At 49.2% G+C, this 69,174-nt stretch overlaps 4 protein-coding genes across 16 annotated transcripts; 1 reads left to right on the top strand and 3 right to left on the bottom strand.

Annotated features, from left to right (window-relative positions):
- Window positions 1–1,256: 1,256 nt before the first annotated feature.
- Zg16b (zymogen granule protein 16B) lies at window positions 1,257–5,675 on the bottom strand. 2 transcript variants are annotated; one of them, NM_001108823.2, is made up of 4 exons: window positions 4,736–5,675; window positions 4,283–4,388; window positions 4,068–4,173; window positions 1,257–1,970 (listed from the first exon to the last, which is right to left on the bottom strand). In NM_001108823.2, the coding sequence occupies exons 2-4, from the start codon at window positions 4,335–4,337 to the stop codon at window positions 1,418–1,420; spliced, it is 714 nt and encodes a 237-aa protein (NP_001102293.2). In that variant the 5' UTR covers window positions 4,338–4,388; window positions 4,736–5,675; the 3' UTR covers window positions 1,257–1,417. The 2 variants fall into 2 exon arrangements, with proteins under 2 accessions (NP_001102293.2, XP_063125562.1); XM_063269492.1 differs by lacking the exon at window positions 4,736–5,675 and having other exon boundaries at window positions 1,262–1,970; window positions 4,283–4,389.
- LOC120095045 (uncharacterized) lies at window positions 3,402–30,516 on the top strand. 7 transcript variants are annotated; one of them, XR_010055535.1, is made up of 5 exons: window positions 3,402–4,026; window positions 12,916–13,068; window positions 19,542–19,600; window positions 20,187–23,511; window positions 30,016–30,516. XR_010055535.1 is itself a non-coding variant. In XM_063270084.1 (4 exons), exon 2 carries the CDS (start codon window positions 16,762–16,764, stop codon window positions 18,085–18,087), a length of 1,326 nt encoding a protein of 441 aa, XP_063126154.1. In that variant the 5' UTR covers window positions 3,417–4,026; window positions 12,916–16,761; the 3' UTR covers window positions 18,088–20,851; window positions 23,369–23,511; window positions 30,016–30,516. The 7 variants fall into 7 exon arrangements, 5 of the variants coding, with proteins under 5 accessions (XP_063126154.1, XP_063126155.1, XP_063126156.1 ...); XR_010055536.1 differs by having other exon boundaries at window positions 3,403–4,026; window positions 19,542–23,511; XM_063270084.1 differs by having other exon boundaries at window positions 3,417–4,026; window positions 12,916–20,851; window positions 23,369–23,511.
- Prss30 (protease, serine, 30) lies at window positions 28,846–36,898 on the bottom strand. Of its 6 annotated transcripts, none has more exons than XM_006245923.5 (7): window positions 36,208–36,898; window positions 32,448–32,547; window positions 31,474–31,500; window positions 31,195–31,342; window positions 30,833–31,104; window positions 29,941–30,101; window positions 28,847–29,770 (listed from the first exon to the last, which is right to left on the bottom strand). In XM_006245923.5, exons 2-7 carry the CDS (start codon window positions 32,497–32,499, stop codon window positions 29,516–29,518), a joined length of 915 nt encoding a protein of 304 aa, XP_006245985.1. In that variant the 5' UTR covers window positions 32,500–32,547; window positions 36,208–36,898; the 3' UTR covers window positions 28,847–29,515. The 6 variants fall into 6 exon arrangements, with proteins under 6 accessions (NP_955403.2, XP_006245985.1, XP_063124623.1 ...); XM_063268553.1 differs by lacking the exon at window positions 36,208–36,898 and adding an exon at window positions 32,768–33,194; XM_063268551.1 differs by lacking the exon at window positions 36,208–36,898 and adding an exon at window positions 32,732–33,194.
- Window positions 36,899–50,654: 13,756 nt separating this feature from the next.
- Window positions 50,655–55,365, bottom strand: Prss22 (serine protease 22). Its single transcript, NM_001106984.1, has 6 exons — window positions 55,205–55,365; window positions 54,555–54,581; window positions 53,903–54,074; window positions 53,479–53,756; window positions 51,658–51,815; window positions 50,655–51,129 (listed from the first exon to the last, which is right to left on the bottom strand). The coding sequence occupies exons 1-6, from the start codon at window positions 55,284–55,286 to the stop codon at window positions 50,923–50,925; spliced, it is 924 nt and encodes a 307-aa protein (NP_001100454.1). The 5' UTR covers window positions 55,287–55,365; the 3' UTR covers window positions 50,655–50,922.
- Window positions 55,366–69,174: the final 13,809 nt, after the last annotated feature.

A 69,174-nucleotide genomic window follows, 5' to 3' on the forward strand; every position in this document is an offset into this window, starting at 1 on the left:
TGCCTCAGTCTCTCAAATAGCTTGGATTATAGGGCCGGGCTGCCCTGCCCAGTTTGTTTGTTTGTTTATATTTATTTCACCTTCACTGCCTCAGACACACAAGAAGAGGGCATCAGATCCCATTACGGATGGTTGTGAGCCACCATGTAGTGGCTGGGATTTGAACTCAGGATGTCTGGAAGAGCAGTCGGTGCTCTCAACCACTGAGCCATCTCTCCAGTCCCAGTTTATTTAGTTATAAGTGCTGATTGAAGGTTGCAGTGGCCTGGAGTCCATGGACCACAGTCAGGGAATACACTTAACTGAGATGGAGGAGAAAGTTCTTCTCATTTGTGTCACCCTCTTCTGCAAACTTCCCTTGGCATGAGCATCACCTTACACCTCTCACAAAGGTGCCACATCTGTCACAGCTGCATTCATTGAAATTTACACTCATTGGCTTGAAATATATGGCCCTATCCCCTTGCTGCCAGAGATATTATAATCAAAATTGGAGTATCTGTGAGACTCATTTCTAAAACTCTTCAGAGTGTGGCCCTGCCACTGTGAGGGGAGGAAGGAAGCCAAGGTGATTGGCTGGAGACCTCTCCTGACCAGGGCAGGCCTCCGAGCTGCTGACTAGCACGGTTGTTGAAGATGGCCTGAGCCTGGCTTGATGAAACTTGTTTTCTACGCTAAGTAGGCTGGTCATTCTTGGTTGTAGACCAGCTAGGGCTATGTGAAGGCCTGTCTCATAGATAGATGGATAGATAGATAGATAGATAGATAGATAGATAGATAGATAGACAGACAGACAGATAGGTGTAAGCTAAGAATGTGGCTCAGTTTAAGAACACTTTTCTGTCATGAGGAGGCCCTAGGTTTAATACCTAGTCAGGTGGGAACACCTTTCAGGCAGCCTTGGTTTCTAAGGAGGGTCACTGATCAGGACAGAAGGGAGAGGAGGCAGTGGCGGGAGAACGGATGGCTCTGAAGAGGCGCAGGAGGCCATGACAGTTGCTCAAACACAGACAGGACCACTGCAGAGCCAGTAACTGCCAGCTTTGGTCCACACACACTGAGCTCTCCTCGTAGCCCTAGGCTACTTTGAGACAGACAGTGGCTGTCCTAATTCTGGAGACCTTGGTCCTGCCGAGTTGACCAAGGGTCTCTCTGTGCAAACCCTAACTCAGTGTACGGGTGTAGGTCCAAAAAGTGGGGAGGTAAAGGAAGTTCTTGGGGAATCCCATTTGGTGATGAGGACCAACCACTCAGGCTCACATAGATGCACATACTTTATTGAACAGAGAGATAAAGGGCATTTGGACTTTGCCTACTTCAGCCCAGGGTCACCTGGTCTATTGGTCCCTGTGAGTGGGTAAGCTTGGCTGAGAGGAGGTGGTGGAATGCGGGGATGCAGGGCTGAGCTCTGAACATGCTACTCTTCTTCCTCATCACCGTCGTTGTCATCACCACCATCATCATCCTCACCATCCTCACCATCCTCACCATCCTCACCATCCTCACCATCATCACCATCATCACCATCATCACCATCATCACCATCATCACCATCTTTGTTATTGTCTTCGTCATCAACATCATCATTGTCTCTGCCTTCATCTTCCTTCTTGTCGGAAGCCTCAGAGCTACCCACTGGCTCTCTCGGAGGCTCGGTGGCCTTCAAGTCCTTTGTATTAACTTCCCATTTGAAGCCCATCCCTGTGATGCAGAGGCCTGGTGTGTGTGTACCATTGACAGTCACTAGATGCTTGTCAGAACCACCACTGTCATCAAAGGAGCGGCCTGTTCTAACACCAAAGGTGAGCGCTCGCTCCTTGTTAGTAGTGAAGCTCAGGGAAGTCAGGCAGAGCTTTCTGGTGCCGCTCACCTGTGTCACGTGCTCTCCATCCTCCAGAAGGAACTCTTTATATTTTAGTGACCGGGATCCGTACACGTCACTCCAGTCATTACCAAACCGCAGCTGGATGCTGGAGAGAGATCGAGTCAGCGTAACCTCAGGGACACCCGTTCTTTCTCACATCTGCATCCTACTCTGCTTTCTGGTCTACAGCTCAGTCTCCAGAAGTGCCCAGCTCTCACGTGCCAGCCTGGATCCTTCTCACAGACACAGCCCTCCTCACAGGTCTGGCCCAGGTCAGGCATCTGCACCAGGGCAGCTATGTCTGCTACTGCACCCACCATGAGCTGGAAGGTTTGCCAGGCTCTGCCCAACTCATAGCTTCCCCTCTGGAGCCCTCTACTTTATCCACCCCAAGTGAGGCAGGAGCCACACTGCAAAGATCAGTACACATGAGATGGATCTTATGAGCAAAGACCAGAGAGACAGGCTCTTGTCTGCTTGTGTAGTCAGGGAGGGAGGAACAGGGGGGACTAGGGGAGCCATGAAGATGTTCTACTGAGCTAAGAAGTGACATGACCACCCCAAATCTTCTGGACTGTTCCTAGTGCCAACTTCTTTCTTTCCTTACAAGGTAAGATGCCTATCAAATCAGCCTCCAGATAGAATGCAAGAAGGATGTCCAGTACAATTAGAATTTCAGATAGCCATGAGTAATTTTCAGTACACTACACTCCTGTTACATGGTTTGTTTGGTCATTTTTGCTGTTGATTTATTGTTGATTTTGTGCACATGTATGTGCATGTATTTGTGTATGTTTATCCATGTAGGACCACATGTGCCAAGTCCTTAGTGGAGGTAGAAGGTGGTAAGTTCAGCCACCCGTAACATAAAATAATAAATGTGTATCCCTGTTGTCAAGATGACCTGTGTCTGTAGATGATGCATGCATGTGTGCTTGCCCTTGTATGTATGTGTTTTCCTTGATCACTCTCCCCCTGTCTGTGTGTGTGTATGTGTGTGTGTGTGTGTGTGTGTGTGTGTGTGTGTGTGTGTGTTCCGCATGTGTCTGTGTGCCTATCTATGATGCATGTGTGAGCATGTAGAGGCTCGAGTTGGGCACCTAGTGTCTTCGTCCATGACTACCTGCCTTAGTGTGGGGAGACAGGGTTTCTCACTGAGTGGGAGCTCAGTGTTACAGTTGGACTGGCTGGCCAGGACTCCTGGGAGCTCCCTGTACCCCCCACCCCAGTGCTCACCTAACAGCCACCTCCATCCCCCCAGGCTCCTTTTCCTCTAATATGGCTTCTGGAAATCTGAACCCAGGTCTTCGTGTTTGCAGAGCCAATGCTCTTTCTCACTTTCCCTGCCACTTCCCCAGGCACACCCCTCATGGTTTTAGGCAGAGCCTCCAAGGGAAGCTAGAATCGCCTTTTGGGTAAGACTCAGGTCAGCGGGCCGTGAAGGCTCCCCACGTCTCTGCTCCCACAGTTTAGGGGTACCGTCCTGTGCTGCTACTCTCAGCTTTCACATGGGTTCCAGGGATCTGAACTTAGGGCCTCATAGTTGCACAGCAAAGACTTTATCCACGAGCCCTCTCCCCACTCACCCAACATCTAATTTTTTAAGGATTAAGATAATCACAATATTGCACAGGGGGCACACTAAAAGAATCTTCAGTGTTCCTCTGGGATTCTATTATTCTTGGGGCACTGTGTTTGCATTTACCAACAGTTACCTGGCAACAGTAACACAAGGCCTTAGCCACACTCTGGGAGAACCCCAGATCTCCAGTCAGACACTGGGGAGGAGAGTCAAGACCTGGCCTGTCCCAAGGGAACGGCTGCCTTTCTGCCGCAGAGCAAAGGCGCAGAGTGCAGAGAGCACTCACATTGTATGTCCTGTGAAGACAGGGCTGCCCCTCAGACATGTAAGCAGTTTCTGTCACCACCAAGAGGCACTAAAGCCACCAGAACCCGCTGGAAGAGGAACCCTTCAAGCCTCTATGATCCTTTCTGAACAAGAAGGTTGGAGGTCCCTAAGGACTGTCCACTGTCATCCAAGCCTGGGCATTCCAGCCATTAGGAGTCTCACTCAGGTCAAGCTAGAGAAGCAGGCAGCCAAGAAGATACTGGTAATATATGGGGTGTGAAGCCAGGAAATCTTCTAAAGGCTCCAATGAGAGGTGAGTACACCCTGTCATTCCTACAAGGAAGCCCTACTCACCCCTTAATGAAGTTTAGAAGACTTAGGAAGATCCGGATCCCCTTGAGATCCCCCACATCTTCACCTTTAACGTAGAAATATTTGGCATCATTTTTGCCCTGGACATCTGAAAAGTGAGGCATTAGAAGTGTTAAGGACCACTCCTTCCCCAGAGGTCCTTATACTTAGGACAGGACACTGGAGGTGAAGGCCACAAAAGAGGCTCAGGTACTCACTCTGGGCACTGCAGGTGAGACCAGCAAGGAGAGCCAAGGTCAGCAACAGCAGCATGGCTCCTGAGGGTTCTGGACGCTGGGGGAGGTGCCAAGACTCCAGGAAGCTCTGAGGAAGACATGGGATGTCAGAGGTCTCCAGGCCTCAGATTGAGACAAGGGGACACTGGGGAACCCTTTTCCCCCATAGACTTAAAAGGCTTCACCCACATGCCCACTCTGTGGCCCCGTAATGTCACTGTGCTAGCATTCTGACTAAGCTCTGAGAAAGACAACCATGTTGTCACAGTTCACTGGGCTCTCCATGCCTGATGCTGCACCTGGAGAAACCCCATATTCCAAAGCCCTCCATCCATCCATCCTCCACGGCTCAGTCTCTAGCTGGCTCGACTCATCCTTCCTTTCCCCCTCTGTTCCCTTCTCCTGCACCAGGCTAGGTCTCTGCTCCTTCCTTACCTGGGCTGTGTGCTCCTAGCCCCTTTTTCTTGTCCCTTTATACCCTGATGTCACTGGGCCAATGCCACCGTGGGGCCTCCCTACTTCCGCTCTTGACAAACTTTCCTGCAAGAATGTGGGGCTTACTTCCAGGACATGCTGGACACTATTTGTGTTCTTCTCCACTGCCTTTGAACAAAAACCCACAGCCTGTGCCGTCCTCTGCAAATGCAGGGAGTACCCTGTTGAATCCCACCGGGTCACAGGATGGTTTTACTGCGGAAACAGGGAGGCTTGTGGTCACACTTGGCGGCCTCCATAAATCCTGGCAAAGCGGGTATCCAGAGCCAAGAGACAAGTTTGTCTTAAGCAAAGGAAGTGTGCAGAGTCACGAGCTCGTGTGTGTGGAGAGCAGATATGTCTTGCGCATGACTTCACTGGGAAGGACGGGCTCAGGCATAGGTCCCACCTCCCTCCCACCGCCCTCCCTTTTATGGATTGATTGCTATCTGAGACCTTTCCAGAGTCTTCACTTACAGCATCTGTTTCCAAACGCTGCTCATAGCAGCTCCCACCAGTGAGCAGCCAGAGTTCTCAGCACAGCCTTGGTCTTCCAGGCAGCTCTGAGGCCACCTCTCTGCTGTCCATTTTATAATCAGACAGTGAGAACCAAGTGCTTTAGCCCTGATATGTCAGCCTGGCCTTGGGACACACAGACTCTTCCTGCTCCCATCTCTCTAGGACACATTTCTCTTCCCTAGGGTCCCCAGAAAATCTGGCCCCAGGTTGGGCAGTTGTTCCAGGGTGACCAGCTCTGCCAGGGCACTGGTCCTCAACTTGAGTCTTTTACATGGTCTCTCCGGTTCACAGTTCCCGAGCTCTGGGCTCTCACCCCTTGTCTGGGACAATGAGTCCATAACCACACTAAGAATCTTCTGCACAAATCAAAACAACCCTGAGATTTCACCTCACACCAGTGAGAATGGCTAAGATCAAAAACTCAGGTGACAGCAAATGCTGGCGAGGATGTGGAGAAAGAGGAACACTCCTCCATTGTTGGTGGGATTGCAGACTGGTACAACCATTCTGGAAATCAGTCTGGAGGTTCCTCAGAAAATTGGACATTGAACTGCCTGAGGATCCAGCTATACCTCTCTTGGGCATATACCCACAAGATGCCCCAACATATAAAAAAGACACGTGCTCCACTATGTTCATCGCAGCCTTATTTATAATAGCCAGAAGCTGGAAAGAACCCAGATGCCCTTCAACAGAGGAATGGATACAGAAAATGTGGTACATCTACACAATGGAATATTACTCAGCTATCAAAAACAATGACTTTATGAAATTCGTAGGCAAATGGTTGGAACTGGAAAATATGATCCTGAGTGAGGCAACTCAATCACAGAGAAACACACATGGTATGCACTCATTGATAAGTGGCTATTAGCCCAAATGCTTGAATTACCCTAGATGCCTAGAACACATGAAACTCAAGACGGATGATCAAAATGTGAATGCTTCACTCCTTCTTTAAAAGGGGAACAAGAATACCCTTGGCAGGGAATAGAGAGGCAAAGATTAAAACAGACACAGAAGGAACACCCATTCAGAGCCTGCCCCACATGTGGTCCATACATATACAGCCACCAAATTAGACAAGATGGATGAAGCAAAGAAGTGCAGGCCGACAGGAACCGGATGTAGATCTCTCCTGAGAGACACAGCCAGAATACAGCAAATACAGAGGCGAATGCCAGCAGCAAACCACTGAACTGAGAACGGGACCCCCATTGAAGGAATCAGAGAAAGAACTGGAAGAGCTTGAAGGAGCTCGAGACCCCATATGAACAACAATGCCAAGCAACCAGAGCTTCCAGGGACTAAGCCACTACCTAAAGACTATACATGGACTGACCCTGGACTCTGACCTCATAGGTAGCAATGAATATCCTAGTAAGAGCACCAGCGGAAGGGGAAGCCCTGGGTCCTGCTAAGACTGAATGTGATTGTTGGGGGGAGGGCGGCAATGGGGGGAGGATGGGGAGGGGAACACCCATAAAGAAGGGGAGGGGGAGGGATTAGGGGGATGTTTGCCGGTAAACCGGGAAAGGGAATAACACTCGAAATGTAAATAAGAAATACTCAAGTTAAAAAAAAATAAAATAAAATAAATAAATTAAAAAAAAAAAAAGAATCTTCCGCACAGGCCAGCAGGCCAGAGATGGACTACTACCCAAATAGATAGTCATTCTCTGAGACCCTCGAGGAATAATCCACTCAGCCTGGTGTGTCAGGTGGGAGTTGGAGTCCTGTGGCAGCTGTTCTACCGAGAAGAGAGACCGCATCCCCTCTCCACGTCTTCTAGAATGTTCCGAAGCCCAGGTTCTGTAACTCCTGCTCACTAAGATGCACACTAACTCGGCCTCCAAGTGAAACGAAGGAAGGATATTCAATTCAGTTCACACTTTAGATAAGTAATGCATAATGTCTCTGTTTAAAGTATAGGTCAAAAGTTTATTTTGTTATTTATTTACCTACTTGGCATTTGTTTATTGTATGGGGAGACACCTTGTGCCATGGCAGGCCTATGGAGGTCAGAGAAAAACTTGCTGAAGCCAGTTCTCTCTGTCCATCACATAAGCTCAGGTATCAACCTCAGCGCCAAGCTTAGCAGCAAGGCCCTGGCCTGCTTAGCTTACAGGCCATTTTCCATTTATTGTTAGTTCTGAAACCTGAGTAGAGTCTGAGCCGAGCTATCAGCTATCTGTTTGTCTATCTGTCTGTTTGTCTATCCATCCATCTATCCAACCATCTATCCAGCCATCCACCCATCCGTCTGTCCATCCATCTATCTATCTATTGATCTATCTGTCTGTCTGTCTGTTTTTTTAAACAGGACCTCACTGTGTAATCCAGGTTGTCCCTGAACTTTTTCATGGTGGAAGTCCCCCTGCCTCAGCCTCTTGAAAGCTGGCAATATGTGCATGAACCCCCAGGCCAGACTCGAACCCTCTTCACTTTTTATTTTGAGATGGAGTTTCATCAATTTGTCCAGATTGACCCTGAAGTGACTCTGTAACCACAGTGGTCTTGAATTTGTGGTCCTCTTGGGATTACAGGGCAGGACTGGGGTCACAAGCGAGGCTCCAAACATTTTATTTTTAAAGTAGCTGAGTGTAGTGCCACTTGCCTGTCATCTCCAGCACCCGTGTGGAGGGGACGGATCAATTCTAGGCCTAAGGCCAGCCTGAGTTACACAGTGAGATCCTGTCTTAGGAAACTGATGACTAGACACATCCCCCAGATAAAATATACTTTCTGTTGTCATTACTGTGTGTGTGTGTGTGTGTGTGTGTGTGCATGTGCGTGTGTGTATGTGTGTGTATGTGTGTGTGTGTGTGTGTGTGCATGTGCATATGTGTGTGTGCATGTGTGTGTATGTTGGTTACAAACCTTTTGCCTGCCTTGCCACATACTTAGGTTGCAGATACTCACAGCCTTTCAGGGTTTTTTTAAAACCCAGATTCTGGGTATCCTAACTTGGGTGTTCAAGCTCATGGGACCAGTTATCCCACCTTATTTTTTAAGGTAGGATCACTGAACCTAGAGTTTTCTATTTGGGCTAGAGTCTGGCGAGCAAATCCAGAGGACCTCCCTGCCTCCACCTCCGTGGTCCTGGGGTTCAGAGTGGACCTCAGCACCCATCTCTTACGTGGGCACTTGGAACCCAAACCTAGGTCCTCACACTTACACAGCAATCGTTTTTTACTCAGTGAACTGTCTCCTTGGCACCCTAATAAGGCATTTCTAAAGGACAAGGACACATCAAATATTGCACAGGCTGGGACACCTTTAAAGAGCATTCACCGTTTATTGACAGTTTGATTAACCTGGGGGGTGGGAATGACCGTGCTTGTGTTTATGAAACTTGACGACAGTAACCCAAAAAGCTTAAGGTGCTGTAGGAGAATGGCAGAGCCTAGGAACAAACCCTAGGGAGGGTGGTTGAGGTCTGGCCTGCCCTAAGGGACTGATTGACCTTTCTTGGGCAGAGGGAAGATCCAGAGTGGTGAAGGACACCCAAGATGGCGTCTGTGTGCTGGGGTGTGTATCTCTCAGTTCATCCAGTGGTCTCTGACACTACCAAGAGGCCCTAAAGTCACCAGAACTATCTGGAGAGGGCCCTCCAAGTCTCTGTGATACTTTCTCAACCAGAAGTCCCCACCTCCTCCCCCACCGCCTCCCTGAAGAGGAGTTTCACTTTTTCCCAAGCCTCAGCATTCCAGCCTGCGTGGGCTCAGGTCAGGCTGGAGAAGCAAAGGCAAAGAAAACACTGGGTAAAGTTGGGGCTGTGAGATTCGAGAATGTTCTAAAGACTCCAGTGATAAGCCACAAGCGGTGGGCACAACCAGGGCACGCTACAGGGAAGCCCAAAAGCCATAGCCCTGCTCACCCACAGCGACATTCTCGTAACACGGATATCCTGGGTTTTCCCCTGATCTTCACCTCTGATTGCCCTGCAGCCCCGAACAGAGAACCAGAAGGGATGGCATTCGGAGAGTTCTCACAGCCACTCCGTCATTCCCAGAGGTTCTCTTGCCTAGGTCAGGCTTGGGAGATTATACATCAAGTGTGGGAATTCACTCTGGGCACTGCAGGTGAGACCAGCATGAGAGCCAAGGTCAGCAACAGCAGCATGGCTCCTGAGGGTTCAGGATGCAGGGGGAGGTGCCAAGACTCCAGGAAGCTCTGAGGAAGACATGGGATGTCAGAGGTCTCCAGGCCTCAGATTGAGACAAGGGGACACTGGGGAACCCTTTTCCCCCATAGACTTAAAAGGCTTCACCCACCTGCCCACACTGTGACCCCCGCAATGTCACTGTGCTAGCATTCTGACTAAGCTCTGAGAAAGACAACCATGTTGTCACAGTCCACTGGGCTCTCCATGCCTGATGCTGCACCTGGAGAAACCCCATATTCCAAAGCCCTCCATCCATCCATCCTCCACGGCTCAGTCTCTAGCTGGCTCGACTCATCCTTCCTTTCCCCCTCTGTTCCCTTCTCCTGCACCAGGCTAGGTCTCTGCTCCTTCCTTACCTGGGCTGTGTGGCCCCTTGACTTGTCCCTTTACAACCTGGTGCCACCCGGCCATATATCTTGTGGGTTCCATCTTGGGAAGAATGTGGGGGTGTATCCAGGACATCGGGGACATTGCACCCACAGTCCCTGAAGAAACGGACCTCTTCTTTTGTGCCACCTGTCAAAGCCGTCTGTTGTTGAGAACCCTGGCCATGGCATAGGAAGAATTCAGAGCTAAAGAAATAGAGATGGGGTCACACTTGGTCCAGGGACCCATGTTTGTCCCAAGCTCCCAAGATGTGCAGAGTCACAGGCACACTTCCTGTCTGTGATGATCTCACCAAGAGGGATGGGTCAAAGGCAGGTCTGTGGATGGCTGCCTTTGGAGACTATGTATGAAGGGCACAACCCTGTCCTTTCTGCTGGGCTGTAGTCTGCTGCATGCCCGTTCCCCACTTCCCAGAACTACTCCTGCCAGCCCCCGCTCACTGGTCAGGGTTCCCAACACAGCCTTAGCCCTCCAGGAAGCTCTGGTACCTACTTACAGCTGAGATGCCAAGTGCTTTATTTAGGCCCTGATAGCAGTCACCGTGGCTCAGTTCGGTCAGCGTCTAGACTCTTTGTGGGATACTGTGATGCATGGGGTGGGAAATCGTTCCACAGAAACGCAGCCCAGGAAAGGAAACCAAGAAAAAGCACCGAGGTCTGGTGACTTGGGCTGGGACAGGAAGCCTCACCTTCAGGTTTACTGCCACTGTAAGCCCTTGGCTGTTTGTCCAAGGCAGCTTCCTGGGAAGAAGAGGAGGGTTGGGACTCCAGAAAGCTGGTCTAGGGATTTAGGTGGATCAAGCAGGGAGACAACATTATTTGTCCATCACAGAGCTGAGAACAAAGGGTAGACATTTACTTCACTGAACGCGTGAGCAAGCAATCTGCTCAGAGGGGAGGTGCGGGCTTAGGTCCTCCATACAGACCTGAGAACCAGGCTGAACAAACACCTTCTTTCAACATGGCCTTTCCCCCTCCCAATAACGAGGGGACCAGAACCCAGCAGCCTCCTAGTCTCCACTGGCTGCATGGGCCACTGTCCCCATGAAGGGGCTCTGCTGTTTCCAAGGACTGTTGTCCAGGAAGGGATGCAGAGAGCTGGCCCTGGAGGTTCCCAAGAACTGCAGGTGAGCTAAGAACACTTTCTGCACCCTCTAAGGAAGAGACAGCTCCTGCAAGGGAGGGCCTGTGTGAGTTGAGTGGCCTCTAGGAGGCTCTGAGTCTGAGCTTGAATTTGTCCAGGGAACTGAATATTACCCAGGGCATGGGCCTTTGTTCTGGGACCAACCATGTAGAGCTAGTTAAGGCCATGATCCTGTGGAGTGTTGCTGCCCTCTAGTGGAGAAAGGCAGAGATGCGGCTACACACTAGACCGCCTTTGAAATTCGTTAAGCTAAGGACTAGAATCCCTGGCCTGGAGGACCCGGCTATGACAGAGGCAGGCACAGAACCGCGGTAGGATTAAGTTTCGCTAAAATATGACTCTGAGGAGTATAGCTGGGGCTCCTCACCCTGCCCAACTCTTCTCCCATCCTGCTCATTAGATTCCCAGAGGACCTAGTGGGGTGTCAGAGCAGGGTCTGTTTGCTGGGGCTCCAAACCTAAGAGCCAAGAGTCTGTAATCCCCATAGACTCTTTGACCCTGGTTCCAGTCACTCTGGGATCATCCAAACCCATTTATATATTGTGAGAGTTTAGCAAATATGAATTTATTATAGTAAACATACCAGTAAATTCATTATTTAAGAAAAAAATACCATTTAACCAATTTTATTTTGTGTATAATTAATTTAAAATATTTTTCATTTTTTAATCTTAACGTGTAGGAATGTTTCACATACATTTTGTGTGTGACCGGTGCTCTCGGTTGTCAGAAGAGGGAAGCTGATCCACTGAAACTAGAGTTACAGATGGTTGGGTGCTGGGAGCGCAACCCAGTCTTCTGCAAGAGCAACAAGTGTTCTTGGCCACCGAGCCATAGCTCCCGCCCCTCTTTAATTCATTTTTATTGCTTATTCTTTTTTGAAATAGCATCACTATGTAGCCAGGGTAGCATGAAACTCATGGCAATCCTTCTGCCTCAGTACTGGGATCATGGGTGTGAAACACCGGGCCCAGATCATTTAAACCAGGTTCAAGTATACACTGCAGTCCTGTGCAGTCATTGCTTTCAGTGGGTTCTGGAACTTTTTGTTATTCCACATGGAACATAATAGCCAGCCTCAATACTTCATCTCGTGTCTCCTAATGAGGTATTTTTTATTTTATGCGTGTTTGCTTTCTTATCTGTCTGACCTTTACACAGGGATATCTTCCGCCTCCTTGCAAGATGCACACAGCCATTGGTGCAGTTTGCTTCCTAGCTTTCTTTGTCTAGCTTTCTGGGGCTTAATCATCTAAACTTCGTTACTCAGTTGCACTTTCCTGTTCAGGCTTAACCGACCTTATTGAGGTCATAACTCAGCAATAAAAAGCCTGTGTGAGCCAGGTGTGGTGAATACAGATGTTTTCCCAGCATTCAGTGGGCCAAAGGGGGAGCATCTGAGCTCAAGACTAACCTGGGCTATAGAGTGAGATCCTGCCAAAAAGAAACAAAAAGCAACAACAAACGTAGTTATGTTGACAGTGCGGTCAGAAGACTTTGAGTAAATGTGCACACTCCCATGTCCTCTGCTGTAACTTAAAGTAGGAAAGCTACCTCCAAGACATTCAGTGTGCCCCAGAAGAATGCCAGACAGCTCCCACCACTGACTAGTTTTGCCATCTCTAAGATTCGTGTGAAAGAAATCGCCAGGAGGCAGACTTGTATTCCTTCATCTGATACTATGTTTCTGAGAGTCTTCTGTGTTGTAGTTCACTTGTGTCCTAACTAACTGTCCAGCTGCTGTGACAAAACGCTCTACAGAAGCCACTGAAGGAGGAAATGGTTTATTTTAACTCACAGACCAAGGTACAGTCTGTTATGGGGAGGTCAAGGTTTGAAACCACTGGTCAGATTCCATTCATAACAAGGATGCAGAGAACCATGAATACAACCTGCTTCTCAGTGCCCTGTCTTTATTTTACAGTCAGGAAGCCCGCTGTGCAGAGAATGGCACCACCCACAGTGGGCAAGATTCCCAGTATCTACTAACACGATGAAGACCGTCTCTGGAGCTTGTCTCCCATCCCCCTGTGATTTTAGATCTCATCAAGTTGTTTATTGAGGTGACGTGTCCTAGGTAATCTTTGTCTTTTTTTTTCTTAATTTATAACCCATTTTTTAAATTCATTTATCAGGTGGTGGGCATTTGTGCTATTTGTTGGGGGCAGTAAAGTCTGGGGGGGGGAAGGAGGTTTATATTCTTTCTGAAGTGGAATTAACGCCTCCTAATGGAAGTGAAAATGTTTAAAACCATCGGAGTATGATGATGCACATCTGTGGTCCCAGCACTTTGAAGGTGGAGGTTATAGGTCAACCTCAACTACATGACAATTTCAAGGCCAGCCTGGCCACATGAGACCCTGTCTCAACTCCCACCCTAGCCCCAAAACAAAGGGAAGAAAGGAAGCACCAACCAACTCTGTAAGTGGCAGTACCTCCGGTCTTTCCCTCAGAAGGAAGCTCTTCCCAGACACTCGCCATCCTTGCTAAAATTGGTGTTGTTACTCTTTTTTATTGGGGCTTCATTAGTCACTTTCCCGTAGCTGTGACTGAAAGACCTGAGGGATGGACGGGCCAGCAAAGTGCCTCAGCAGGAAAAGGTGTTTGCTACAAAGCCTGAACAATCTGAGTTTCATCCCTGGGACCCACGTGGGAAGAGAGCACCAACTCTCACTCTGACCTACAGTCGTGGGTGTGACTCAGGCCACACTCACGCCCAGAGATGTTCATAGACATAAATTAATCAAACACAGCACCCAGCCATCACCACAGGCTCATATACATAATTTAAAATAAAAAAGTACTTTTAAGCAAATCTTTAAAAACCAATTGGGATGTTAGGTGAATAATTAAATTAATTAATGGGGAAAAAATCACATGAGAGACCAGGTGGTGGTGGTGGACTTGGGAGGCAGATGCAGGTGGATCTCTGAGTGTAACAGACAGACAGACAAATAAACAAGCTTTTGAGAGAATTTCCTCAGGGACAGCTTTGTCTGGCTCTCAGTTTGGGAGCTCACAGTTCTTGGTTGCTTAGTCCCACAGGCTTGAGCCGAGCATCATGGCAGTGACTGTGACAGTTCGCCTTAACTGTCAACTTGACCCATCTAGAATCACCTGAGAGACATGCCTCTCCAAACATTAATTGAGGTTAGACGTCAAAAAGCCTTTTCTCCCCTAAGTCACTCTGGTCGCTGTCAGACAGCACGAGAGACAGAAGTGAAAGGAAGACCGTGACCAGCGTCATCCAACAAGTTCCCATCTGCTAAGTGCTCTGCACAAGAGCCCCAGGGTCCTTTCAGATGGAGATGACAGCCTGGACCACTAATGAGGACAGGGGAGCCACTTTCTGGTGCAGTGCGTGTGTTGTCCATCAGGATGGCTTCTTTCACAAGCCTCTGCACAGATGTCTGATTTTTTGTGTCTGTTTTAATAGGAAACCCCTGTCTTGGAGAAGAAGATGAAGAGAAGTCTAAGGGCAGTGTGCAATGTGAACAAATGAGGGGCCCCGGGCCATCAAGATGGCTCAGCTGGTAAAAGCATTTGCCACCAAGCCTGATAGGTCCCCTGGACCTACATATTAGAAGAAGCATCAGCTCCCAGAGCTTTTCCTCTGACTTTCGAACACGCACCCTGGGACACTCGTGAGCAAGCACACACAGGCACACACGTGACAGATAAATAAGTAATTTAAAAATACTAAAAAAGGGAAACAAAAGAAGATCTCTCCCTTCCGGGTTCTGCTTGCCCTGCCCATTGCTCTCACGGGGGTATCAGAGAGAGGTGGGCTGCTGTGGTGATTGGTCTGCCTTCCTCTGAGAGTCTCGCCTTTAAAAATTCAAAATAGAAATTACCACCCTTGAACATAATGCCACAAAACATGCACACGTGTCTTTAAGGCATGCACCTGTAATCCCAGAGCTGGAAGGCAGAGACTCACAGACCCTTAGAGCTTGCCGGTTAACCAATCTAGCCAAATCAGAGCGTTCTGGAGTCAGTGAGAGATTCTTTCTCGAAAAGTAATGTGAACAGTGAGTGAGAAACACACCCAAGGTCAACCTGCCCTGCACACATGCACACAATGTGCACACACATAAAAATGCACACTTTTAGTGTTGTTGTAAAAATATAAAAATAAAATAGTATATTGTTGGTATTTTTTCCCCGCTAGGTCCACACCACGGTGCCCCAAGATATCTGCTAGATATCTTGGCAGAAACAATCCCAGCCGCACACTTTCCTACACTCAAACCTTCACATAAAAGAACACACAATTCAATAATCTTTGACCCAATTGATAAGATATAATTGCCCACTTAATCATACAAAGTCCAGTACCATCCATCCCTAGGAACATTAATAACAACCTATAAATACACAGAACAGAATCTTAACATCACCTGCCATGGCTTCTCTCCTCTCTCTTCCTCCTGTCTCTCCTTTCTCTGTTCTAGTCTCCTCCTCTTCCTTCAAACTTCTCTCCCGCCCTCACCTGTACTTTACAAATTCAATGGGGAGGTTCTGGTGAAGTCACCTGATTCCTGAGTATGTGACTGGGCCGCTGTCCTTGGGGCAGTGGAATTAGCATCAAAATACAGATAACTTCAGGGCAAACCACAACATTTTAGCTTGGGTTTTATTGCTGTGAAGAGATACTATGACCAAGGCAACCCTTATAAAGGACAACATTTAATTGGGGCTGGCTTACAGATTCTGAGGTTCAGTTCATTACCATCATGGCAGAAAGCATGGGAATGTTCAGGCAGGCATGGTGCAGAAGGAGCTGAGAGTTCTACATTTTGATCTGAAGGCTACCAGAAGATTGTCTCCCAGGCAGTTAGGAGAAGGGTCTCAAAGCCCACTCCCACAGTGACACACTTCCTTCAACAAGGTCACACCTACTCCAACAAGGCCCTAGTAGTGCCACCCCCTGTGCCAAGCATATTCAACCACCATATACACATAACAGTTGGGCAGTGGTGCCACACCCCTTTAACCCCAGCTCTCAGAAGGCAGAGGCAGGTAGATCTTTGTGAGTTTGAGGCTAACCTGATCTAAACAGCGAGTTTCAGGACAGTCAGAAATACATAGAGAGACTCTGTCTCATAAATAAATAGATAGACAAACAAATAAACAAATAAATAAGCAAGCAAGCATATAACAAAAAGAAACGGTTAGAAAAGTAGAAAGACATTTTGGCAGTGAGCAAAAGGGAATTGAAATAGAGTTTTCTGGAAAGTCAAGGGCCGGAACTGTAATTCAGTAGGCAGAGTGCTTGCCTACCATGCAAGAAGCCTCGGGCTCAACTTCTAACACGACATCTGTCAAATCTGATCATAAACACGAGCATAATTACCATGCGCTAATTAATTGTGTCGCTGGAGTCCATGGTTATAAACCCCTGCAATCCTAGCATTTGGAAGGAAAGAGGCAAGAGGATCAACCTGGGCTACATAACAAGTTCAAGGTCAGCCTGAGACAGACGGGACCCTACGTCATCAAAAATAAACAAGCTGATAGAGAAATACATGCATAAGTGAACACAGATTCAACAGGAAGTGATGCTTCATTCCTGCAGGCTGCAACAGGAGGATTACCACAAGTTCAAGGTCAGACTAGGCTAAGGAGTGTGACACTGTCTCAAGAATAAATCAATAAATACAAACACAAATAAGATCCATTAGCCACATAGTCACTGGTGAGTGTGTGTGTGTTTGTATGTGTGTGTGCACGTTTGTATGTGTGTGTGTACCTGTGTTTGCATGTGTGTATGTGTGTGCATGTTTGTATGTGTGTGCATGTGTGCATGTGTGCCTGTGTGTATGTGTGTATGTGTGTATATGTGTGCATGTTTGTATGTGTGTGTGCACATGTGTGCATGTGTGTGTGCCTGTGTGTATGTGTGTGTGCACATTTACCTGTCTGTGCATGTGTATATGTGTGTGTGCATGTTTGTATGTGTGTGCATGTGTGCATGCATGTGTGCCTGTGTATGTGTATGTGCATGCATGTTTGTATGTGTGTGTGCACATGTGTGCATGTGTGTGCCTGTGTGTATGTGTGTGCATGTGTGTCTGCACGTTTGTATGTGTGTGTGTACCTGTGTGTGCATGTGTGTATGTGTGTGTGCATGTGTGCATGCATGTGTGCCTGTGTGTATGTGTGTGTATATGTGTGCATGTTTGTATGTGTGTGTGCACATGTGTGCATGTGTGTGTGTATGTGTGTGTGCACATTTACCTGTCTGTGCGTGTGTATATGTGGGTGTGCATGTTTGTATGTGTGTGTTTGTATGTGTGTGTGCACATGTGTGCATGTGTGTGTGTATGTGTGTGTGCACATTTACCTGTCTGTGCGTGTGTATATGTGGGTGTGCATGTTTGTATGTGTGTGTGTGCATGTGTGCATGCATGTGTGCCTGTGTGTATGTGTGTGTATGTGCATGCATGTTTGTATGTGTGTGTGCACATGTGTGCTTGTGTGTGTGCACATTTACCTGTCTGTGCATGTGTATATGTGTGTGTGCATGTTTGTATGTGTGTGTGCATGTGTGCATGCATGTGTGCCTGTGTGTGTGTTCATGCATGTTTGTATGTGTGTGTGCACATGTGTGCATGTGTGTGCCTGTGTGTATGTGTGTGTATGTGTGTGTGCACATTTACCTGTCTGTGCATGTGTATATGTGTGTGTGCATGTTTGTATGTGTGTGTGCATGTGTGCATGTGTATGTGCCTGTGTATATGTATGTATATGTGTGTATGTGTGTGTACATGTGGATGTGTGTGTCTGTGTGTATGTGTGTGTTTGTGTGTGTATGTGGGTGTGTTCATGTGGGTGTGCAGGCAGGCATGTAGTAGCCAGAGGACGTTGTTGGGAACTAACTGTCTTACTCTTTGGAACTGTTTCTTGTTGGCTCGGAACCTGCCAGTTAAAGGCTGGCCAGGTTCCTCCTGCCTCTGCCTTTGCAGAGCTGGGAGTTTTAGCCCAAGCCACCACATCTGGGTTTCATTTGTTCGTTTTGTTGTTTTTTGAAACCTGCCTTCTGGGGCTGGATCTCAGGTCCTTGTGCATGCAAGGCAAGGGCTTCATCGCCTGAGCCGTCAACCTAACAGCCATTTTGTTTTCAGTCAGATTCTTCCTTAATAGACCAGGCCAACCTTGTATACAAGACAATCCTCCTGCCTCAGCCTCCTGACTGCTGGGATCACAGTACAAGCTATAGCGCTGGTGAAACTTGACACACCTGTGTCCCTTGTGGCTGGGATGGGGACCAGAAGGCCGGACTCACCAAGCACGTTTCCCATCCTTAATGAGGAAGCAGGCTCTGCATCATAAGCTGGCACTGTTCATGCCACCTGCTTCCTCCAAAGCCTGCAAAGGGGCATTCCTACATCCTTGTGCTCAGAATGTGTGGCTGTGGCTGCCACCTGGCTTCCTGGTCAGCCGTCAAATGCCAATCAATAGTAAAGATGTTAGATCACCCACAGCAAGACAGGCAGACTGTGCAGGAGCAGACAGTGAGCAGGAGCACAGACAGATCGTGAGCAGGAGCACAGACAGACTGTGAGCAGGAGCACAGACAGACTGTGAGCAGGAGCACAGACAGACTGTGAGCAGGAGCACAGACAGACAGTGAGCAGGAGCACAGACAGACTGTGAGGAGGAGCACAGACTATAAGGAGGAGCACAGACTGTGAGGAGGAGCACAGACAGACAGTGAGCAGGAGCACAGACAGACTGTGAGGAGGAGCACAGACTATGAGGAGGAGCACAGACTGTGAGGAGGAGCACAGACAGATAGTGAGGAGGAGCACAGACAGTGAGCAGGAGCACAGACAGACTGTGAGCAGGAGCACAGACAGACAGTGAGCAGGAGCACAGACAGACTGTGAGCAGGAGCACAGACAGACTGTGAGCAGGAGCACAGACAGACTGTGAGCAGGAGCACAGGCAGACTGTGAGCAGGAGCACAGACAGACTGTGAGCAGGAGCACAGACAGACTGTGAGCAGGAGCACAGACAGACTGTGAGGAGGAGCACAGACTGTGAGGAGGAGCACAGACAGACTGTGAGCAGGAGCACAGACAGACTGTGAGGAGGAGCACAGACAGACTGTGAGGAGGAGCACAGACTGTGAGGAGGAGCACAGACAGACTGTGAGCAGGAGCACAGACAGACTGTGAGGAGGAGCACAGACAGACAGTGAGCAGGAGCACAGACAGACTGTGAGCAGGAGCACAGACAGACTGTGAGGAGGAGCACAGACAGACTGTGAGGAGGAGCACAGACAGACTGTGAGCAGGAGCACAGACAGACAAACAGACTGTGTGCAGGAGCAGACTCACCTGCTGTGCACTGTTCTAATGCCAAGTTTCAAGCTATGCCACAAACAACAGCACAAGCCACTTGACAGACATTCATAGCTTCCTGGGAGAGCATCCTAGACTGTATCTCATGACCTACCTGTCCTATGCTTGAGCACAAGCCCTGAAAAGAAGCCTTATTCCAATGCTGCCATTGGCCTTTTTGTGATGTTTATCTGTATTCCAGTGAAGGAACCCCTGCTGAGCCAGTCACACTGACAGAGAAGGAGGAGGTCTGGACAATGGGTAGGAAATCCGTGGTGGCAGAATTGCCTTCCTGGCGCTGCACAGGGAGGTTGAATCCTGCTGAAGAGAGCGGGGATGTGCACGAGGTGGGATGCAATGATCAGATTCGGGGGTTGTGGTTGTTGAATGAGGGGATCAGTGGGTGGGTGGGTAAGTGGAGGTGTATGTGGATAGATGGATGAATAGGTAAGTGGATGGACAAACCACGAGATGGGAAGGTGGATAACTGGGTAGATTGATTAAGAGTGGGAGCATAGACATATGGATTGACAGGCGAGTAGGTGATATTAGGAAGAGAGCGTGGATGAGTGGATGAGTGAATGAATCTATTGATGGGTGTACAAATAGTTAGGGGGGTGGGCATACCAGTGAGCACAGAGATGTCTGAATGAAGGGGGCGGGGAGACCAGCATTCAACTTGTGGTAATTCTTACACAGCTGTTACTCATTTAACCGTCTTGAACACCTTGTGGGGGAGGTTGATTGATTCTGATTCTTTTACTGCTGAGGAAGTAAAGACAGCAGAAGTGATTTTTGTGGCGAGGTACGAGGTACGGTACTGAAACCCAAATCCCGCCCCTCCTAGCACACCCTGTGCCCAGCCCACCATCCTGAAGGGAATGGCCATTTCTGAAGCTTCCTGCACCATCGCACCAGTGACCTCAGCATCCACATCGTGGAGGGTCTTTGCTTTGCAAGCCTGGAACCAGCCACATACGGTGCCACAGGCACAGCCCACGTGTCCCTGAGAATCACGGCTCACCGACTTATTCCAAGTGCCGGGAGGATCTACGGTACCCTCAGCCCTGGGCTACCGCTGGGGAAGCCCCGTTGGCTCCTGGCTTAGTTCCTCATCTCAGCCAACCGTCGCCCAATTTGACCTTTGGACCGAAATCAGCTTGTGGGTCTTCTGAACATTTGAGTAAATTGTAACTACTTCCTTATCCTTGTTCCAGCCTGACTCTGCAGGGAGCGTCTGTGGGTTGTCTGTGTTGGCCGTGAGCTGCCTCCTCTTATGTAACACGGAACTGGGAAGTTCAGCTAAACCTGTCCAAGAATCAACTTGTCACCAGATCTGTGTCTGAGGGAGGCCACCCAGATCACATGGACAGTGCAGCCAGAGGAGGTGCCTGACAAGCCCCTGTGTAGACAAGGATGGGTACAGCCACCAGGGTGCCACAACCTCGGCTCCCATCTACCCCCATCCCAACCCCAGCACCTCCTTGCCTGCTATCATAAACTGGGAGCCAGGTGAGAGGGCATTGTAAGTAGAAATGCCCACCTTGGCACTACCATCCTGGGAGGGAAGCCAGGCTAAGAGATGACTAAGGGGACCCATGTTTGCACAAATTCAAAACCAGGCTGCAAAACTGTGCTGTTTTTCTGGGTTGCTTTCTGCTCCTTCCTGGAGGCTGTTGTTGGGGCAGTGGGGTGGGGTGGAGTAGTCCTTTGAGGAGGGTGGAATCTACCACTCGGAAACGAAGGTTGGTCTTCGAAGGCTCACCCAGATGCATGAAGAGACACACACTTAGCCTGAATGGTGTGTGTGGGGGTTCGGGGTGGGGGCGTCTCTTAGACCTGGCTGTCAGGTTAACCTGAAGAAGGGATAGGGGCTGCTATCTAAGGAGGACTCTCGTTTGGAGACCTCCCAGGGGTTGACTTTTGCAGGACACTTTGCCGATTGTCATGGGCTAAGCAGGGATGCAGAATTGAAACCAGGTTTAGTGGCACGTCCGTGTGATCTCAGCACTCTGGAGGTGAAAGTGGCGTGCTCTGGAATCAGTCATCAGAAGCTACACAGTAAGCCAGGTCCAGGCCAGGCAACATCAGATCCTACTTAGAAAACAAATCGTGAAACAAAACTGGATGGCAAAACTGGGGCTTTTTTATTTGCTCCACTCCACTGTCCTCTGCTGACTTCTGAGAAGTAGTTACCCTGAGGCATGAGGAGACAGTGTATTAGCAAAATACTTGACCTTGGACATCAAGAGAAAATGAGAGACAAGGTGGGCTCTGAAAGGCAAATTATTTCACCAGACTTCAGTTCTGGATTCTGAAAGAACAAATGGGGTAGAGCAGAATGCAGGAGGGGGGGAGGCACAGAGAAGAATTATGTAAGGAGCGGGGACCATGGGAACAGAGCAAAGGATTCCGCAGCACCCAGAATGATAGACATTTCCTCCCAGACATAACAAAGAGGGTCAAGGGTGCCTCTCCTCTGAAAGGGCAGAGGGTCCAGGACTGACAGGTCTCTTGTCCACAGGTCCTCTCTCTCTGCCCTGGGCAGTCAGCAATAGATTTGGGTGTGATGTGTGTGCGTGCATGTGTGTGTGTGTATGTATGTGTGTATGTATGTATGTATGTATGTATGTATGTATGTATGTATTGCAGTAAATATTTTAAAAAAAATACCTAAAGCTTTAACCCCACACTAGCAATGACACTGTTGGGACTCATGGCACTGGCGGGTGTCTTTGTCTCAGTGGCTCCATGCTGACCCCAAGTACTCATGGATCCAGGCGGTCTTGCCACACTGGTCTCTAGTGTTAGTTCTAGCACTGGAGGGCCATATGGAACTAACCATAATTTATTTCGGGTTAGTATCTCCCCTGGCAGCTCTCTGCTAGCCACAAACTCTCTGGTTCCAGCTACCTGGTAAAATCAGGACTCTAGAAGTCCAGCATGGGCCGGCCTGTCATGGCTCCCAGCCTCAGACTCTGCCCACACTCCCTACAACCGCCCCCTGGTAGTTAAGGTAAAAATTCCCAACCACCCAGTGAAATCAGGACTCGATAAGCTGTAATTTATCAATCAGATTTATATGATAAATTCTCAATCCACAATACATCCACACAATAAACTCACAACCAATTGATAAGGATGTAAACTGCCCACCTAGATAAGATAAATTGACCTATAGAAATCCATCCCTTAAGAAATACACATGGGGTGGGGGATTTAGCTCAGTGGTAGAGCGCTTGTCTAGCAAATGCAAGGCCCCGGGTTCAGTCCCCAGTTCCAAAAAAAAAAGAAAAGAAAAGAAAAGAAATACACATAACTACGTAGGACCATTTAAGACCACCCTGATCTGGGTCATCCTTCTCCATCTCCGTCTTGATTTTCTCACTTTCCCTTCTCTCTCCCCTTACTAAAACTTAGTCCCCACCTTACATTTTTACTGTCTAATCATGGCCTTGACCTAACTTGTACCAGCCCTCGCCTGCATATGGATATCAACCCATACTTCACCCTTTCTGTCTAATTAAAAAAAAACATTTTTCCCAATTATTTGTCTAGTAAAACTATTACCATTCTGTAATTTATAAAGTATAAAATGTATCTAACACCCAGTCCAACATTTTATCAGTTAAACAGAACATTTAGTTATCCATTCCAGCTTAAGAAAGTCTTAAAATCCATGTTATGCCTTGGCTAGCTTGTGTACTACTTGATAACGATCTAATTAAATATGTATTCTCAAAGTTAAACAGCCTGGGTAGGCTATGAGACTATAATCAGTCTCCAACCCTATTAAAAATCTGAGTGTGACCAATATTATCTGAAAATATAGGAAGCCTAACACGGCTTCCGGAACTGAGGCAGGTTGAAGAAATAGCTGTCTGCCGGCACAGTCCCCTGTTGGAAACATAGAAGACCCCCAGTCTTCAGCCTTCTGACCAGGAATCTCACAGACCTTAGTAAACGGGATTAGCTCATTCTGTCTCTGCAGAACGAAGCTGTCCTAACCTGTAACCGTGTCCTCTCTAGGACAGTGCAGATCTGTAGAAGAAATAGGCAATTTCTGCCCAGTGGCCACCGAACCACAGTGACCTCACCTGGACCTAGAGATGCTCAGCTGCTTTCTCGAGTCCACAAACGGGGAGCTGTCGGCATGAGCTGTGTCTCAGCAAGTGAGTAAATAGCATTAAATGTCACGTTTTGCGGATTTCTGACATTTTTGAAAACCATCTAACTGTAAGTAATCTGGACTGTTGTCCGTTAACTATCTTAATAAATTATCTCGAAAGCACTCTAACAATAAACTTAGAGCCACGAATTTGCTATGTGGCCCTTAACTCACATGTTTAATCATCTCAGATTAGTCTTTTAATAGAAGTAAAGGGCTGGGTATAAGCCTTGTACACATAAATGTGTGGTATAGGCAAAATGCCTATATATGAGAGTAACAATAATAATTTTAATTTTAAATCAATAAGAAATACATATCAGGGGCTGGAGAGATGGCTCAGTGGTCAAGAGCACTGACTGCTCTTCCAGAGGTCATGAGTTCAAATCCCAGCAACCACATGGTGGCTCACAACCATCTGTAATGGAATCTGATGCCCTCTTCTGGTGTGTCTGTAGACAACTACAGTGTACTCATATAAATAAAATAAATAAATGATTTTTAAGAAAAAAATACATATCAAAGAAAATCTAAACTTGTATCAAATAAATTCTGCACCAATGTGAAAGATCATAACTCTGGCTTAGTAACAAATACAAGGATTTTAACCAAATGAGATTATGGCTGTATAGTCAATTCTAGCTAATTCCTCCTTGTTAAATCATGACCATTTCTAAATTCTCTAGAAAGACAACCTTAGAATAACCACTTTAAGCCTCCCAAAGTTTAGGGAATTGGGCGACGACTCTTAAATAACTTCTTCATGCTGTATGTGGGCATTGAAATATCCTTGGGGTTGGGGGGTAAGGAAAATGGGTGAGTTGGTGTAGCCTGATGTCTGTCTGGACTGGACCTGGCTGAAAGTCCCTGAGATCAGGAATCCAAGCAGGCCAGTTCAGCATTCTGATGGTGAGCCTCACCAGGATGGACATTCCGCCATATATAAATCTCAAAACAAAACTTTAGTACCATCAAGATATCTTTTTGTTTGATTCTCTTGAGTCTAGTTGAGGTCCACCCTTATCAAATCCAATCAGTATGACTCCAGAAGGTGCCCAGAGCCTGATCACACCTTTTAAAAACACAAAGACAAAACCTTTCTCCCAAAATAACATGTGCTTTAGGCTGTTAACGATTGTATCTTGCACTCTCTCCCAGAGAAAGAATATAACCACAGGACTCAGAATCACACCCATTATGGAAATTAAAACAATTTAGGAAACTGAAGTAAACTAAACAAACTTGCTCGGGCCTGTTAGGCCTTTTTAATTTGTCATGTCAGGAAATCAACTCAAAATTTCCGTGGAGCCCAGGTTAAGAAAATATGGGCCTCCTGCTGTGGTAAATATCAAAACTAACCACAAACACTCGCCAGCCGGCATCGATGAGCCATATGACATTAGCGGGTGATTCATAAAACAATTTAATCACACTTTTATTAATAACAATAGGAAGTGAACAACTTGTCAAACTTTGTGTTTTAGCCCAAAATACATATGTCTGTTAAGCTCTCTACCTGGAGCATCAGACTTTTATTTATTAATAACTTCTATAATCTATGTCTGTTTTCACTCTCCCTGGTGTTCAGACTTCTCTTTTATAACAACTTTTATGATTGGCAAATATCACCACTCTCTACTTGGAGTCAGTGACTGACAGGCAGCTTGTCTAACCAGGATTTCAACTCAAAATTCCCTGGGAGCCCATGTTAAAGAATATGGGTATCCTGAAAAGACTTAATAAAGTATTATATCTTTATACCAACTTTAAAACAAATAAAGCAGGCTGGAGAGATGGCTCAGTGGTTAAGAGCACTGACTGCTCTTCCAGAGGTCCTGAGTTCAATTCCCAGCAACCACATGGTGGCTCACAACCATCTGTAATGAGATCTGATGCCCTCTTCTGGTGTGTCTCAAGACAGCTTCAGTGTACTTCTATATAATAAATAAATAAATCTTTAAAAAAAATAAAACAAATAAACCAAACCTAAATTAAATCATTTTCCAAACAGCCTTTGCTAAGGAAGCAGGCAGCTTCTAATCTCTGTGTCCAGGGCAGCCTTCACTTTTCACAGCAGGGGACCTAGAGCCTGCAAGCAAACTGTCTTTGTGTTTCAGCACCACACACACACACACACACACACACACACACACACACACACACACACACGCTTGTGACATCACGTGACTCAACATGGCGCTGGCTCTTTCTCACTCAGAAAATAAAACTCAACTCTTAGCATTTAGGCTGATAAACTTAAATTTTTAGTAGATTCTTGCCTAACACATTGGTTTGCCACCTGTATATAGACATCAACCTACATGTGTGCATGTGTATGTGTGTCTGTGTATGCATGCATGTGTGTGTGTCTGTATGTACCTGAGTGTATGTATGTTTGTATATGTATATGTGTATGTATATGTGTGTATGTAAGTGTGTGTATGTAAGTGTGTGTATGTAAGTGTGTGTATGTGTGTATGTACATGAGTATGTATATGTGTGTGTATGTGTGTATATGTATGTGTGTGTATGTATGTGTGCATGTATATGTGTGTATGTATGTGTGTATGTATATGTGTGTATGTATGTGTGTATGTATGTGTGTGTACATGAGTATGTGTATGTGTGTATGTGTGTGTATGTATGTGTGTATGTATGTGTGTGTACATGAGTATGTGTGTGTACATGAGTATGTGTATGTGTGTATGTATGTGTGTGTATGTATGTGTGTATGTATGTGTGTATGTATATGTGTGTATGTATGTGTGTATGTATATGTGTGTATGTATGTGTGTGTATGTACATGAGTATGTGTATGTGTGTATGTGTGTATGTATGTGTGTGTGTACATGAGTATGTATATGTGTGTATGTGTGTATATATGTGTGTGTATGTACATGAGTATGTGTATGTATATGTATGTGTGTATGTATGTGTGCATGTATACGTGTGTGTATGTATGTGTGTATGTGTGTGTATGTATGTGTGCATGTACATGTGTGTGTATGTATGTGTGTATGTGTGTGTATGTATGTGTGTGTATGTACATGAGTATGTGTATGTGTATATGTGTGTGTATGTATGTGTGTGCATGTATGTGTGTGCATGTGTGTATGTACATGAGTATATATATGTGTGTATGTGTGTGTATGTATGTGTGTGTATGTACATGAGTATGTGTATGTGTGTGTGTGTGCATATGTGTGTGTATGTGTGTATATGTACATGAGTGTGTGTGTATGTGTGTGTGTGTGTGTGTGTGTGTGTGTGTGTGTGTGTGTGTATAGGTCAGAAGCCAACCTTGAGTGTTTACCTCGTTTGCTAGCCGTCTTATATTTTGATACAGGGTCTCTCTCTGGCTCGGAGCTCGGCTGGCTGTTCAGAAAGCCCCAGAGCGTCTCAGCTCCTCCTCCTCAGCCCTCAGAGGCTGGTGCTCCCTGCTGCACCTGGTATCTTCACGTGGCCGCTAGGATCCAAGCTCGGGTGCCCATGCTAGTGCAGCAAGGACCTTACCAACTAAGCCACTCCCATTCTGCCCCTTGGCTTTGCCAGGCTTCTCTGGCTGGCCTCACAGTCCTCTCTAGGGAGCACTCCAGACAGCCACCAGGAGTGAGCAGAGTTTCAGGAAATAGCGCTGACTCTGAGAGGTTTGGATGGTTTTCTCAAAGAGGGTAGTTGTCTCTTCCGCAGCCCCTGCAGCCCAGTCACCTCATCTCACACAGTGGGAGCGTCTCTAAGTTCCCAAGAAAGGCTGAAATTTGCAAAGGTCTCTCTCACCTTCTCAGGCGCCCTCTTGTGCATCTGATAAAATCCAGGTAGAGGGCGCTCACCAACCAAGTAGGTAATGGCGCCCACAGCTGTTACACAGCACCTACGGTCTAGGTTAGGAGTGTGCAGTAGATGTTTTGTGGGTCAAAGCTGGCAAAATGAGGACCGTATGGCCGTTAAGTGGCCATGGTAACCACATGCTGGGACTGACTGAGTCAGGATGATTATCAAACTTTTGAGACACTTTCAAGGAAAAAAAATGGGAATTTTGCTAATAACCATCCAGAAGAAGGACCACAGCAATTCCTACTGTGAAGGCACTGAAGAAATGGGCAAACTGCCTCGGCCTTTTGAAAAATATTTCCAAGACGTTATTGTTATTTTAAGACTATGATGTATTGCCTGCATGCATGTGAGTGCACTACATACATGCAGTGCCCATGAAGGCCAGAAGAGGATGCCAGATCCTCTGAAACCATACCTACAGACCATTGTAAACTACAGTGTGGGTGCTGGCGGGTACTGGGAATTGAACCCTGGCCCTCTGGAGGAACAGTCAGTCCAAAAAGGGCCATTGAGCCATCTCTCCAGCCCATGAAGAGCTATTTTTTTTTAAACGTATGATTGCTTTATCTACAAGCATACCTGAATACCAGGACCTCTGGAAGAGCAGTCAGCGCTCTTAACCTCTGAGCCATCTCTCCAGCCCCACGAGGAGCTATGTTTAAATCTACCATAGTGTCCTTTACAATTTGGAGAATAACTTATGGCAGTGATGCTTGCAATTTTAAATGAGTGAGATCATTAAGTATATAGCAAATCAAAGAATAGAAAGAAACATAAATAAATCCTTTTTTAAAAAGGGGATTAAAGAGATACATAAAATAAATAAATAAATATTTTTTAAAAAATCAGCTGGATTCCCAAATGAACTGTCCCTCTGTGGTCAAACTTCCGCTTCTCTTTTCCACGGCGGGTGCTTTTATAGCACGGAATAAGCGCAAGGAACTTCTGTTGACAATGCTCCACTTTCTAGCAAATCTGAAGGACACCAGGTTTTCACTCCTGCCCTGTCTGCTGTGGTATCTCCCTGTCCTAGAGCAACAGGAGCCAGCCCATTACTAGACAAGGGACCTTGAAGGACACTTGGGGGCAAGCCTGCTTGGGTCTTAAGTGGATGGGGGCAACCCTATTGCCAGAGCCAGCTACTCAGAGAGCTCAAGCAGCACATGACAGTTTACCAATTAGATGTATGCTACACATGGTTACTTCTGCAAAATACAGTGCAACTGAATTGCTTAAAAAAAATGTGAAAGAAAGGAAGTCCCAGGGTCAGACTGAACAGGTGTAAAGTTACTCTGTCAAAGGATTTCTTTAAAATATGTATCATATTCTGGGGGCTGGAGAGATAACTCATTGGTTAAGAGCACTGGCTGCTCTTGCACAAGACCCAGGTTCAATTCCCAGCACCTATGTGGCAGCTCATAACCATCTAACGCTAGTCTGTAACCCTAGGTTCAAGAGATATGCATGAGCACTGCACGAACACCCACCGGCATACAATAAACAAATCTTTATAAAAATTAGTTTATTTTTAATTGTGCGAGTGTTTGCGAATCATGTGTGTATGACCTCAGAGGACCTCCTGCCGCTGTAAGCGCTGGTGCTCTGGAAGTCTCTTAATTGCTAGGCCACCTTTCCGGTTCCATGTCAAAGGAATTCTTTTCTCCCAGAACAATGGTGCGTTATGAGTGAAGAACAGAAGCCAAGTGTGGTGATGCGTGTCTTTAAAAGATACATTTGGGAGGCTGAGGCCAGCATGGGCCATACAGTGAGGCTTCCCTCTAGGCTAGAGCATAGACCATCCATGCCTGTTTAATAGAGATTCTACCCTAGCAGCTAGCTGTGTGACCTTAGGAAGCTCGCATGCCCTCTCTGAGTATCTCTACTTCCCCACTGCAGCACTGTTGTGTGACCAAAAAAAGAGTTGGTCCAAGTAGAGCTGACACGTGACCAGGCCTGTGTTAAGTGACATGTAGGTGGCTGCTTGACTTTGATAGGATGTGTCCCTGTGGTCCGAATTACTATGTCCTTAAGCTCTGTGAGTCACTGCGGCCTCCAAACCTCCCAGGCTGACACCTGCAAGACCTCCATTCCAGGTTCATTTTCTCAGTGTCTATTTTGAGCTCCTGAGTCTCCAAGCCCAGCAGAAGAGGATCCAGAACTCTAGAGCTCACGATTCACAGGGACTCTGGCAAGGCAAATGCCAGCAACACCAGCAGCAGTGCTGGATATGCCCCAGAGGCTCTGGAGCGGCATCCGTAGGCATCAGAGTGGTTCTCCGCCAGGGTTCTCTGAATCCAGTCTACGTAGTCTGGCACCCGAGTATAGACACCAGGCTTGTTTGGCCGAGCACAGCCAATACCCCAGCTGGTGATCCCAACCTGGATCCAAGAACTATTGATGGCACAGACGAGTGGGCCCCCAGAGTCACCCTGAAGGAGAAGGAAGAGGGCCCAGTCAAGAAAAAACATTTTAAAACACCCTCTGGCCAGGCCAAAGAGCCTAGGAGAGAACTCCGGTGTTCCTAGATTCCCTGGGACGTGGGACATGAACCCAGACAGCGTGACAGGAGTGCCAGGGAGACCCAGAGGGCTGTTGTCACCTGGCAGGAGTCTTTCTGGCCTTCTACAAAGCCGGCACAGAGCATGTCTGACTGGATGACTCTCTTCCCTGACAGGCTGGTCTCCCCGATGTGGTACATCCTTTCACAGTCCTCTGAGTCCAAGAGAGGCACAGCTAACTCCTGGAGGACACTCGCCAGCTCTGCACCAGAGAAAAGCCTGGTCTGAGTACAGCCTGAGGCCCATCATGCAGACAACCTGGGTCTCTGTACTGTATGGTTTTGTGTGTCAACTTGACACAAGCTGGAGTTATCACAGAGAAAGGAGCCTCCCTTGAGGAAATGCCTCCATGAGATAGCTGTAGGGCATTTTCTCAACTAGTGATCAAGTGGGGAGTGCCCAGCACATTGTGGGTGGTGCCGTCCCTGGGCTGGTGGTCCTGGGTTCTATAAGAGGGCAAGCTGAGCAAGCCAGGGGAAGCAAGCCAGTAAGTGTCATCCCTCCATGGCCTCTGCATCAGCTCCTGCTTTCTGACCTGCTTGAGTTCCAGTCCTGACTTCCTCTGGTGATGAACAGCAATGTGGAAGTGTAAGCTGAATAAACCCTTTCCTCCCCGACTTGCTTCTTGGTCCTGATGTTCATGCAGAACTAGATTGACTAAGACAGCCTCCTTCTTTCTGTTCTCTAGTCCCTCCCATGTCCTCAAACCAGAAAACAGAGTCAGGGAACAGGGTTCGAGTCCTGTCTGCCCCTGTAAGCTCCCATAATCTCATGGTTGCGGAACCTCAGTTTACCCGTTTCTGCAGTAGGCAGAAACCTGGACACTGGCTGGGCTCCCCAAATCCACCATGAGTGGGCCCCTTGGCAGCATGTCTCCCAGACAGGTCTTGCCCTGGGCAGGAGTAGGGACTGGGTATGGACATAATCCCTTACCTCTTTCGTGGGTAGCCCCCCAGCCTGTTACCCAGCAGACAGTCCCAGGGGTGAGAGGAGCCTGGGCTTGTGGGAGGCAGACAGGAGAGAACTGAGAGGGCTGCAGAGGAGTGTCCAGCCGCAGCAGAGCAATGTCTCCGCTAGACGCATCTTCCCAGAGGTAGGTGGGATACACAAAGATGTTCCTCACGGCCACTAAGGTTGAGTGGGGTTCCGTAAGAGAAAGTGTCAGTCCTCCAACCTTCACGTGGTAGAAACTGGAGTTCAGAGGCCTAGGAAGAGACAGGCCCAGCCATGGAGGCAGCCGCTGCAGAGTGACAAGGCAAGGAGAACGCAGCCTCTCTCCACCCTACCTCACTAACCTGCAGAAGCAGTGGGCAGCCGTGAGCACCCACACCTCGTGAATGAGGGAGCCCCCGCATATGTGGCCCTCTTTCTCTGTCCTCAGGCTGACTTGCCAAGGCCATCGTCCTTCCGGGGCATCTTGGCCACCCACAATCTTCCCAGCACCTGTGGAGTGGCCACACACTGCAGAGGGACCTTCTCAGAAAGTCAGTCCCTCTTGGGTCCCACCATCTCCAACCACTCCTCTCATCCCCTGTCCTGGACTTTTCCCTGGGAATCTCTGGGCTGTCCGTTACCTGAATGCAATATATCTCCACGTCCCCCTGAAATACAAGAGAAGGTTTCTCAATGGGCTGTGGTTAATGCAGACACTCACAACTGGCCGAAACACTAAGAGCAAGCAAACGAATGCTCAGCCCTACATGGGACAACCTGTATCTACGTCAACACCCTCCCAAGCTCCAGAGCATCACAGAAGAGGGGGCAGAGAGAATGGACGACGGAGGATGGGGAGGCGTGCTGTGAAACGCTGTCTTCCAGACATGACGTGGTGGGCGCATCCATGTAACCACTCATAGCTGCTGTAGAAGCCGGCATAAGACCTGTGCAAGGTCAGGGAGTCAATGTTCGCTCCATGGCGGATGGGCAGTGACTCCTCAGACCCACCCTAGCAGAGGAGTTATTGCAGCTGATGGCTGGTGGGTAACTGAGGGTAATTTTTCTTTGGGGTGTGACCACGGGTGGGTTGCCCACACTCCACTGGGTGGTCCACACCCATGTGCGGGTGGACAGCAGTGGCTGGACTCTGAGTTGCAGCAAAAGAAGAAGAGGGAGAGAAAGGGGAGATGACGATGATGTTGGGAGAGTTACGTGTTGGGCAGTCCCAGGGGAGGTGGAGAGAGGGGGCAGGCAATGGATAGGATCAAAATAGATTCTATGCACATGAAATTCTCATAGAATTTAAAAACAAAAACAAGAGAAGGAGCCTGGGGGGAGCATTTCATTCACAGAGTTATTGTCCCCATGAGGCCTGACTCAGGAATGGTGCCCCACTCAGAAAGAACAACCGGCTTCTCTTTGCCCCTCTCCCCTCTTGTCTTTCTCAGAGAATCGATGGACACCAGGGGTTTGGTCTCCTACTCTCAGCCTCCTCCTAGTTCTCTAGAGAGAGTGGCTGAGGGTCATAAGGAAGCAGGAAGATGGAGGGAGGGTGTGGAGGCCATCATGGGGGGAAGGAGTTGGGGAGGAATGAAGATTCAACACTCCTCACCTGTCAGGATCTGCAGCAAGAGAAGAAAAATGCACCTTGCCCAGGACTCCATGGCTCCTCTCTGGTCCACGGCACAGTGGGGTCAGAGTCCCTGAAGCATCTAGGGGAGGGTTGCATTTCAGTGTTTAGAGGCAATCAAACTGGAACCCAATTACCCGACAGGACCCGCCCAGTCAGCCTCCTGTTCTGCAGTTCCAGGGACTTGGTTTGGTAAAGGTCAGGAGCCAGCGGTGACAGGAGCTGTCTGTCAGTCCGCCTGTGAGGTTAACATAGGGAAGTCTCACCCATTCTTCAGGAAGGTGGGGACCCCGTTGCTTTACCCACTCTGTCTAGGAGACCCAGGGCTCTACCAAGGAAAATCTGCCCTCCCTGGCCCCACACCGAACTCAGAGCTGAGAGAGGAACACCTAAGCCCAGGTTCCCTTATCAATACTGTGGCTCCCGGGCCTCTCTTGGCCAACCCTATTTAAGAACTAGGAGCCAATGGGAGTCCTTGTTGATCACTGTGGAAACAAATAGCCAGGGTTTGCCCTCCAGTCCAGGAAGTATCAACTCAGAAATACTCAATGTTTTTTCAGGAAGATATTTCCTTCTGCTACTATGACGACTTCAAATTTCCACTACCATGCAAGGGACAAAAGACAGACTCGGGTCAGCCTCCAGCCTTGCTGGGGACACAAGGCCTCAAGCCAGGACTCCAATGAACCCCCTCAGTGGGGTTCGACTACTATCTGGTTCCTGAATCAAAGTTTCTGAAATGAGTCTTCTCTCTGACAGCTACACTGCTCTCCTATAGTGCTGGCCTCTGACTCTTGGCGGCTATGGAGTCTCCTGGCCTCCTGTTTGCAGTTTTCTCAGAATTTCTAGGGCAAACTTGGCCCTGCTTCGTCTCTGATGCAGGAACAGGCAGCCCAGAACCTCAAGCTCATGGCTTCCTCTCCGTGTCCACTGGCTTCTCAGACCTCAGAATTCTGCTCCATGGGCCCTTCACAGCTCTAAATGTCAGGAGTTCCTGGCCCTCCTAGCTGTTGTTAGCTTCTTAAGCATTTAAAATCGTTTTGCTTTTTCAGGTATCTGCCTAACTTTAGAGCAAGCTGATAATTCTTTGCGTAAAAGTTTCATCGCCCGTGTTACAGAGTTTTCCGTGACCTTACGTCCCCCTGCCAGACACACCTGGGTTTGAAGTACAAGGCTGTGTCCCACTTTGCTGCATGTGTTAGTAAGGCGCCCATCTGTGACAGGAATGTTCCCCTCTAGGAGTCCAAAGGCTCATTTTGAACCTCAGTGTAGACAACATCATCAAGTGATCAAACATAGCAAATAAATATGGAACAATGAGTTCCTAATGATACCACAAAAATGTACCTAATTTCTCTCTCTTTCTCCCTCTCTCTCTCTCTCTCTCTCTCTCTCTCTCTCTCTCTCTCTCTCTCTCTTTACCTTACTAGGGAAATAATTCGTTATGTTGAGGACAGCCAAATAGTGAAGAAAGCTGCCTCCTTGTGGAAGAATTCCATCAAGTGAATGAGGCACATGAACGTGTCGCAATCTAATGAACTCCTTGGTCAAGCAATGATAGTCAGCGACTTCTCTCGTCGTCTCTCGTGCTAGCCCCATTCATCACTGACAAAATGCCAGAGCAAGTCAATGTAAGGGGGTGGGGGGCGGGAGATGGAGGTCTGTGCTCACAAATTAGCACTAGGGGAGCCCTGGTGCTTTAAGTTCACAGAGTTGGTCTTTCCAGGGAAGGAACGCAAACCCCGTTATCCACCCAGAAAGCTGTGAGTGGGCATGCTGTCCAGTCCGGTGACCTTTGCTCTGTGTGGCTAGAGACCTTTCTAGTCCTGGATCATCCCCTAGACCCTTATTGTAAATGTGTTTTTCTCAGTCAACCTATCTTTATGGATTTTACAATGAGGTCTTTTGCTTTGATTGTTTGTTCGTTTTCTTTTGTTTTTGTTTTGTTTTTTGAAACAGGGTCTTGTTACAGTTGGCAACTAACCTCTCAAGTCAAACCCTTGCTATTCATCCCAAAGTTCTGAGTTCCTGAACTAACTCTCTCTCTCTCTCTCTCTCTCTCTCTCTCTCTCTCTCTCTCTCTCAGATTTAATATGCCTTTAACAGCTCAATGGTTAGATCACTCCAAAATGTCCATGTGCCTAACCTCCCCTTTGATACTCCTGAGTAATACTTACTAAAATAAATACTCCATCTTTGTTGTTCTAGACCCAATCAGGGCCCCCCTGGGGCTGGTCTTCCCGGCTCTTACAGGATTGGTATGCTCTCTCTACTGCTCTCTCTTCTGCAAGTCTCAAGTCTGAACCTTCTCCTTTCCCATCTTGGTGATTCTCCCTCCTTCCTCTGTTGGTCCCCTTTCCCTAAATTCCTGCCTCTGTCTCCCTGCGCAGCCATTGGCCGCTGGCAACTTTATTTACCAATCAAAGCCAACCGTGGACAGGGTCCCTCAGGGTCTTACGTGCGAATTCTGGTACAATTTTGGGAACCCAAATAACACAATACAAACATTAAACCCAATCCACACTCTAGCTCTAGCTGTCCTGGAACTCACTCTGTGGACCAGGCCGGCCTCCAATTTACAGAGATCCACCTGCCTCTGCCTCCTGGGTGCTGGACCTAAAGGTATGAGTCACCATACCTAGCTTACAATAAGTTTCAATGTAGTATTAATCCCACTGGACTAAAATAAGACCACTACCACAAATTTTGAGCCAAATTTGAAGCAAGCCTTATTAAATACTGGCCAGGACAATGGACACTTGCTAGTATTCTGTCTAAGCTCCACTCCACAGTTACCTGGCAACAGCCAGGTGTGCCTGACACTATAAAAGGGGCTGTGTCCTCCCTCCTCACTCTCTTGCTCCTCTCTTGTCCTCTCTTGCTCTCTTGCTCTTACCTGTTCCTCTTTTGTCCTCTCTCTCTCTCTCTCTCTCCATTCCCCTTCCCCCTTCTCTCCATGTGCTCATGGCAAGCCTCCTCTCTCTCTCTCTCTCTCTCTCTCTCTCTCTCTCTCTCTCTCTCTCTCTCTCTCAGAGGGTTTCTCTGTGTAGCTCTAACTGTTCTATAACCCACTGTAGATCAGGCTTGCCTGGAACTCAGAGATCCACCTGCCTCTGCCTCCAGAGTGTTGGGATTAGCGGCGTGCACCACCACCACTACCTGCAGGGTAATTTAAACCCAAGACATAACCCTAGTCCTCACAGTAGCCATGTCAGATCTATATTCCACTTACTTCATTCTTCAAGGAGATTTGTATATACTTTGTTGTACAAATGGGATTGAGTTAGTTATCACCAGAAGTTTTCACCAAGTTGTACTGTGCTAAAATATGCCTAAAACAAATAGCCTGGGGTCAGACTTCCCAAAGTTTGAACCAACATCAGCTACTGAGGTGTATTGAACCAACTGACTTTTCCCTCTGTGGATCTTCTCTCCGCAGGCCTCTAAGGTCTCAGACACACACACACACACACACACACACACACACACACACACACACACACACACACAAGCTCTAAATTCAGGGCTTCGTGGAGCTGGCGTTATTGCAATCAGCCTAGGCAGGTAGAGCATCCTGGTGGAAGGGTGTGTGACTGAAACAAGCGGGTCTCCGTGGCAAGTGTTTGCTATGCAAACATGACGAGCTTAGCTGGAGTCTCATGCAAATGTCTATGATCACAGTGTGCCCCTTAAGGGTGGGAGATGGAGACAGGAAGCAGAAAGGCCTGAAAGCCTGGCTTACCCAGTGGGAAGAGATCGTCTCAAACAAGGACTGGTTGACCTGATCTCCACCGGAGTGCTGTGAGGGCGCGCGCTGGTGTGCCCAGCCCAGCTCTGGATTTAGAGAGACCCTGCCTTGCCTGTGCGCATGCGCGCCTTCTCCCTCTTCTAAAAACAGAACAAAGCTACGGATCTTTTCACTCTGCTCATCCATTTTACAGATGAAAATGAAAAAACAAACTCTCTAAAATCCAGAGTAAGGAAGGGTTAGGCACGTTGCTCAATCCATAGACATATGTCGAGCATACACGAGGACCTGCCTTTAATTTCTGTGCCACAGAAACTGGTTGGGGTGGTGCAAGCCTGTTGCCTCGGCCTCTTGGTAAGAAGCGGCAGGAGGATCCGGAGTTTAACGCCACTTGCTACACAGAGAATCTGAGGCCCGTGCGAACAATAAATAAAGCGTGACTTAAACCAAAACAATAGACTTCAGAGTGGAGATGCCCAGCGTCTGAGTCACCCAGCTAAAGGGAGACGGTGGAGTGAGCACAAGAAACGGCCAGGTGTTCCTTTCGCAACTGGAGTAAGATAGGGTGGCCGGCTTTGGGACAAAGCCAGCACCCACTAAGTTTGCAAGTGGAGACTTCCTTCCCGGCAGTCAACAGCCTGTGTGAGCTCACAGCTTCCCTACCTCCCCAGGAACACTAAATCACGCGGCCCCACCCACAGCTCTGGGTTGAAGCTCTCCAGACTCCCGAGTTCTGTTCTTTTTCCTTCAACAGTTTCTGAGTTTAAACCAGTTCAGGAGAGGGAGGGGGAGGGGGAGGGGGAGGAGAAGGAGGAGGAGTTACTAATAAATTAATAACAATAATAATATATAAATAATACAAATAAATAATGCTTAATAATAGAAATATAAACAGTCAATCCCACAGGAGGGACGCTGAGGCAGTTTAGCCATGAATGACTTGAACCAGGGAATTGACTGCATTGGCATCTAGTCAGAGGACGTCAGCCTCTGGGTCGGCTGGGGCAGGGGTGCTGCTTTGAACAAAGAGAGGGGCAGGCTTTTATTGAGTTTCGAGGGGAGGGTAGCTTATTGTAATTTTCTGCTAGCCAAGGATCCGTGTCAAAAGATGTTTTTCTTCTTACGCGAGACACCGGTCAATTGGACCGTTGGCCAGCTCACCCTAGAAACTGCTGAGCGCCCCTTATAGTTGATATCATCGCTCTACACAAACATCCTGGCCCTGTGGTTTGCTCTGGGCCGGATGACAGGTGAGAACAGCTGAAGGATTGCGCACAGGGCGGGGTAGAAGAAACTCTCCGGCTCCAACACGCGACAGGCCAAGTTCACCGTGTGTCACAGCCTTGGACAAAACATTCCTCCAGTGATCCATCCAAGCGTCCATGTACAGTTCCAAAGGTTTAGGAAGGGGAGGGGAAAGACACAATGTGGAGGCAAAGATGTGGCCCATCAGACCTCTGAAAACCAAGGTGAAGTCGGTACCTTCAACTCCACGAGAGTTGCTCCAAGGCAACTGTCACCACTGCCCACCCATCACAAGGGTCTCCACGGCAGATCTAGAGGCAAGTTAGTGAGCGGTGGGACTTCCAAAATCAGTCCCTTTTTTTTTTTTTTTTTTTTTTTTTTGGTAAGTTTTGAGACAGGGACTCATGTAACCCAGGGTAGCCTCGAACCTGCTGCTGTGTAACTAAGGCTGGCCCTGAACTTCAGCAGTCACATCCTGCCTGAGTTCAGGGGTTAAGGGCAGGCATGCACTGCCATAACCTGGCTTGGAATGAGGATTTTTTTTTTCAGGTCAATGAAGGGCAAGCAGAGCTAATGGGTTCTCTGGTAAATTCTCCCTTGGTACCTAACACCTGACTGATATATTTCAGGGGGGTCTTACAGGATGGGGTGTTTTGTTTTGTTTTGTTTTTGGTGCCAGCATACTGAGACCAAACTTTGACCAGACTAATGGAGATGAACTAACAAAAGAATAGCTTTGTGGACTGAGTGTGAAATACACTCAGAGGCTGTGTTTCACTAGCTATCTTAGTGTGTGTGTGTGTGTGTAGTGTGTATGTGTGTGTGATTTGTGTGTGGTGTGTGTATAGTGTGTGTGTAGTGTGTATGTGTGGTATGTGTGTGTAGTGCGTGTGAGTGTGGTGTGTGTGGTGTGTGTGTAGTGTTGTGGTGTGTGTGTATAGTGTGGTGTGTGTGGTGTGTGTGTAGTATGTGTGGTTTGTGTGTGGTTTGTGTGTAGTGTGTATGTGTAGTGTGTGTGTGTGTGAGTGTAGTGTGTATGTATGTGTGTGTGTGTGGTGTGTGTGTATGCATGTGTTCCTGAGCACACATATACCACAGTGTATAGAAGACAGAGAACATTCTGTGTCATTTCCGTCTCTCCTTCTAATTCGTAGGTCCCCGGGATCTAACTCTGGTCCTCATGCTGGACAGGAGATGAGGTGTCTCTGCAGTTCGGTGTCAGAGTCTTTAGGAGATGAGGCTTAGCTGGAGGAAGAAGGTCGCTGGGGGTTGGTCCTTTGGAGGTGTGTTCTTCTTGGCTCCTTCCTGCCATGTTCTCTCAGCTTCCGTGAAGACCATCGGTCACATGCTCCTGCCTCCATGAAACTTGAAAACTGTGAATCAAAGTGAATCCTACATCCTCCCCTTGGCTGTTTCTGTTGGGTTTCATCATGGTGACAAGAAGAGTAATGAACGCAGATGGGTTTCCCAGTTCCCACAGGGAATCTAGTTCTCGCTGGGTCTCTGGACCTGGTCACCTGATAGGGCGCTTGGGTAATCCCTGGATAAGGCCAGGTCTAATGGGAGAATGTGAGGTTCAGAGGAGGAATGAGATAGGTGATAGAGAGGTCCGCACGGTTGGCCAATCAAATGTGTCACAGCTACTGTCATTGGTTAACGGCCCTTCACTAAGTTTATGACTGAGCAAGGACCTATTTTGGGACAGCAAGTGGACCAAATGAAAAGATAAAGATTGAACCCCAATAGATAGGATTCTTCCTTCTTTCTTTTAAAGGTTCTATATTTTATTATTGGACAAACCATACCCCCAATTTAGACACAAGCAAGTCTCCACGTTCAAATTGTTGAGCTCCACCTTGTAGGATTGCTGGATGATGGTGATTCCGTATAAGGATCCATTGTGTGGATCCTTACGGACCCGGCTTCAGGCTCCTACAGTGTCTTCTCTCGAAGTTGTACCTGATTTTGTTACCAGTTTTCATCCAAATCTGTTGCTGGGTAGGATGGTTTTGCTTGTTTCTTGGCCAGGAATTGATTCTGAAAGTCTTGTGAGAAGACGTGGCAAGAAGCCAAATCAGGTGTAGGCACACGGTGGCGAAGGAAAGGAGAGGAGGGGTTTCTTAAGATGATCAGGGCTGGCCAGGGCTCAGCAGCAGGTCGGGTGCTTGCTGCCAACCCAGAAAACTGAGTCAGATCATGGGATCCACGGTAAAGAATGGACTCCAGTTGTTCTCTGAGTTCACCTATCTCCCACGGCTCATACATCACTACTCATACATCACAAAATAAACAAATGATTGTGAAATTAAAAAAAAATTTTAAAAGAGGCCAGTCATGGTGGCACATGCCTTTAATCCCAATACTGGGAAGGTAAAAAGAGGCAAGCAGTTCTTTCTGAGTTCCCAGCGAGCTAAGGCTACATAGTAAAACCCTATCTTAAAACAAAACAAAACAAAACAAACAAACAAATCACCCCCACCAACAGCAACAAACAAACAAGGAGTCCAGTCCATGCTAAAGAGTAATAAATGTTCTGAGAGAAACAGAAAGCATGGAAGATGTGAGGTAGAGGGCTGGGGAGCCACACTGATATAGACAGTGACCAGAGGTCAGAGGTCAGAGGTCAGGAGGAAGTAGACCACAGGTCACGGAGGGAGGAAGGAGCTGCAAGGGCAAAGGTCAGAGCCAGAGGCTTGCCTGTTGTGTTCCAGAAGATAGGTGGGGAGCCCCGGGCTGTAGTGAGGTGATCAGGAGTCAGGAAGGAGCCTTTCAGGATGCCATTGCCTCTGAGTTGGATAAGAAGCCGGCACAGGGTTTCAGTAGGAGAGTGACATCATTTACTTTAATGTTGCTTGTCCCTGTTTCCTTTCTTTCTTTTCTTATAGTTAATGTTTTACTAATATCCACAATGTAAACCGATACATACAAAGTGTCTTTGTGATCCGTTAGGACCTAAGTCAAGACATCATATAATTCCCAAGCACCTGTTGACTCCTAACCTCTGCCAGTGCTGTAGCCAGCACATGGCCCCTTTTGATAATTCGGTTTTACTTTCACAGGCATTTGTCCTGGACTCTTCTGCCCACTGATGAAAAAAGAGTAAACGATTCAAACAAATCAGGAGGTCGCAGCGTGTCTGCTGACAGAGGTGTGGCTTCTTCTGCTTGAGGAAGCTGGAGAGGGCACCGTCTTCCCTGCAGGTCATACTTCCTTCAGCCCCAGCTTCCTTCTGCAGTCTCTGGTCAGTTCACCTCAGACCAGTGCACCCCTTCACACACACACACACACACACACACACACACACACACACACACACACACACACCTTTTTTCTTTTTGAGTAAATTCCAGGTGATTATCTGTTCACTCAAGAATTAAGAGACATTTGGGATGTTCCAAGGATTTTGTTGATTCTAAATAAAGTTGCCACAAATATTTGTTGTGTTTTATAAAATGATAGAGAGGGAATATGTTTGGTGGTTGTGTAGTTGGGTGTTGGGGAAGGGGGTGCCTCTGTGGGCCCATGCTGAGGCATCCCTTCCCCGTGAGGGACCAGCCTTAGATGGTACAGTATAGAATAGAGCTTATTCAGGGCATGGGGCAGGGGGAGGGGGGTGAGGGTGGGAGAGCATTGATGGAGTAGAAACAGAAAAGAAGAGAGAGTAAAGGAGTAGAGGCCGGCCATGAGCACGTGGAGAGAGAGGGGGAGGGGGAGGGGAATGGAGAGAGAGTCGGGAGGAGCAAGAGGACAGAGCAAGAGCAAGAAAGCAAGAGAGAGGAGGGGGCAAGCAGCCCCTTTTATAGTGAGTCCGGCACACCCGACTGTTGCTAGGTAACTGTGGGGCGGAGCCTAGACAAAATGCCAACAATAATGGCCCACGGCTTTTTGTATGAATCTCTTTTCTTATGGCTAAATCTGAGTAGATGCAGCAGGTACAACTTTACAGGACCTGAAAAAGACTGAGGAAGCTCTTGGCTCTCACTGTGTGTTACCTTTGTGTCACTGGGACAAAAATGCCTGCTGACAAGTTAGAAAAGGAAGAATTTATTTTGGTTTCTTGGTTTCAGAGAGTTCGGTTATTCGTCCTTCTGTGTGGACCTAGCATCGTGGTGCTATGGCGTTCCTGACCCCTGGGGAAAGACCATAGACTCAATCTAATTATAATTAAAACCTTTATTGGGCTGGAGAGATGGCTCAGGGGTTAAGAGCACTGACTGCTCTTCCAGAGGTCCTGAGTTCAATTCCCAGCAACCACATGGTGGCCCACAACCATTCGTAACAGGATCCAATGCCCTCTTCTGGTGTGTCTGAAGACAGCTACAGTGTATACATATACACATAAAGTAAATAAATAATTCATTTAAAAGAAGGTTTATTAATTAGATGCCTGCAGGACAAGAATTTCTGAGCCAAGTTTGAAACTGCCTTACGAAAAGAGGTGAGGGAAAGATTATTTTTAATTGATTACTTGAGAATCTCACATCAGGCACCCTGATCGAGTCTTCCCGTGTCTGCCCCCCTTCTTTCTGACCCACTCAGCCCCACAAATAAAGTAGAAGAAATCAAGTTTATCTTGTATTGTCCCTAGACTCACTGGAGTATGGTCACATCCCTAATGTCTAGCCGCCATACTCTCTCTCACCCCCAGGGAGGATGAATCTTTCCCTACCTGCATCCACACCAGAAGCCATCACCTGAGGAAAGCCTGCCATGACTGGGGAGTGATGGGGCCAGCTTTCCCTAGACGGGTGAGGCCAGCTCAAGGGAAGAGTTTTTAAAGGCAAAATCCACAAGGAGATCTTGGGTGTCTGCACAAGCGACCCAAGAACTGTTCTATTCTCCCTAATTAGGTGATCAAGGTAACCTCAAAATAGTCCTTGAACGCATGCACAAGCAGGTTATGGCAGCCAAAAGGTAGGTAGGTAGTCATGTCGTAACAAGTAGGCAAGGCGGTCAGGGCTGTACACTTCTGGGTCAGGGTCACTGAGTTAGGGGTGCAGGCAAATTGTCTTCCAGGGACTGGAAGTCTAGTGGGTCCCGAGATGGATGCCTAACATAAAATGGAGTTTCTTCCGACATCACAATGGTTGTGGAAATGTGTGATGGGGCAGAGCAGTTTACCTCATTGTTGATCATGAACCAAGAAGTAATGCTGGCCCTTCCTCCCCTTCCCTGGTTATTCCCCCTGCCCGGGCTCCCCAGCCCACGGGTGATGCTTCACACACTCAGACTGTCTCCCCCTCTTAGTTAATCCTTTCTGTAAGTGATCTCATCAAGGGTAGGCTTTACCAGTCTCCTAGGCGACTCAAACTCCTGCCAGGCGGACAGGGAAGACCAGCCATCTATTAGCAATGTGAGTGTCCCAGTCACTACACATCCAGCAAGGAACGGTTGCAAAGATGGATTCTTACTTTTGCTAAGGTGCAAAATGAGCTGGTGGCAGGGGCCGGGCTTGGAGGGGAAAGGTAGGGTTTGGGTCAGCTTGTGTTCTGGGTGAGGTTATTTGTCATCTGCATGGAGGGGTTGGTGGCTGGTGGACACACGGGGAGAGCATTCCTTTTGGAGTCCTTTTGGATGGACGACGGTAGATGATGCTGTGAAACCAGATGGCTCCACCCCAGACCTGAATATAAATCGGTGAGGCAGGACAACAGACCAAGGGCTGACTGTGGCTCTGTCACAAGGGACTGGAGTGAAGAGGAATCACTAGGATGGTGGACTGTCCTTTGAAGGCCAGTGTCAGCATTTCTTCTAGGCTTTGCCCCACAGTTACCAATGATAACTTATCAATGGCAATGATAGGTTTCTATAAAAGGACTGGTTGTCCCCTCCTCACTCTCTTGCTCTCTTCCCTCTCTGTCCTTTCTCTCCCCATCACCCCCAACACACACACACACACACACACACACACACACACACACACACACACACACACACACACACGTTCATAGCCAGTCTCTCTCTCTCTCTCTCTCTCTCTCTCTCTCTCTCTCTCTCTCTTTCTCTCTCTCCTCTCTCTATCTTTCCCCAGGCCCTAAATAAACCCTATTCTATACTATACTGTCCTATGGCTGGTACCTCAGGGGGAAGGGATGATTCAGCATGGACCCACAGAGCCAGCCCCTTCTCCCGTACCATACAGCGCTTTCACCAAACATATTCCTGGCTTCTTTCTCTTTTTTATAAAACACAACAGCCAGGGCGGCCCTTCCACATGGGCAGTGGCTATCATGTCCTAGAGGCTCTCGTCTGCCTTGGGCTACCCATGGCTATTTGCAGATGCTCACAGGAACCAGTCCTTGGTCACCTGGATGGATGATCCATGAACATGAGGGTCAAAGAGTGACTCGGGAAGGACAAGCCATTCTTCTGCCGCCATATTGAGCCCACACAGCCCAGTCGAGCCTATAAAAAGTGACAGTTCAGTTAGCTTGAAGACACAAGACTCCTGGAAGACAGCAGGGAGACTTTTCTATACTGCTCTGTGGACTGGGATGTCTACTGGAAGAGTGAAAAAGCGAAGATGGTCTCTTTAATTAATACGGGATAAAACCCAAGGACACCTGAAGACAACTGGAGGACGATTTGAGAATCTAAAATTCTAGTGGGCAGGTTGGAGCCCAAATCGTTCATCATCTGGGTAATTAGTTTATTGCAATTTGATTATGGGGACGACATCTAACTGTACCTCTTCCATAACTTGGAGACCTCTGTGATTTTTTTTTTTAAGACCAGCCTTCACGGTGCTTTCTAACACTTAAAATCTTCCTGCAAGTTCTAAACTATTATGGGATGGAATGCTCGCTGCAAGTATGTCATTAGGAGTACGCCGATTGTGTGTGTGTGTGTGTGTGTGTGTGTGTGTGTGTGTGTGTGTGTGTGTGTGTGTGTGACTGCCAGGTCCAAAGGAAACTCTGCTTCCCCAAATTCTGGGTGTTAGGTAAAAGCCAGCAATCCTCGGGAATTTGTGAAGCTGGCTCCCCTCTACCAAAAGAAGCCGGTTCCCTTGCCATTGGCAGAGGATAAATGGCCTCCAGCCTCCTCAGTGTCTGTCAAGTACCCATTACAAGGTTCAAGTGCACGTGAGCATCCCTGCCCTTCTCAGCTCCTCCCCTCCCTAACACCCCCTCTCCCTGGGCTTCCCCCCAATCCCCAGCTACTCGGTCTCCTGATAACCCTGCTATGCCAGGCATGCTCACACTGCCTCTCGTTCTCCATTTCTCTTCCCCTCTCTCTCTGTCTCTCTGCTCTTCTCCTGCTTCTCTCCTGCCCAGGTCCAGTCTGCTGGCCATGTTCTGTCTACTGCTTTCTTGCTCTGCTCTAGACTCTCCATCCTTGGCCTGATCTCCCTCTCCTTCCCCTTAACCATACGACGGAGTGGCCTTGCCAACCGCTGGGTGAGAAAAGGAAGCCAGACCGGCAGGTGCCGACTGCATCCAACTGTGCCTTCTCGCCCATGGCTTCGCAGTCTTTGTTCACGGCCATTGGGTTGTTAGTGTAGTTTTCCTCTTTGTGGCAAATTACCTGACCTAAGAAATTCAAGGGAGAAAGGACGCATCTTCCCTCCTGGCTTGAGGCCGCCATCCATCTTGGTAGAGTTGGTGGGTGGTGGCTGCTTGGAGCACAAAGCAACACATGGTAAGTACCCAGCTCATTTGCTTTGTGCTGTCCAGGAGCACAGCCAAGGGAATGGTGCCACCCACAACAGGCAGGGCTTCCACCTCAATTAATCCAAGATAATCCCCGATAATCCTCAAAGGTCCGTCTCGGGGTGGTTCTGGATCTCATCCAATTCACAGTTGAGATTCACTATCATAGATGTCAACCTGTAGCCTCATGATCGTCAGATGATTGCTAACGTGTAGGCATTGCATTCGCATCCATGACTAAAGGTAAGCTGACAGGAAGGGATGTCCCCAGCTGAGCGTGTCCCTTCTGTCAGAGACAATGGCTTACTAAGAAACCACTCGTCTCATTGGTCATCGATCCCATAGAAAATGAGGCTTAGTGACCAGGAGAGAAACTTGAGAAACTGTAGTGTCTGGGGTTGGAAGAAGAGAGAGAGAAGCACGGAGAAAGGTGTTGGCAACCAGTGCAGAAACCCTGTGGCTAAGTGCATGTTTTAAAATCCTTGTTCTGTGTGTGGAATAGAGAGACTAGGAGCCAGACAGACACCTTGGTAGTCAGACAGATAGGGAGAGGGGCCATAGCTAGTAAAGATAGTGAACTTCAGGGTGGCCATCTTATTCTTCACCCTCCTGAGCCGAGACAAAGGCCTAGCAGCTTGAACAAAAGCCTTGTCGTCTTTTGGCTCTCAGCATCGTGCCCACTGCTGATGGGCTGGGCCAACCCTGATCAAGGGCTAGCCTTGATCACAACAAGCTTCCACACAGTGTAGGTCAGTCAGCCATCCTGTCTTTCCTCAAACCAAGCAAACTTAAATTAGGGGAGGGAGATGTTAAAACCCCAGGCCATGAGAAGAGCTGGATGTTTTTGACTTTGAGTTCCCTGCTCTGCTTTTGCTGAGGGCCTTTTTCTCTGTGTGCGTCTATGGTGAGCCGGTGTTTCACCCCCAGAACCTTCAGCCACTGATTCTGTCTGCTCCTGTTTGCCGTACCCAAGGTTTCTCGACTGATACCTGGCTCTGTTCCATATGTTCTATGCCTTTTCATCCTTCAACTGGCTGAGAAAATAAATCTGATCATGACCTAGACTGTAACATTTCCTTACTGGGTACGGGAGCGATGCTGAAACAAATAGTGGAAAACTCATCCAAGATGTATCTGCCTTGAACCCTGAAACCAAAACTTTGCACTGGGTTGGAGGAAAGGTTCCTTCCACCTGTCTTCCTCGACATCCGGCGTGTTATGGCCATTCAGGGGAGGCAGAACACAGCCTGTCATAGGAGTCTCCAGGTGTCGTCCAGATTTCGAGGATCTCTGGTCCTGTCAGGAAGAAAGGTTCCACGGGGCTCTGGTGTGGCCTAAGCAGCCAGTGTTTGAGCTCTCTGAGGGGAAGCCGGTGCAGAGCAGGTAGGCGGTGTCTCCCACTGACCGACCTAGCAGCACAGTGCCAGCCGCAGGGGCAGCCGGCTGTGGTGAGACAAGAACTTGAGAGAAAGCTGTTCCCAGAGTGCTAGCGCTCAATAGAGCAGCCACTCTCAGACGAGTTTCGGTGAAATAACCCCTGCTCTTTATTCCGTGTGGACAGGGACCTTATAAACATTTTGGGAGTAGGGTGGGATTCGGGGCTAGATGCTTCACGTTAGCTCAGTCCGAGGTGCTAGGGATGCTCTATTTGCACGGAGAAGTACTTCAGGTGTTGTCCCTACATGACTGGCAAGGAGCTGGCTGCACAACTGCCGTTCTCAGTTCTGAGATTCCCCCGGGGTTTGAGCCTGTTCAACCTTACCAGTTCTACGTAGTAATAATATTTCTAATAAATCCGGGCACGGGGTTACTGCCCACCTTAATGGCTTATGTTCCCGAATGAAAGACACGCACGTGGCCTTTATATTTAACACACCTTACGCAGCACAGTAGCTGGGACACTGCATAACCTCCACGCTGTTAGAATCCGCCTCCCACCCAGAACTCTGAGATACTACTTATTAATTTCTGTGCTCCATCTTGGCTGCTCTTGACCCAATTGAGCTGCCCTCTGGGTTACGTTCTCTTGGCCCCTTTACGTGGCGGCTCTGCTTCTCCCTCCTGCACCTTATCACCCTTCCATAGCGGCCTCTGTGTGTCTCCTTCCTCCTCCCCCTCCCCCTCCTCCTTTTGCTCCCAAGCCCAGGAACTCTTAACCCTGCCTATGTTTCCCCTCCACAGCTATTGGCTGCTGGCATCTTTATTTACCAATCAGAGTTAACTAGGGGCAGGTTCCCAGAAGCTACTTGCAGCAGGCCCTCCCATGCAAACAGTTTTGCGGGACCCAATTAGCTTTAGAATGTAAGCAGCTTGGGTTCTTCTGTCCGGTGGCACAGGTCCACTTGCCCCACAGTTAAGAGTTCAGAATTCAAGGCAAGAGCCAGGGGCAGACTGGGAGGGGAGCACCCAGACCTCAGGGTGACGAAGGCAGTGTTCTGGCTGTGGTGACTTTTGTCAGAGTCCTAAAGGTCTCCACCCAGCTCTGGAGAGGATGTCAGGCTCTGGAGGAAAGGCACATTGTTTGCCAGTCAGAGGTTCGATCCTCTGAAACTGCCCACAAACCAAAGGTCTTCATCTGCAGCCCCCAGCAAGTTTTGTGTCCCCTTTCCCAGAGCAGGACACACTCAGGCCATTCCCTTCTTGGACCAGAGGCCCATGTGTACTGTGTGTGAGTCCTGGAGATATAACCTAGCACTCTGAGCTAGGCAGGAGACACAGGAATGCTAGAGTCCCCATGTGGGGAGGGGTCAAGAAAATCCCAGTGTGCCTGCTCCCCTTTGTAAGCCCTATGCTTCCCTGGGGTCCTGGACTCGCAGGACCCCCTTTATGATGTCACCATCTTGGCAGAAATATCAATACCTGAGAAGAAAGTTGCCCTCTTCCCTTTGACTACCACACCACTGAGGCCATGGACCTCAAAGTGGGGATTTCCTGGGACTCTCATGCTGGGAAAAGCAAAAGCCTAAAGCCTGGTGCCAGCCCAAAAAGGGGCATGTCTCCAAAAAAGAGAGCTCACAGTTCCAACAGTTGGTCATCTCTAGGGCCATCTTGCCTAAGGGACTGGAGCTGGAGTTGAAAGCACAGGAATTCTGGGGTAGATGAGACAGAAGAGGAAGGCTAGGTGAAGCCTCTTGCCAGCAAGAATATAAGAAACCAGCTTAACTAAGAAGTAAGTCTGAGTCCTTTCTCACTTCCCAGTGGTAAACCTTCAATTCTCTAGGAATTTCTTCAGACACCCCATTCAGTGAGGGCCATGTCCTAACCTCTTAGGGCTTATTGTTTTCATTTATTAGATTACAATTCCATTTGAGGCATTGCCACCGTTCCCCCCCACCCCATAATCTCAGTTACCGAAAGAGATTTCCCATAGACAAACACCATCACCCTGTCAAGCCACTGATTGGGGACCACGGGTAGCTGTTGAAGATATTTCAGTAAGGATGACATTGGAGGAAAGATTGGAGAGACAGACACACAGGGGGGTGGGGGAAGAAGGGAGAGGGGGACAGGATGGAACAGGGTAAAAATACAAGTAAGAAGTACAGAAACAGGACAGAAAGGGGAAACTAGAAGAGAAAGAGACGAATAAGGGGCTGGAGAGATGGCTCAGTGGTTAAGAGCATTGGCTGCTCTTCCAGAGGTCCTGAGTTCAAATCCCAGCAACCACATGGTGGCTCACAACCATCTGTAATGGGATGTGACGCCCTCTTCTGGTGTCTGAAGACAGCTACAGTGTACTCACCTATAATAAATGAATAAATAAATCTTTAAAAAGGAGAGAGAGAATAAGATAGAAGCACAGAGGGGAAGAGCGCTAGCTGTTTCTGAAGGACCTGGGTTCGATTCCCAGCACCCACATGGAGATGCACAACTGCCTGTAACTGCAGTCCTGAGACAGCCGATGGCTTCTCCTGGTCTCTTTAGGCACCGGCCATGCCGGTGGAGTATATACATATATGCAGGCAAAACACCCATATACTTAAAAGTAAAATTAAAAATTAACGGGGTTGGGGATTTAGCTCAGTGGTAGAGCGCTTGCCTAACAAGCGCAAGGCCCTGGGTTCGGTCCCCAGCTCCGGAAAAAAAGAAAAAAAAAATTAAAAAGAGGGCCAGAACCAAGACAGGGCAAGGTGAGAGCTTGAGGTTAGAATGAAGAGGAACCAGCAGGAGAGGGAGAAGGCCCTGAGGGAAGGAGAGGGGTCAGCAAGGGAGAGCTGGGAGAGAACCACAAGAGGGGGAAGGGCAGGGGGACATTTGCAGATAGAGCACACTAGGTCAAAAGCAGAGAGGCGGGGTTGGGGATTTAGCTCAGTGGTAGAGCGCTTGCCTAGGAAGCGCAAGGCCCTGGGTTCGGTCCCCAGCTCCCAAAAAAAGAACCAAAAAAAAAAAAAAAAAAAAAAAAAAAAGCAGAGAGGCTGTGGGGAACTCAGCCATGTTTGTGCTGGGACCTGGGACAACTGAGTCACCAAGCTCTCCCAGGCTATATCCCTTACAAGCAGGTGGCCAATTCGGGCTGTTTGTTTTTAAACAACATTTATTGCTTTCTAACAACAAAATAAAAAGAAATCAAAACAGCTCAGTGGTTGTGGGGGACTTGCCTCATGTGTAAGAGGCCCTGGGTTCCTCCTCTAATGTGTGTAGGCTGGGACAGTGGGAACAAATGTTTCAGGACCGGACTCTCCTCAAAGCACAAAACACACACAAACCTGGACAGCGTTTTTGTAGACAAGTCACCTCTGTTGTTCTTGGTAGGAGACATTGTTTAGTAAAGATTGTTTTAGTCAACTGTTGGAGCTGGCTGTTCTCTGGCCTTTGTTTTGGGTGAATCTCCAAGGTATCAACCACTAAAGTGCACACTCATCCAGCTTTAGTGGCCCAGTCACTTCGCCAAGCAGATGGAAAAGTCCACAGCCCTGGGCTTGGGAGGGGGCCTGGGCTGCAGGGCTGAGGGCATCAGACTTTGGTCACAGACATACTGGAAGCCACAGACCCTCTCACAGCCTAGACCATGCTGTCGCTATGCTCCGAGGGAAGAGGAGAGGTGACTCAGGCCTGCTGCCTCCATGTTTTGCACCTCCTTGGTGGACAGGAGTTTATGAAGCCATCTTATGACTCAACAACTTCTGGCAGGGTGCAGCCGTTCACCCTATGGGGTAGACACGGTCTGACAGAGGTTGGCCTGGACAACTTGCTTCAAGAGCAACTTGTTTCTGTCCCACAATTGGGGATGAGGGGAGGGGGATCTGGCCTCAAGAGGATCCAACCCCCATTCTCACAGACATAGGCCTCTTGTCATAGCCAGCCCTACTTTGGTGGGACACCCCTAACCCTGCCCTCCTCAACATAGCACAGCCATGTCCTCAGGCCAAAGTCTCCTCTCTCCTTCCTACCTCAGAGAAAAGGCTAGCAAAAGCAAGAGTGGACCTGTCCTGACAGCCAAGCTGGAATCGTGGTCAAGCCCATCGCAACCTCACACCAACAGTGTCCCAACATTTTTGTTCCAAATGGGTTCTTACCATACATGGGAGTAAAGAAAATGCAAGAGCTAAGAATAAATAATTTATTGAAACTAGAATAAATATGTGGGCATGGTTACAAATAACTGTAAAAAAAAAACAAAAACAAAAACAAATCATTATACACACAAACCCAGGCACACACACAAACATGGTCCTTGATTGAGGGGCAGGGACTCTCTGTGGGAGGTTCCAGGACTTCCTTGTTCTCCTGCGCAGGCCGTGGGCGCCCCCAGGAGGTAGAAGACATATTTACAGCGGAGAGAATTGCCGGAAGCTGCTCATCTTCAGATCCCAACTTAAGAGCTCCCTGTGTCCCCACTGTCCGCCAAGCGCCCTCGCAGCTGCACCCCTTGCACGATCCTCTGCACCCAGGGGCGGTGAGCTAGGAGGCTGGTGTACACGCCGGGCCGGTTGCGCTCCGCGCAGCCCTCTCCCCAGCTGATTATGCCCGTCAGTAGCCAGTGGTCATCCACCTGGCACATCAGGGGACCCCCAGAGTCGCCCTGCGGAGAAGAAGGGAAGTCAGGAAAGCCACACCTGCAGGCAATGTGTGCCTCCGAGGCTGCAGTACTGAGCCGACCGTTCTGCGAAGGCCCTAGAAGAACAGGCTTTCCAAACAGAACCACTTCCAGTGGCATGCCTCCCCACAACAGGAGATGAGACTGCTTCTGTTTTACAGGTTTAAAAGGTTTACACCATTGGCAACATGGGCACTGCAGTCAGGCCAAATGCTGGCCACCTCAGGGCTAACTACACCACCATCCTACCATCCTCATTTAGTCATGTGACTAGCCCTTGAGGTCAGGGTTCTGAACCACTGGGCCCTCCCCAGAATAACAGCTGCCAACCCACGTTTTACTGTTGAAGTGCTCTGTACACAACCCATGTATAAACAAGAAAAAGTCCAGACAGGCTAAAGGGGAGCCAGCCAGAGAGAGGTGAGACAGGATGTCCCAGGGAGACTCTGAGAGAGGAGGCATAAAAAGAGGTGGGTGGTTTCCCAAATGGGGCAGACAAAGGGTGGCACTCACCAGACAAGCGTCCCGCTTCCCTTCCAGGTAACCAGCACACAGCATGTCCTCGGTGATGGCTTCCTGACCAGCTCCCCGCCAGTACAAACTTTTGCAGAGTTCAGGGTCGATGATGGGCACCTTCAGCTTCTGAAGGGTCTGAGGGCGGGGCAGGGGCACTGGGGAGGAAGGAGAGAGTCAGGCCCCGTGTGAGCATCTAGTCCCCCGTTCACCCAGCACAGCATGTCTCAAAGGTAAGTGGATCTGCTCCTCGGAACCCTAGTCCCAGACTGTCCAGCTCTTGAATTCAAATTGGATGATAGCCCTAGATTCTGCCTTCAGTCAGCTCCCTGATGCCCACAGGGGGCTACACAGCAGGATGGTGGTTCTGGACTTCCTGCAAGGGCAGTGTGTTTGGTAGCCCCTAGGTTCTGAATTGCATCTGCCCCACACCCTCCCTAGAGTTAGTCTGAGGACCCCAAAGAAAGGCTGCGACTGCAGAGTTCTAGCACCTGCCCATGCCTGCGAGACTCTGGACCCAGGTCCAGGCTGTCTCCTTCCCTGTTGTCAATGCCCTGCTGCTCCTTCAACTCTGTCTTCTAGGTCTCGGCCGTGTTGTCTTCCACAGATGACTTCTGTTTGTCTGGGCTTATCCCAGGCTCTGTCTACCCCAGTATCTGTCTGTCTGTCTATCCCAGTCTCCGTCTGTCTATCCCAGGTTCTGTCTGTCTGTCTATCCCAGGCTCTGTCTATCTATCCCAGGCTCTGTCTGTGTATCCCAGACTCTGTCTATCCCAGGCTCTGTCTGTCTGTCTATCCCAGGATCAGTCTGTCTATCCCAGTCTCAGTCTGTCTATTCCAGGCTCTGTCTATCCCAGGCTCTGTCTGTTTGCCCTAGGCTCTGTCTGTCTATCCCAGGCTCTGTCTGTCTATACCGGGCTCGGTCTGTCTAACCCAGGCTCTGTCTGTCTATCCCAGGCTCTGTTTGTCTAACTCAGGCACTGTCTGTCTGTCCCAGGCTGTCTGTCTGTCTACCACCTGCCTCCCTCTTGCTTCTCTTCTACTTCTGCTTCTCCTGTTTTGTGATCGTAGGTGATATTTTTCAAACCTCCAGACTTGGTTTGAAAATTGGGCTTTATAGGAAAAAACTACTTTTCCTTCTAGGAATTTTGCTTGCTATTCACAGGTGCTGCCAGCAGGGGTGACCATTCCCACATGTGCTGGCTACATCACCATCTTGCCAGCCTGCTCTTCACTTCTACCCATTCTTGTGTCAACAGCTTTGCAAATGCCTCTCTGTCTCTCTGTGTGTGTCTCTCTGTCTCTGTCTGTCTCTGTGTGTCTCTCTGTCTCTCTATCTCTCTGTCCCTCCCCCCGCTCCGCCCCATAGGGTCTATGTAATCTTGACTGTCCTAGGAACTCTCTCTGTAGACCAGGCTAGCCTCTAACTCTGAGTTCTGCCTGCCTCTGCCTCCTGGGTGCTGGGACTGAAGATGTGTGCCACCATGCCCAGCTTTTTCTTCCTTCCTTCCTTCCTTCCTTCCTTCCTTCCTTCTTTTCTTCCTCCCTCCTTCCTCCTGCTCCTAACACTCTTCCTTGCTGCAAGTCTCTATTGTGCTTTAAAATATGGTCAAAGATTGAACTAGACATGACCTAAAAATTGGCAGTTGACTTCTTGTGAGTTCACTTCTCCAGTCCCCAAATCATCTTTTCTCTCCTCTATAATGTACATACATATGGTCTCTACCCTCTCCTATCCCTGGAATCTGCATCTGAGTGGCATCTGCCCTCTATCCCCAGCTATCCCAGACCTCTCTGGAGTTAGAGAGAAACTGTGTGCACCTCCATCCTGGATGCTTCCCCAGCCGGCAATCCAGCAGTTGGTGTTGGGAGGGAGATGGACAGAGGAGTCAGGTAGGCAGATGGGCAGGATCCGCTCAGAGAATTGGATGGGGCGTTCCAGGCGCACCAGGGCAATGTCTGCATGGGTCCCCTCCTTCCGAGAATACCTGGGGTGGGGCAGCACCGAAGCAATGCCTACTTTCTGAGACCTTGGGCCTGGGTTCCCTAGCTTCCAGGCCCCCAACAATACTGAGTACGGAGATGGTTTGTCCATATTGCTGGAAGGAGAAAGAACGAGATGTCAGAGAGGGAGAATGCCTGGTCCAAGGGCGTCAAGATCCCTGAAGAGAGGCCTGGGCAGCCCAGAGCCTGAGGCAGAAACTCGGGGTCCCAGAGAGTCGAAGGCAAGCCCGATTCCCCGTACCTGCTAAAGCAGTGTGCGGCTGAGACCACCCAGCGGTTGGTGAGCAAGGAGCCTGCGCAGTGGTGGGAGCCGTTCTTGAGGATACTAACGATCCAAGGCCACTGGGCATCCGCGCTGTCCTCACCTCCCACGACCCTGTTCAGCTGCTGCGGCTTCCCACAATCTGGCGACCCTGGCAGAATGGATGGCGTCTTCCATCATCTCAGTAGACACAGTTGCCTTCTGACTTCCCTGCCAACCACCTCTGTGCCCTCCGAGGCCTCAAACCTGTACCCAGCCCAGCATGTGCCCAGCACAGTCTACTGCTGCAGGAGGCATGCTGCCTGCCTGCCCTTCCCCCGCCCCCTGCAGTTACCAGGGACCGGCCCTTCTCCTCTTCTCTCCTTTATCTGGCCTTCCCTCCCACTCCCCTTAACCTTGATTTCTTTGGTTCTGTTGGCCCCTTCTGTCCTCCCAGCCTTCTCTCCGCTCGGTCTGTCACCTTGCTAAGTCCTTCTCCATCTCTTCTCGCTTGTATCCATCCCTTCCCCCTCAATCTCACAGTCCCCTCTGACTGGGGTCCCCACTTCTGACCTGCCCTTAGAGTCAGACACGAAGACCATCCACACCACAGCCCCACCCCCACCCACCCAGGCAACCTGCTTACACTCACCTCGGATGTTGGCTGCACTGACTGTGGCTGAGGGCAAGAGAATAAAAAGGGTTAGTCCTGGTGGTGATGAACCCCGTGCCCCATGCCTGGGGATCCCCTACCTTCAAGAACAGACTCATCCTGGGCCCTCCAGCAGTGTTTGATGTCCCATGACCTGTCTCTCAGTCTCTCTGTTTCTCTCTCTCTCTCTCTCTCTCTCTCTCTCTCTCTCTCTCTCTCACACACACACACACACACACACACAGATTTTCTCCCCCAGCTCCCATGAAATCTAGGGCAGCTGTCCTCCTATTCCAGAACAGAAGGAGACCCAGGACGGAAACCGTGGAGGAGGAAGCAGGAGATGGAGGACATAGGGAAGCGATGCTGACGGGTGTGATAACCCACACAGATGAGAGAGGAGCTCGCGTGCATTCAATCCTCATAGCTGCTAGGGAAACTGAGGCATGGGCCTTGGAGTCAGACCACATGCCAGAGGAAGGGGAACGGAGACAGAGGCATGGCAAGATGAAAGGAGACAGTGGCAGGAAGAGAGAACGAACTCAAGGGAGGGAGCTGAGCTGAGCTGAGCTGAGCTGGCAAACAGGAGGTGACTGTGGGCAGGAGGGAGGAGAGGATGTGCGGAGGAGGAGCAGGTCCTCTGGGCTCACCTGTGGAAGTCAACAGCACCAGAAGGATTAAGGTCCTGAACTGGTCCCCACCCAGTGCTAGGGGAGGTCTGGAAATCACCATTGCAGGTAGGGGTGGAGACCCAGCAAGGCTGCTGACCGTCCCAAAGCACCTAAGGGCTGTGTTGGTTGAGACTAGCAGGACGGGTGGCTGTAGTGTGTGGGGTTCCCCACAGGTTGCCCCAGGTTTTATCCTGTGAGGTGGAATGCTGTTGGACCAGTCCCCCGGGTGGCTGAGACTAGGCCACCCAGACTGTGGGTCAAGGAGGTGGGGCTGCCGGAAGGAAGCAGCTGGGCTTTAGGGGTGCCTCCAGTAGACTGGACAGGATCTCTGGCTCAGATGTATGCCCAAGGTGCACCCTGCAGTGGGGCAGGAAGAGACTTGTTGGCTGTCTAGGGCACGGCTTTTACACCGACTGTCCAGGTAGGCAGGGAATGATCCCTGTAGCTTGCAGTGTTTGGGGTAGGAAGTGACTCAGTCTGGAATGGCCTTTGGCTGGGGTTGCCAGGGGGACCTTGTTCCTTAACGGCCCATGTCCAGGGCCCTGGTTGCTTCCATGACTCAAGCCAGACACTTGGGGCCCTGGAATCCCGTTAGCCCACTTCCCCGAAAGCTATGACTCAGGCCCCAAAGGGGTAGGCATGATGTCCTCTTGGCCATTTGGCCAAGCTGTCCCTGGCACTTCCTCTCAGTTGTCCCTGTAGGTGAACTTCAGGTGACTCATTTCTCACCTGAACTCCAGGGAGCAGGCTAACCCCAAAGCAGAAGTCACAGCCTGTGCACCCCAACACACACTTGAGAAGAACTAACCCTATGGTCACGTTCACCCCATGGGACCCCCCACAAAGGGCCTGGGAGCTGAGGTTTGGGAAGCTAAGGTGTTGTAGGCTGGTGTGGATTGTCCTTGACCCACTGTCCTATACTCGTGACACCCTCACCTCAAGCAGGAACCAGCGACATCACCCCAAACAAATGTGTCCCTCTCCCCAGGATCGGATCTGGCTGTGAAGGAAACGGGGCTTAATGAAACAGTACTGCAGTCTGAAGCTGTGCCCCCCACTTTGTGCTGTCCCCAAGTCCCCTCATTACCCAAGAAACCCAGGCCAGCTCATGGAGCTCAGTAGACTAGCCACTGGGTTGACTTGGGAACTTAGTGCCCCACCACCACCACCACCACCACCACCACCACCACCACCACCACCACCACCGCAGGATCGGAGGTGCCCGACCCTCCTGGGGGCAGCCTACAGAGCTTCCTCTGAAGAAAAGGCCATGACTTTAGCTGCTGAAGAGTAAGTGTGGGAACGGATACAGTAAAACTGCACCCAGAGAAAGAAAGAGAAGTTGGCCTCTTTCCACTTCTGGCCCAGCCACAGTTCTCTTGGGAGTTCCCTGGCCTGGGTCTCCAAGCTGCCCAGAGCTGAGACCCTGCATAACTTTGTTTGGGTACTGTGAGCTGCAAGCAGGCTGAGGTGTGTTCTATGGGCCACTGTGAGGGGAAGGAAGCAGGTCAGGGTTAAACCTGCAAGCAAGATGAGACACCAAACATGCAAAATGTGTGGCCTCAGGAACCCCAGTGGTGCATTCTTCCCCTCCTAGGATTGTGGGTGTCACTATAGGAGCAGCCAAGATTCAGCCAGTTTCCCTATACACCCCCAAGGCTATAGAGCAAATGTGGGGGGAGCGCTCACTCACCTAATCACGTGTCCCCCTCAGGGCCACTTCTGCACCCTCATCTGCTCCCACACTACTCTAATCCACTCCCTGTGACACAGAGGGCCTTGGTCACCCCAACTCATTCCACAAACATTTCTTGGGCCCCTGCTGTTTGGCATATCCTGAGCTGGGGTCACTGGGACACCCAGCGAGGAATGAGGCTTCGGTCCTTTCACACCACATAGGAAACTCACATCTCCCAGGGGTGGGAGGCGGGAGCTGAGTAATAACATTGAGGTACTTGAGAGGTGGGCAGAAGCATGGGCCTAGAAGTGAGCCCTGGAGGGAGGGGCCTCTCCCCAGCCACTCTCAGATCCAAGCCTGCTGCTGGCTGCACGCAGGGTTTCAAGAGATGTTTGTCGAATGAATACACGATTGTGGAAGATACAAGGCTGGAGATCAATAGCCCCAGCATCTGCATTTCCTCTTCCCTTCCCGGGTTCCTGACTCACTGTCCTGGGGACCTAAGAGGCAGACATTTCCCTTCTTTGAGAAGGGTGATCAAGAAGAAACCCCCCAGCAGAAGGGCTCTGTGGGGGATTGGGGATTTAGCTCAGTGGTAGAGCGCTTGCCTAGCAAGCGCAAGGCCCTTGGTTCGGTCCCCAGCTCCGGAAAAAAAAAAAAAAAAGAAGAAGAAGGGCTCTGTGGGAGTCATAGCTAGATGGAGATTTCCTGGTACAAGCTCTGGGAGAGATACTCTCCTCCCCCAGGAACCACTGGATACTGCCCGTTTCCTAGGACAGAGTGAAGAGTCGGTTCTCAAAGTCCCTGGCATGATTCAACATTCAGCAAAATATTTACCGAGTGCCTACCATATGCCAGACTCACAACCAGCATCCCAGCTGGGCATCTCTATGCTATGCAAGAGATGGATGAGGTAGGTGCCCAGCCCTGCCACCCACACCACGGGTCCCTGCCAGCCTGCTCAGGGAGACCAGCCAATTCACACTGAGGTGCTGATGGCTGACGGGGCTGCTGGAACATTAGCTTGGTAAGAACAGCTGTAGCCAGCAATGCTGAAACCGAAAAAGAAAAAAGACGGTGACTCAGATGTGGGCCCAGGGAGTCAGGGGACAAGGTTATCTATTCTTTATCCAACCAAAGGCTAGAGGGCAGCGCCTACTCCTGCTGGACCTTGTACAAAGTCCTGGAGTCATCCACAAAGGGAATAAAACACAACCAGTTAGGTCAGTCACCAGGCATTGAACATGGTGGGGTTGGGGGTCAGAAGGGGGAGGGTCAGGAGAGTTGGGGGGATTGGAGGGGCCTGGAAGGTTGGGGTATGGGGGCAGGGCACAAACCAAACCAACATCTGCTCTGGTGGCTAAAATGGAACTGGAAAATAAGTGAATTGGCCAAGGCGGTGTCTCCTGTTTGTGATTCTAGCACCCAGGAGGCAAAAACCAGAACATCTCTGCAAGTTTGAGGCCAGCCTCGGCTACATAATGAGTTCTAGACAGGCCTGAGCTATGACATGAGAGACTGTCTCCACAAAGTGGGGGGGGGGGGTTCGTGGAGATGTAGCTCAGTTAGTGAAGTGTTTAGATTGCACGAAGTCCCGTTCCGTCCCCCAGCACCGCAAAAAGCTGGGCATGAAGCCACACACCTGGAATCCCAGCACTAGGGAGGTAAGTAAGAGCAGGAGGGTTAGAGACTCGGGGTAATCCTCGGTTACATGTGAATTCAAGGCCCATCCTGGGCTACATGTGACCCTGACTCAAAACAAACAAACAAAAAAACAACATGGCAAAACAAAGTCACCTCTTCTAGTGGGTGTCTGGCATCGACCAGTTGATTTACATCTCATTGTACCCCCAACCCGGGCCTCAGTTCATCCTCCTGTGAAAAGAACCAGCCAGCAGTCTCGTGGCCTCCCGAGAAAAGACTGTAGGGCAAGAAAGGGCTGCCGGCCTTAGTCTTCATTGGCTGAACTTGGAATCACCCAGGAGACATGCCTCTGGGTAAATCTGTGAGGTGTTTCCAGAGAAGTTTCACTGAGGGAAGAATCATCCTAAATGTGGGTGGTGCCATCCCATGGGCTGGGGTCCCAGGCTCTCCTATTACGTCTTCATGGACATGATAAAACACTTTGACATGAGAAAACTTGAAGGAGAAAGGGTTCTTCTCTTCCTTCACAATCCAAGGTATAATCCATCGAGGCAACAGGAGTGGGAGGAGATCACGTGACACCACAATCTGGAAACAGGGGGATGGAATGCATACTGGTGTTCACTTCCCTCTCCACGGTATACAGCCTGGGATCCCCTGACTGAGATGGCTTTCTCCACACCAATTAGTACAATCAAGGTAATTCCCACAAAGGCTTGCCCAGCAGCCCATCTCCCCGGTGGGAAACTATCCTGTCAGACTGCCAACACAGACAGGACTTAAAGGGGAAAAGGAAGCGGCCAGCTGAGCAACACCATCCATCTCTTCCTGCTTCCTGAAACATCATACCCAGACACCTCACACTCGCAGCCACACCTTACCGGCCATGTGGACTGTTTCCCCTCAAACCATGAGCCCAAACCGACCTCTTCCTTACGTCCATCTGTTGGGTTGTTGCAAGAGCTGCTCCCTTCTGGAGATGTAAACAAATGTCTATCCCCTCCTTCCAGGGTCCCAGTGACAAACCAAAGTACACTACAGCCCAAGTTATGGACCCAAGGAGTTTACTAGGTTCACGTACAGATCACAGATGAGGTCTTACTTTATAGGAGCACAGGGGGCCTCAAAGCTGCCACACTACTGGAAAACCTCACCCCTGAGTGGCTGTTGACTACCTCGGGGCCGTGTGGCTAGAACCCCACCTCTTAGCTAATCCTCCCGGCCTGTGGACTCTAGCATCAAAGGACACACGCAACTAAGGTAGAATTGCATTCACATGGCCAGACAGTGCAGGAGGGGGCAGCTCTCTCAGGACAGAGTCTAATGACCCTGTCCATCCCCTCCTTCTATAAAGGAACATCAATCAAGCCTGATCTCGGGGTTTCTTGCAAGTCGTTACAGCAATCCTAGTGAAGATGGGGGCTATTACACCCGGAAGCACGCGTATCTTGTCCCAGGGATAAGAGAGGTAACTAAGGTAGAAAATTGCTACCAGTGAGCGGGTCGTCACTGTGAAGAGTGTGACCACGCAGTCTGCAGGCCTCAGGACTGGATTGTGAGAGGGCAGAATGGCAGCCATTCTCAGCCAGAAGAGAGCGCAAAGTGGCTCAAGCCCAAAAGGCAATGGACTGAGGTGTTTAGTAGAATGTCCGACACGGCGTTCAGGCTGCAGCATGGTGACTGCTCGCTGCTTCTAACCAGTTCTGCCAGGGGAAAGTTCTAAATAGGAGGGAAATGCGCAGTTTGATAAGAAAACGGTCTGAGTTTGAAGACGGAGGAAGGGGGTTGGGGATTTAGCTCAGTGGTAGAGCGCTTGCCTAGGAAGCGCAAGGCCCTGGGTTCGGTCCCCAGCTCCGAAAAAAAGAACCAAAAAAAAAAAAAAAAAAAAAAAAAAAAAAAAAAAAAGAAGACGGAGGAAGGATAGATACAGAATATGGCCGTGGATGCAGAGATTAGCACCACTCTGGAGAGACCCTGAACTCCACCCTGAGACAGACCCTCTTTGAAAACAGGACCCCATCATAGCGAAGGCTGTCAAACGTAAAGATGAGAATTCACGTGAGCAAAGGGAGCCTGGAAAAACACCACGGAAGGGCTCCCTGCTAGACAACTGCGTGGGCAAGTTCAGCTGATAAGACTCACGGAGACGGGGTTGCGGATTTAGCTCAGTGGTAGAGCGCTTGCCTAGCAAGCACAAGGCCCTGGGTTCGGTCCCCAGCTCCAAAAAAAAAAAGACTCACGGAGACAAGACAACTTCCATTTTATGTCCAGATCATGGAAGCCTGTACCAAGGCTCCAGAAAAACCACTGAGACCAGGTAATGTGTGGCAAGGTTGGTTTCCCTGCAAGGAGTCTATTGTGCAACGCTATGAAAGTGAACCCTAAATTGTACCAGAGCCCCTAGGGCACTGGTTCTCAACACACAACCCTTAGGGATCCCACAACCCTTTCACAGGGGTCACATATCAGATACCTTGCATACCATATATTTGCGTTACAATTCATAACAGTAGCAAAATTACAGTTAGGAAGTATCAACAAGAATAAGTTTATGGTTGGGGTCACCACAGAATGAGGAACTGAATTAAAGGGTCCCGGCATTAGGAAGATTGAGAACCATGGCTCTAGTTGACCGTGCCAGGGCTCAGACATCCACCAAGGAAAACTACAGGCACAGAACAGACCTGACCTGAGAGAGGCGTATATGGGCCACAGGCTACAGAACTGCAGGAGGGAACTACCTAAGCCTATTGGAACCCACACTCTGCTGCCACAAGCTCCAGATGCTAGACACGGAACTGTAGGGTTTTCCCTCAGAAGTCCCGATGTTGCTTTGGTCCACCTCTTGCCTGCATTCTTCCCTTATGGAATGGGACTGTATGCTGTGTGCTGTTCACTTTTGCAGATTTACATAAGCACAGATAGAACACGCAGGTGCACCTCTCTGTCCGTTGTCAATCACTGTGCAGCCTGGTGTTGGCATCAGTGACTCCGATGGTCAGCCATGCTGCCCTTTCCATGATGGCTTCTCGGTTCTTGGAGGAAACTTTGCAAATGACTCAGCACAGTAAAGTATCCGAGGCACATCGGGAGGACTTCCAGCTCCTGCTGAGGACCAGAAACTTCCTGAACCCAATAGGCAGCATGCGTTTGGTCTTCTTGTTCCCATAGCCAATTTTGGGCATCAGAACCTTGCCCTTGAGTCTTCTCCACACCCAGCTGCTGACACTTCTGGATTCCTGCCAGCCCTGCTTCATTTTGACACATCCGTCTGACTGGTGCCAGGTGCACTTCTTAGACCTCTTTTCAATGATCTTGGGCTTCCTGGGAGGTTAGAGGGCAGCCATGATGCTGCACAGGAGGTCGCAGCCACCTGGCAGGCAGCACGGAGGGAGAAACTACTCTGTAGCATTTTATATTGGAAATGTATAACATATATCTTTATTTTACAGGTGTTCAAAGAGACAGGTACGAGTCTCAGAAGAGATTCCAGCTTTTCAACAATATTGGAACTATTAAGATTTTGGGGACTCAGCCAGGCTTGATGACACACACCTTTAATCCCAGCACTCAGGAGGTAGAGGCAGGTGGATCTCCGAGTTCAAGGCCAGTCTGGTCTACAGAGAGAGTTCCAGGACACCAGGGCTACAAAGAAACTCTGTATCAAACAAACAACAACAATAACAAAAACAATTTGGGGCGGGGACTCATACAATGAGTAAATGTGAGTCTTGAGGGAAAAAGCTGAAATGTTACAGATAAAGTTAATTGGTTTGGGTATGGGATTGAGGAGGAATGGGTTTTTGATTGTGATCTTCATTGTCAACTACATCAGATTTGGAATTACCTAAGAGATACACCTTGTGGCCTGCCAAGGGTATTTCCAGAGAGGTTTAACTGAAGTTGGAAAGCACAACTTGAACATGGGCATTACCATCTCATGACCTGGGGGCCCAGCTTGAATAAAAGAGGGCCTAATGACCACCATTCTCTTCTCTCTGCCTCCTGACTGACAACTTGACACAACCAACCTCCTCACATGGCCACAGGCTGTGAGCCACTCCAGGCTCCACATCTTCATGCTGCCAGGGACTGTATCCCCCCCAACCGCAAGCCTTCCTTAAACTGCTTTTGTTGGATATTTTGTCCCTGTGGTTAGACAATAAGTAATGCACAAGCTGAGCGTTTACTGATCCACTTGGGCAATGAGCTTCAGGGGCCTGGTCTGGTAGACCCTAAGAATACTGGGCTACCACTGAGGTGCTCTCCAAAAGCCTTTCATCACCTTCACATGACAATGTCATGTCACCCACTTGATCACACTCCCATCTGGTCTGGTAACCTGTTTCCTTGGGAACCTACATGGCCCTTGGGCTTCTCTACCTCTCTAAAACTTGGCTCTATCAGGACCCCGACCAGTCCTAGGTTGTGGTTCCCTCCCCTCAGAACCCTCCAATGTTCCCATGCCCTTGACCTCATGTTTTCTTAGCCTTCGTTTAGGCTCTTCTAGACTCCCAAAGCTCTGCCCCTCCTCCCCTTTCCCCAGAAGCCCACTGTATTAGCTACCTTTCTGCTGCTATGATAAGGCAGCCCAACCAAGACAACTCATGGAAGAGTTTGTTTAGGGCTTACAGTCCAAGAGGGATAGAATCCATGATGGCAGAGCAGAGGCAGCAAGCGAAAGGTGGTGGGATCAGACGCAGAGAACTCACTCCAGCCACAAACAGAAAGCAGAGAGAGCTCATTTGAACCTGTAGCAGTCCTTTTGAAACCTCAAAGCCCACCCCCCACTAACATACTTCCTCCAGCAAGGATGTACCTTCTAATTCTCTTCAAACAATCACTAACTGAGGAACAAGTTCTCAAATGCTGGAGACTAACAGGAGACATCTTATTTAAACCACCACATCTGGTCCTACACTGCCCCTTCCACAGCTCTCCTGAACGGTGGGGGATGCCAGGATGGGGGTTGCCCAGTACATGGGGCTGCAGAGCACATACCTGTGGGATCCTTTCTGTCCTCTTCTACTTTCCAGTGCTGGGCTGTGTGGTCTGAAACCTTCCCACCTCTGAGAACAAAGCTCTCCCTGACCTATCACATGACTGTCGTCTCAGCGTTTCCTACAGGTGGAGATTAAGCATCTCTCTCCCTGCTCAGCCTTCCTTCCTGTCCTCTCAGGGATCCCTCCTGGTGGGGCCCTTAAACTCCATCATCTACCAGCCCCCACCTTCTAAATACTTTAGAACTTTAGCTGTCCGACTCTCCGGATGCTGGGCTTCTAGAAGCTCCATGTTAATCATGTGACTCCCATAGCATCAGGCTGGGGCTGTCATTCTGGAGTGGACACCACGGCGGCTTCTTCCGTTTCCCATGTGTTCATGGCTGCACTCATCCCTGCCTTTGGAGGCCCCTTTGAGTCCCTACTTTCTCGTCTTTCATGAGCAGCTTCCCTATAAGATCTTGCCTTCCAGAAACTGCCTCAAAGGTGTGTGTCCAGTCTCTGTGTCTTGGAGCATTGACCTAAGTCTGGTGTGATGATCTATACCTGCGGTCCACACTTGGGAAGCTGAGGCAGAAGGATTATGGGTTTCAGCCAAAGCTAAGTAGAGAAGTCCTACCAAGAGAGAGAGAGCGCGAGAGAGAGAGAACATTTGATGTTAAGATAAAAGCTATATAAAATAAAAAAAAAAAAAAGAATTGCTGTTAGAGTTCTGAGACGTTAACCGCCTTTTCCACATTGACTTGTGCTTCTCCTGGACACTACACAGCAGCCTGGGATGGGCTCTGGAGGAGAAAGTGACCCCACAAGAATATTATTGGGCTGTCCACTGTGGGCTCCAGGACCCTCATGCTCCTCCCAAATCCTCTCTCTCTGCTGGAGGAAATAACTATGTGCTTCTTTGTGGGTGATTTGCATGATCTCGGGTGAGCTTAGAGTTCCCTTTTTGTCTTGTTTGCCCTTAAAATCACAGGCTAATTAAAATAACGCATCCTCTGGGGGCGGAGCTCAGTGGTTGATAACTTGCCCACTATGTGGAAAGGCCCACATCCCATCATGCTCAGCACCATGACACATTTAAAAATAGACAGACAGACAGACAGATGTGGGTGTGACCTCAGCATCCAGGAGACCAAGGCAAGAGGACTGCAGCAGGCAGGTTTCAGGCCCTCTGGCCAGTCAAGGCAGAAGCCTGACTCAGTAGCACTGAACAGTAGTAACTTGTAATGGGCCTGTTAACGGCTCAGCTCTACCTGTCGGCAGGGACCGAAGCTAAATCTCCAAGTATTTTGCAAACTTCAAGTGGTTGGCATCACATTAGCATCTTGATAAGGCAGGACAGCAAATGCCACAAAACTGGAGGACAACCCCTGAACAGAGCCAGAAGGTCCAGGGGGAGCCAGGCACAGAATCCAGCCGGGGGAATGGCCCAGAGAAAATGGGCTACAGATACACAGGGGTGCCCTTGGCCAAGATAAACTGTTTCTCATACTCCTGGTGACTCACGCTGACTCACTGGATGAGAGGCAGGGCCTATGGGTTCTGAGACAGAGGTCATGGCAGAGGTTATCTCCTTGCCAGTGTCTGATTCTTACAGAGCAGTAACTGACTGGCCACGTGGGGTTTTAGCCTGGCTGAAGGGGAGGTACAAAGCAACAGTCCTGCTTCTGTTCCCTGGTGAGCCATAAACATAGCTGAGAACTTCAGGTCTCTGTCTTGGGGGGCACCTCTAAGCCATGGCCTAGCTGTCCTCCACCCCAGGCGTGACCTGGGCAGCCACGTCATGCCTGCCACAGAGGAAACATGGAGAAACCAGCTTGGGCCACCCCCGCAGGGTGGGAGCCACTTCCCAGCCTGTTCCTCCTCCCCCTCTTCCCTCAAGGGAAATGAGTGGTTCTGCTAATTGCTACTAATGAGCCACTCCGGGCCAGTCAGTGTGGCTGTTTCTGCAGCCAGGAGGCTGACAGGGTGGGGAGCTGCAGGTGTGCGAAAGAGCAGCAGCCTCAGGGAGTGGCCGCCCTGTGTGCTGGGTGGTCCCCAATCCCCACCTTCAGGCATGACCTTCGTTCTGGGGGACATGGACTCTGAGTAGATGTCTCAAAGAGAGTCCTTTGAATCAGATGCTCAGAAATTGGCACCATGCTCCCCATTGCTCAAGACTTGGGTTAGGGAATCATCCTTGATTCATTTCTTCCTCCCCACCTACATCTGTCTTCCACATTGAGTGAACACTGCGAAGGCCTGGAAGATCCCAGTGGATCCGGGAACCTTCCCCATGGCCACAGACCCCACGGATAAACCCAGACACTGCAACAGCCCCATGGCTCAAGCTGTTCTGATGAGTAGAGAAGTTTCCCCAGTCAGAGTATAGGCAAACAGGAGGTGGAGCTCAGGGATCCGTGCAGAAGAGAGGGAGGAAGGATTGTAGGAGCCAGAGAGGTCGAGGATCACCTGAGCAGGGCTCACAGGGGCTCACAGAGACGGAAGCAGCAAGCACAGGGCCTGCGTGGACTGCACTAGGCATCTGCCTATGTTGTGGTTGCTTAACTTGGGGTTTTTGTGGGACTCCTAGCAGTGGGAGTGGGGTTCTGTCTCTGACTCTTTTGCCTGCTCTTGGAACTCTTTTCCTCCTACTGTGTTACCTCTTCCAACCTTGATGTAAGGTTTCGCGCCTGGTCTTATTACATCTTATGATGTCAGCTCTGGGTGATATCACCGGGGTCCTGCTCTTTTCAAAGGGAAATCAGAGCTCGGTGGATCTGGGGGAGACAGGAGGTGGGGGCAACTGGGAGGAGTGGAGGAAGGACGGCTTCCCTCTGGATGGATCGTATGAGAGAAGAGTAAATAAAAAGAAAAAAAAGATATGCATTAGGGCCAGTGTGGTGGTCTTTAGGTTAGAACGGCACGTGCTGCCAGATCTGACAGCCTGAGCTGTACACTAGGACTCACACGGGGGAAGGAGAGAGCCAAGTCCTGTAACCTGACCTCTGTTTTGTACATATATGCTGTGGTGTGCCAGTGTTAATGTGTATGCACATGCATGAACACACACATGCACATACACACACACACACACACACACACACACACACACACACACACACAAATGTAATTATAGCAAAATTTTAAGCCATCCTCAGCTACGCAGCAAGACCCAAGGCCATTCTAGGCTCCTGGAGGCTCTGCCTCAAATAAATAAACAAACTTACACAAACCAACGTTAAATCTAGTTTTCCAGTAAAAGCCTCCTGTAACACTGCTTTGGGAGGGGTCTAAGCCATCAGCCAACTGACCCTGCTGACTGCTCTGCCTTCTCTCCTTACTGCTCTGGGCTCTTTCCTCGGCAGTCACCCTGAGTCACTCTAGTCCTCGATTTCCTCTCTGCCCCTTCCAACCCAGGGCCTTTGCACATGCTGCAGTGTGGCTGAGGCAGTGAGGCTGAGGCAGTGAGGCTGAAGCAGTGAGGCTGAGGCAGTGAGGCTGAGGCAGAGTGGCTGAGGCAGTGAGGCTGAGGCAGTGAGGCTGAGGCAGTGAGGCTGAGGCAAAGTGGCTGAGGCAGTGAGGCTGAGACAGTGAGGCTGAGGCAGAGTGGCTGAGGCAGAGTGGCTGAAGAGCCTCAGCCGTGTCCAGAGTTGGCCTCTTCTCCTCAGGCTCAGTGCAAGTGGCATCCTTTCTATTACTCATCCCTGCTTGGAAAAGCAAGGAAGGCTTGAGGTAGAAGACGAAAGCACCGGGTAGGAGCCACCAAGGACAGGTTGCAGTGTCAGGCTGCACAGGCTCATCCCTCCTTTGACCATGAACATGAAGTGATTTGAGTCCTCTTTAGAGCACGTCATACATGTACCTTTATAAAAGGCTTCATGTATTTTTATGTGTATGACTCTTTTGTGTACACAAATGTGTGTGTGCTTGGGACAGTCAGAAGAGGGCATGAGATCCCTTGGAGCTAGAGTTACAGACAGCAGTGAGCCACCGTCTAGGTGCTGGAAACCAAGCCTGGGTCCTCTGCAACAGGAGAAAGAGCTTCTAACTGATGAGCCATCCCTCCACAGACGCTGCACGTCTTAGCAGGCTCCTCCACTGACTGAGGAGTGCCGTCTCCACGGTGGCCTTAGGGAAGCTATCGTGGTGCCTTTTGCAGACCATTCATTTCTCCCATTAAAGCTTTGTTCATTAGTTTATTTATGACGGCGTCTTGCTAGGTAGCCCTGGCTGTCCTGGAACTCACTATGTAGACTAAGCTGGCCTCGCACTCACAGACATCTGCCTGCCTCTGCTTCCTGAGTGCAGAAATCAAAGGAGTGCACCACCACACCAGGCTCATTAAGGTATTCTTTTTTTAAAGATTTGCTTATTATATACAATGTTTTCAGATACACCAAAGAAAGCAACAGATCTCATTACAGATGGTTGTGAGCCACCATGTGGTTGCTGGGATTTGAACTCAGGACTTCTGGAAGAGCAGTCAGTGCTCTTAACCACTGAGCCATCTCTCCAGCCCTCATTAAGGTATTCTTAAAAGTGTTTGTTGTGAGTTTCTATTTGTTTTCGAGACAAGGTCTTACACTGTAGTAAAGGCTTGCCTATCTCTTGCCATGTAGCCCAAGCTAGCCTTGAACTTGTAGCAATCCTCCTGCCCCAGCCTCCTGAGTGCTGGGATTACAGGTGTAAATTAACAGGCCCACAGTAATGTACTCGTGGTTAACAAATTTACTCTAATTGCGGTCTCCGTGGTCTGAGCACAAGAACTGACTTTGAAAGGCTTGAAATGGTCACAGGGTTCCGTGAATCATCCTTTGCAGGAATTTGGTCTGCAGGGTTGTGTGTGTCTTTGTCTTCTGCTCAGCTGTTCGTCCCCTTCGTCTGATAATGAAATTATTTCAGGGGGCAGAAGATGGCTCAGCTGGCACAGGTGCTTGCCACACAAACCTTGCTGGCTGAGCTTGACCCCTGGAACATACAGAAAGAGACAACTCCACTAAGCTGTCCTCTGACCTCCACATGTGTGCTATGGCACATACACATGCATTTTAAAATGTCACACATATGCATTTTATTTTATTTTTTTTTTTTTGGTTCTTTTTTTTTTTTCGGAGCTGGGGACCGAACCCAGGGCCTTGCGCTTCCTAGGTAAGCGTTCTACCACTGAGCTAAATCCCCAGCCCCCACACATGCATTTTAAAATGTTCTAAATGCTGTCTTTGATTGCTCTGTAAGGTAACAAACAGTTTTAAGATTTATTTTTATGGGGTTGGGGATTTAGCTCAGTGGTAGAGCACTTGCCTAGGAAGCGCAAGGCCCTGGGTTCGGTCCCCAGCTCTGAAAAAAAGAAAAAAAATATTTATTTTTATTTATTTATTTTATTTACTTACTTTTTTTTGAGGCAGGGTTTCTCTGTGTAGCCCTGGCTGTCCTGGAACTTGCTCTGTAGACCAGGCTAGCCCTGAACTCAGAGATCTGCCTGTCTCTGTCTCCTGAGTGCTGGGATTAAAGGTGCCACTACATCCCGCTTGTTTTTATTTCTGTATTTGTGTGTGTGTGTGTGTGTGTGTGTGTGTGTGTGTGTGTGTGTGTGTGTGTGTGTGTGTGTGTGTTTATGTGCACATATCCAATGTATGTGGGTACCC

This window comes from Rattus norvegicus, chromosome 10, assembly GCF_036323735.1.
Source record: "Rattus norvegicus strain BN/NHsdMcwi chromosome 10, GRCr8, whole genome shotgun sequence".
Lineage (NCBI taxonomy): Eukaryota > Metazoa > Chordata > Mammalia > Rodentia > Muridae > Rattus > Rattus norvegicus.

Bases quoted from the DNA above. Each gene is read 5' to 3' on its own strand.
- LOC120095045 (XM_063270084.1), top strand. From the start codon at position 16,762: ATGTGTGTGCATGTTTGTATGTGTGTGCATGTGTGCATGTGTGCCTGT.
- Zg16b (NM_001108823.2), bottom strand. From the start codon at position 4,337: ATGCTGCTGTTGCTGACCTTGGCTCTCCTTGCTGGTCTCACCTGCAGT. The intron at 4,174-4,282 runs GTGAGTACCTGA...CTCACTTTTCAG, and splicing joins TCTCACCTGCAGTGCCCAGA to ATGTCCAGGGCAAAAATGAT. The intron at 1,971-4,067 runs GTGAGTAGGGCT...ATCTCTCTCCAG, and splicing joins CTTCTAAACTTCATTAAGGG to CATCCAGCTGCGGTTTGGTA.
- Prss30 (NM_199371.2), bottom strand. From the start codon at position 32,499: ATGGAGTCCTGGGCAAGGTGCATTTTTCTTCTCTTGCTGCAGATCCTG. The intron at 31,343-31,473 runs GTAACGGACAGC...GCCACTCCACAG, and splicing joins TGGAGATATATTGCATTCAG to GTGCTGGGAAGATTGTGGGT. The intron at 30,102-30,832 runs GTAAGGGATTAT...TCTCTGGTGCAG, and splicing joins GGGGGCTACCCACGAAAGAG to AGCTGGCGAGTGTCCTCCAG.
- Prss22 (NM_001106984.1), bottom strand. From the start codon at position 55,286: ATGGTGATTTCCAGACCTCCCCTAGCACTGGGTGGGGACCAGTTCAGG. The intron at 54,582-55,204 runs GTGAGCCCAGAG...TCTTGCCCTCAG, and splicing joins GGTGCTGTTGACTTCCACAG to CCACAGTCAGTGCAGCCAAC. The intron at 51,816-53,478 runs GTGCACACAGTT...CTTCCTCCCCAG, and splicing joins GGGAAGCATCCAGGATGGAG to TGCCCCTGCCCCGCCCTCAG.